This window comes from Globicephala melas, chromosome 3 (assembly GCF_963455315.2).
Source record: "Globicephala melas chromosome 3, mGloMel1.2, whole genome shotgun sequence".
Taxonomy (NCBI): domain Eukaryota; kingdom Metazoa; phylum Chordata; class Mammalia; order Artiodactyla; family Delphinidae; genus Globicephala; species Globicephala melas.
In genome coordinates, this window is record NC_083316.1 from 164,363,176 (window position 1) to 164,424,123 (window position 60,948).

The 60,948-nt window shown below is 49.7% G+C and overlaps 2 protein-coding genes across 9 annotated transcripts in view; both read left to right on the top strand.

Annotated features, from left to right (window-relative positions):
* Positions 1–2,003, top strand: part of S1PR2 (sphingosine-1-phosphate receptor 2) — a 7,677-nt gene extending 5,674 nt beyond the window's left edge. Inside the window, exon 2 of the mRNA XM_030879626.2 lies at positions 1–2,003. This exon is cut by the window's left edge and continues 389 nt beyond it. Within this exon, the coding sequence (XP_030735486.1) occupies positions 1–712 (712 nt within the window). The 3' untranslated portion in view covers positions 713–2,003.
* A 16,065-nt stretch (positions 2,004–18,068) lies between these two features.
* Positions 18,069–60,586, top strand: DNMT1 (DNA methyltransferase 1). 8 transcript variants are annotated; one of them, XM_060297153.1, is made up of 40 exons: positions 18,070–18,260; positions 26,047–26,083; positions 26,606–26,713; positions 26,903–27,122; positions 27,942–28,020; positions 29,152–29,230; positions 31,660–31,694; positions 32,083–32,185; positions 34,273–34,307; positions 35,236–35,323; positions 36,933–36,967; positions 37,473–37,554; positions 39,910–39,944; positions 40,265–40,313; positions 40,410–40,490; positions 40,570–40,679; positions 43,280–43,398; positions 43,680–43,772; positions 44,647–44,798; positions 44,959–45,146; positions 45,247–45,430; positions 46,904–47,001; positions 47,329–47,476; positions 48,901–49,016; positions 49,209–49,413; positions 49,490–49,623; positions 50,592–50,765; positions 52,578–52,799; positions 53,688–53,880; positions 54,590–54,674; positions 54,876–55,004; positions 55,154–55,436; positions 55,734–55,875; positions 56,458–56,624; positions 57,079–57,256; positions 57,945–58,140; positions 58,439–58,602; positions 58,761–58,877; positions 59,686–59,781; positions 60,229–60,586. In XM_060297153.1, the coding sequence occupies exons 1-40, from the start codon at positions 18,082–18,084 to the stop codon at positions 60,313–60,315; spliced, it is 5,025 nt and encodes a 1,674-aa protein (XP_060153136.1). In that variant the 5' UTR covers positions 18,070–18,081; the 3' UTR covers positions 60,316–60,586. The 8 variants fall into 8 exon arrangements, with proteins under 8 accessions (XP_060153135.1, XP_060153136.1, XP_030735480.2 ...); XM_030879620.2 differs by having other exon boundaries at positions 18,071–18,260; positions 59,686–59,776; XM_030879621.2 differs by having other exon boundaries at positions 18,071–18,260; positions 27,945–28,020; positions 59,686–59,776.
* The last annotated feature ends 362 nt before the right edge of the window (positions 60,587–60,948 follow it).

Sequence of the window (60,948 nt, forward strand, 5' to 3'; positions counted from 1 at the left end):
CTCCGCCTCTGTCTTCAGCCTCCTGGCCATCGCCATCGAGCGGCACGTGGCCATCGCCAAGGTCAAGCTCTACGGCAGCGACAAGAGCTGCCGCATGCTGCTGCTCATCGCGGCCTCGTGGCTCATCTCGCTGGTTCTCGGCGGCCTGCCCATCCTTGGCTGGAACTGCCTGGGCCACCTGGAGGCCTGCTCCACCGTCCTGCCGCTCTACGCCAAGCCCTACGTCCTCTGCGTGGTGACCATCTTCTCGGTCATCTTGTCAGCCATCGTAGCCCTGTACATCCGCATCTACTGTGTGGTCCGCTCCAGCCAGGCCGATGTGGCTGGCCCGCAGACACTGGCCCTGCTCAAGACGGTCACCATCGTGCTGGGCGTCTTCATCTTCTGCTGGCTGCCCGCCTTTAGCATCCTCCTCCTGGACTATGCCTGTCCTGTCCGGGCCTGCCCTGTCCTCTACCAGGCCCATTACTTCTTTGCCTTTGCCACCCTCAACTCACTGCTCAACCCTGTCATCTACACATGGCGCAGCCGGGACCTGAGGCGGGAGGTATTACGGCCGCTGCAGTGCTGGCGGCGGGCAGCAGGGGTGCAAGGGGGGCGAGATGGGACCCCGGGCCACCGCCTCCTGCCTCTCCGCAGCTCCAGCTCCCTGGAGAGGGGCACACACATGCCCACATCACCCACGTATCTGGAGGGCAACACGATGGTCTGAGGGGCAAGTGGGCTGACAACCAGGCCACCACAGCAGAGGGCTCCATGGAGAGGCACCGGGTGCCCTGGGACAGAGACATGGGGCTGCCAAGCAAGATGCCCCCATTCCACAGACCTGGGTGATGCTGACGATATTTCACACCTGGGCTGGCTGACTGAGGCACTGACCAGGTGGATGGCACAACTGCAGCCGGGTCCTGGAGGCCAGCGAGGTGGCTGGAGTGACCTCTTCAGAACTGGATCGTGGGGAGGGCCGGGTGGGGGGCAGACCTGGAAAGAGCCCAGGTGACAGCAGGCAGGTGCTCGAGAGGAGCACAGCGCAGGGGCAGTCTGAGCCTCCGTCCTGTGCCTGACTTCCCTCTCTGAGTTTAGCCCCCTTGCCACCTTCTCTTGTGGTTCCACTTCCCTAGAACCACTGTCCTGAGGGGCTGGAGACCTCCTCCCTGACCGTTCTGGGCGGCCCTGGCTAACAGTTCCCGGGCTCAAATCCACAGCTTCCCCAAATTTCACCAGCTGCCACTTTGGCAACTTCTTCCCTTTCTTCTGACTCTTGTGAGTGAGATGCCAGGAAAGCACGTGGCGGTGGGGAACTAACCCCCATTCTCAGACCTCATTGGCCAATTGCACTATTCGGGGCACAGAGGAATCACCCAGGGCTGGAAAAACCGGTCTGGGGGCCTGAAGAGGGCTCTGGGCCTCCCAGTGGGGCAGGGTGGAATTGGAGAAAGTTCTAGGGGAGCTGTTGGTACAGGGCCCCAGACCCCCAAAAAACAACCACCCCCAAACTCTCTCACCTCCAGACCCAGCCGAGGTACCAGATCTCATAAGGCAGGGCAGCCTTGAGCCCGCTGTGCCTCCTTTCAGGTTGTATTGAACGGAGCATGGGGGTAGGGGTGCCGAGGCCAATTGTGGGATGCCCTCCTGTTGCCCGCTTCAGAAGGACTTTGTTAAGTTCTGTGGACAGATGGAAGGGACATTGCGGTACAAATGTATATTTATGTGTGTCTGTCAGTGTCTGTGTGTGTGTGTGTGTGTGTGTGTGTGTGATGTCTGTGATCCCTTCTGCTCACCCTGTTTCCCCAGAATCGATGCTATTTTGTCTCCCCACGTCTGTGTTGAAGCTACCAAAGAGGGATCTGGTCCCCGCACAGACTCCTTTGTAATTCCTTGCTTATGTCCCCACTTGAGAGCTGGGGTGCAGCTCACCTGGGGGAAGGAAACTTCACGCCTCAAAGTGATTTCTCATGACTGCAAAGGCTGGGAGAGGGGATCTCTGGGGGGGCAAGGAGCCAGTCGGGGGCTTGTCTCCCCTCATACAGCTCCCCGGATGCCCCTCGTGCCTGAGACCCAGGCCCAGGCCAATAAACGGTTCAATGTCTCTTTCTGGTGGTTGTTGTCTTTTTAGGCTTAAGGTGGCAGTTCCCCCATTAGCATCCTGTGGCTGGGGGTGGATGGGACAGGGGAGGGTGGCTACTGCTCAGACAATTCATCCTTTGCCAGTCTTTCCTCGGTGCCCCCAGCCCTGGCCCAGCCAGAGACAGGATTGCAGTGGCTTCTGAGAAAACAGGGTCAACACTGACTTTCTCCCTAGGGCAGTTATCTGGCCCCTCCCAGTGATTAATTAGGCCCAGGACCTCCATGCTATCCTTCAAAGAGAGAGCCTGGCAGGCGGTGGGGCCCCACCCCTGCTTCTTCATCCCCAGTACACATCCCTCCTGGGGAGCTAGAGAGATGGTCTTGGGAGACAAAGGCCCAGATACCGCTCTAAAGCACAGTGTTCCTGAAAGGAATGGCCCACCCTCCTCAAGCACTTTTCAGGCAGGAAGACAGAATCCTCAGGAGGCTGGAGTTACTATAAACTGCTTTTATGGAGATGTGGGTTCAGAGAAGTTAAGTGAGCTGCTCAGGGTCACACAGCCGGTTGGGCCAGTGCCTGTCTGGATTTGAACTCAGGCGGGCTGACTCTAGATCCTGCCAGCTCCACCACTGGGTCAGAGAAAAGATCCTCAAACCCCTCTTTGCCATGGAAGGAGTGAGGAGTGTGGGCTGCCAGCCTCCACCAGCAACAGCAGGATCCAGGATATGCCCAGCTGGGGTGCAGCTGAAAGGTGGGTCCCTAGCTCGGCTCCAGAGTGACCCTCCCTCCTTTGCCCACAGGCACAGGGCCCAGCGGCTCCTTTGAAGATAGATCTGGAGCTTTGATGGGGAACCCAGGCCCTCAGGCTGAAGCTCCGCCCAGCAACACCAGCGCAAAGCTGGGGCAGCCAGCTGAAGCGAGGAGTGGGGCAGACGTGGCCAGAAGTTGAGACCCACACCCCCCATCGGAATTCCCCTTCCTCCAGCAATTCAAAGACAACCTCTGGAAACCTGAGCCCTCGCTGGGATTGGGAGGAGGAAGAAGCACAGGCCAGGCCAGGGTCAATCAATTTCCCGCAAACACCCACATGCTTCCTTCACCTGCTCCTTCAGGCATCCGCTCAGATGCCATCTCCTCAGAGAAGCCTGCCCTGACCACCTTCTTCCCTCTCTCTAGCCCCTCACCTTCTTACCACCTGGCGGTGTAATACACATCGGTCTACTTCTCCCTAATTAAAATATTTACTTTTTTTTTTTGGCTGCACCACACGACATGTGGGATCTTAGTTCCCCGACCAGGGATCGAACCTGCGTCCCCTGCATTGAAAGCACATTCTTAACCACTGGACCCCCAGGGAAGTCCCTTTTTTATTTAATTATTTTCCTAATTAAAATATGAACACCTTGCAGATAGGACTGCATCCTGTTCACCACCATCTCTAGCATCTTTCTTAGTACTTGGCACGTTCCCACCAAAGGACCTTAGCACCTGCTGTTCCTTCTGTTGGGAATGATCTTCCTGCAGACATCTTTGTGACTCTTCTCTCCTCCTTCAAGTCTGTATTCAAATATCACACGCTGGGTGAGGCCTCTGGCCATGAACACAATTTTTTTAATCCTATCTACCTCCCTTGCTACTCGCTCATACGCAACACATTTCGCTTCTTTATCTTGTTCATTTTATTATTATTATATTTTTGGCCATGCTGCGCGGCATGTGGGACCTTAGTTCCCCAACCAGGGATCAAACCCATGCCCCCCGCATTGGAAGCGCAGAGTCTTAACCACTGGACCGCCAGGGAAGTACCTGTCTTGTTTATTTTCTATTTCCCCTTTAGAATGCCAGTCCCATTCTAAATGCCAGACAGCAGGAGTTTTTTTCTATCTTGCTCTCTGAATGGCCTCAGTGCTCAGAGCAGTAGCCAGCTCACAGTAGGTGCTCAATAAATGTTGAATGAATGAAAGCCAAAGCAAATGGGTGAATGTTAAGTGCTGTGAAGAAAATAAAATAGGAGAAGCAACAGTTTTGGGGTACTGTATTCTGAAGGGAAGGCATTATTATAGGCACTCTGACAGAGAAAGAAACTGAGGCACAGAGAGGTCAAGTAATGTGCCCAAGGTCACGGAGCATGTGAGTGGAGGGGTCTGGATTTGAACCCAGGCAGTCCTTTTATTGGGCTGCACCACTCAGCTTGTGGATCTTAGTTCCCCAACCAGGGATCGAACCTGGGCCCCCTGCAGTGGTAGCATGGAGTCCTAGCCACTGGACCGCCAGGGAATTCCCTTTTTTTTTTTTCCTTTTTCTTTTTTTCAGGCAGTCCTTGATTGAAGACCAAATCACATCTCATTCTCCTCAGTATGGCCGTCTGAAGAACTGATTTGCTAATATCTCTCAAATCTCAGAGCCTAGAATGGAATGGACCAACCTGTAGGGATGCAAGATGACTTTCACCTCCTTTTTCCCTACAGAGGCTGTTGGCTATTAGGGAGCATCAGAATCGCCTGGAAGAACCTGTTAACATGCAGATTCTTACGCTCCCCAGTCAGAGATTCTGATTAAATAGGTCTGGAGTGACCCTAGCGATGCATGTTTTTCATCAAGCCCTGCCAGTGATTAGAAAAAGCATCATCTTGGGACTTCCCTGGTGGTCCAGTGGGTAAGACTCCGAGCTCCCAACACAGGGAGCCCAAGTTCGATCCCTGCTTGGGGAACTGGATCCCACATGCATGCCGCAACCAAAAGATCCTGCGTGCCACATTGAAGATCCCATGTGCTGCAACTAAGACCCGGCACAGCAAAAATGAATAATAAATAAATATTTTTTTTAAAAAAAGAAAAAGCATCATCTTGGGACCATATTCTGAGAACCATTCTAGACTCCTTAATCTAGAGCAGTGCTGTCTAGTAGAACTTTCTGTGGCCATTTAGCACGTGAAGTGTGGCCAGTGTGAAGCTGAATTTTAACTTTAATTAATTTCAGTGTAACTGGCCACATGTGGCCATTGGCTACAGTGCTGACTGCACAATTCTAGATTCCATATCTGTAGTTTCTGCAACATCTGAGCAGCTGAACTCACTTGGCGTGATGTTGCCATTTCAACAAAAATTCCCGTCTTCCACTACTATCATTGTGAATGACATTGTAGCTTCCGTACATCACTTTATGATTTTTGGACTATTTCTTTTAATAATGATATCAATGATATTCTGCTGTTAATGACAGAAAACACGAAATATTCGTACCTTAAATAAGAGAAATTAATTTCTCTCTCATATATAAGCGTTTCAGAGAAAATTGATCCTGGGTAAGAAGGACGATGCCCACTTACCCGCAGTCCAGGCTCCTGTCTTTCTGTCTGTTTATGTATCTATCTATTCACACATACATCTACCTAAATACGTCACTGTGTTTCCTAAGGACAAGGCATTCTCTTATATAACCTCAGTAAAATTATCATAATCAGCAAATCTACAAACCTTAATCAGATTTCACCAATTGTCCCATTACCGACCTTTATAGCAGAAGAAACTCCCAGCTCACTTTTTGCATTCAGTTGTCTTTTTAGTTTCCTTCAATCAGAGCAGTTTCTGAACCTTTCTTTGTCTTTCATGACCTTGACATTTTGGAAAAATATAGGTCAGTAATTTGGTAGAATGTCCTTCAACATGGGTTTGTCTGATGTTTCCTCATGATTAAATTCAGGTTATGCAATTTTGGCAGAAATACCAAGGAAGTGATGCGTCTTTCTCAATTAGTTCCATCACTAGCAATGCTAACTGATCCCTTGGAAGTACCTGCCAAGTTTCTCCACTTTATTTTAATTAATTAATTAATTAATTAATTTTTGGCTGCATTGGGTCTTCGTTGCTGTGCGCAGGCTTTACTCTAGTTGTGGTGAGCGGGGGCTCCTCTTCGTTGCGGTGCGCGGGCTTCTCATTGCGGTGGCTTCTCTTGTTGCGGAGCACAGGCTCTAGGCACACGGGCTTCAGTAATTGCGGCACACGGGCTTCAGTAGTTGTGGCTCGCGGGCTCTAGACCACAGGCTCAGTAGTTGTGGCTCATGGGCTTAGCTGCTCCTCAGCAGGTGGGATCTTCCCGGACCAGGGCTCGAACCTGTGTCCCCTGCATTGGCAGGTGGATTCTTAACCCCTGCGCCACCAGGGCAGCCCACATTCGTTACTGCTGATGAACCTGCACGGACACACTGCGGTTTCCCATAATTTGGTACTGGCTGATGGCATCCCCTTATGTCATTTAACAGGTTCCTTTGTCCCCAAATTCAAGAATTGAAAGATATTCAATTCTTTCTAGGTGGTGCTGGAAACTCACCAGGAGGACATGATGTCTGGCTGTCTCTCTCTTTTACTGAGGACTAAGACCGATCAAGGGGTTCACATGCCATCAGCCTGATCCTGTGTTTGTAAATTCCCCATCCGACTGTCCCCTAATGGTTTGATCACCCGTGGACTGTCGCTTGGACCTATCATTTCATTAGTCATCTTCAAAGGGATTCTAATCCATCTCCCCATCCTCACATTCTGGCCATCTTTCTCATTTGTCTACAAAGCAAATGCACTTCCCCGAAGTCAGACATCCGACATCCACCACCTTTCCCTAAATGTCTTGTCTGAGAATAGTTAAATCTGTCACGAAAGGGAAGTGAATTTGGGTACGTGTGACTCATTGTCGGCGGCATTTGTGGGGTTAGTTTCAAGAGTGCATACTCTAAAGTTAAAACAAAAACCGAAAGGGCTTCCCTGGTGGCACAGTGGTTAAGAATCTGCCTGCCAGTGCAGGGGACATGGGTTCGAGCTGTGGTCTGGGAAGATCCCACATGCCGCGGAGCAACCAAGCCCATGTGCCACAACTACTGAAGCCCGCACACCTAGAGCTCATGCTCCGCAACAAGAGAAGCCATTGCAATGAGAAGCCTGCGCACCGCAACGAAGAGCAGCCCCCGCTTGCTGCAGCTAGAGAAAGCCTGCGTGCAGCAACGAAGACCCAATGCAGCCGAAAATTAAAAAAATAAGTAAATAAATTTATATTAAAAAAAACCCAAAACAAAAAACAGATTTGAATCTCAAATCCAACACTTGACAACCCAAGTAGACTTTTGGCAAATCATCTGACAAGTCTAATCTGGTTTCATCATCTGTAAAATGGTATGTTCATAATCCCAACCTCAAATGCAAAATGGTACTGCCACTTTGGAAAACAGTTTGGTAGTCTCTTAGAAAGCCAAACATAAACTTACCATGAAACTCAAAATAATTACGCTAAGTGAAAGAAGTCAGACACAAAATATCATAAATTGTATGGTCCATTATATGAAATATCCATAAGAAGCAAGTCTATAGAGACAGAAAGTAGATTGGTGGTTGCCTGGGGTTGAAGGTAGGAATGGGGATTAACTGGAAACAGGCATGAGGATTCTTATTGGAGTGACAGAAATATTCTATAACTGGATTGTGATGATAATTGCACAACTTGGCAAATTTACTAAGAAAACATTGATTTCTACTTTTTTTTTTTTCTTTTGCAGTACGCGGGCCTCTCACTGTTGTGGCCTCTCCCGTTGCGGAGCACAGGCTCCGGACGCGCAGGCTCAGCGGCCATGGCTCACGGGCCCAGCCGCTCCGTGGCATGTGGGATCTTCCCGGACCGGGGCACGAACCTGTGTCCCCTGCATCGGCAGGCGGACTCTCAACCACTGCGCCACCAGGGAAGCCCTCTACATTTTAAAATGGGTCAAAATTTTGTGGTATATACATTTTACTTCAATAAGCTTATTAAAAAGTAATTCCAACCTCTCAAAATACTTATTGAACACTCTATTTTATTCCTACCCTCAGAGGTCTTACATTCTAGTGGGGGAGACAGGCCATAAAAGTAAATATATAATACAATGTTAGGAAGTTTCCATTATGGAAAACAGTATGGAGGTTCCTCAAAGGAGTAAAAATAAAACTATCATATGATCCATCAATCCCACTTCTGGGTGTATATCCAAAGGAAATGAAATCAGTATCCTAAAGAATATCTGCACTCTCATGTTTATTGCATCATTACTCACAGTAGGCAAGATATGGAAACAACCTAAGTGTTTGTCAATGGATGAATGAATAAAGAAAACATCATACGCACATAAACATACACACACAGGGTATATTATTCGGCCATAAAAAAGGAAATCCTGCCACTTGCAACAATATGGATGAGCCTGGAGGACATCATGCTAATTGAAGTAAGCCAGAAACAGAAAGACAAATACTGTATGATTTCATTTACATGTAAAGTCTAAAAAAATCAAACTCACAGAAGCACAGAGTAGGATGGTGGTTCCCTGGGGCTGGGGGATGAGGGAAAGGAGGATATGTTGCTCAAAAGATTCAAGCTTTCAATTATAAGATGTATAAGTTTTGAGAATCTAAAGTACAGCATAGTGATTATAGTTAATAAAATTGTATTGTATTTTTGAAATTTGCTAAGACAGTAATGTTCTCACTACACACAAGAAATGGTAACTAACTGAGGTGATAGATGTGTTAATTAGCTTGATTGTAGCAATCATTTCACAATGTATACATAAGTCAAATCATTGCATTGTACACCTTAAACATATGCAATTTTTATTTGTCAATTATACCTTACTAAAGCTGGGGGGAAATGCTTCTTAAACTTCCTAAGTGGGGAGGGTGTGAAAAAAATACAGCTACCTGGGCCCTACCAGGGCCTGGAGAATCTGACTCCAGGGCCCAGGACTCTGCATTTTATACTGTACCCCTCCTGATGTGAACCATCCTTGACTTACAGTTTTCAAAATGCTGATTTGGGGCTGGTTTTAGGCTGTAAGATATTGCCCAGAGGAAATATGGCTGGAATGAGGCCACTGCTTTGTCACTTCCATGGGTCTAAATCAGTCCTTCTCATCCAGGGTGATTCCACGCACCCACGGGATCTTTGGCGATGTCTGGAGACATTTTTGATTGTCCCGCCTGGGGGTAGGGGCGCTACTGGCGGCTAGTGGGTAGAGGTTAGGGATGTCACTAATCACCCTGCAATGCACAAGACAGTCTCCCATGACAAAGGCTCATTGGCTCCAAGTATCCTAAAGTGGTGTCCAGGCAGTGGTGCCTGCCCTTCCGGGTCCTTCCGGCTGGTCAGCTGGTTCACCTGGGAGAGTGAAGATGCCCTGACTGGAGTCTGTCTTTGTCAGGTAGTTGTAATAACTTGGTGATTGCTTTGGAGAGGCAGTTTTGGCTAACTAGCGGTCATTTCTGGGAAGGAGGGGTTTCATGTGAAGTTCTTCGATTCAGTGGCTAGAGCAGGCCCCATTCTCATCCCTGCTCCGCGTGGTGAGGACAATTTTCTTTGCAGCTCAGGAGTGGACACGGTGTGTTTTGACTTCGTGTGCCAGGAGGTGAGTGATGCCTGGAGGGCTGACCACTGTTTTTCTCTAGGGACTGGTGGCTGCAAATGGGTGGTGGCCATGGGACCCAGGCTAGTTGAAGGTGGCTGGGGTGGGCTGAGGGAGGCAAGGTGGGACCTATGTGTCTTAGAAGGAAGAAAGGAATGAGGCCCAAGCTTGAAGTGGGTGACAGAACTGAGGAGAAGTACCCTGGACCAAAGCACTCATTCCAGGAGTGGAATTACTCGGTCAGAGGGCAGGAGTACATTTAGCCTTAGTAGATATTGCCAAATCATTTTCCAAAATGGCTGTACCATTTGGGGCTCTTCCAGCAACACAGGAGAGTTCTGGTCTTACTAAAACTTGTGAGCATTTGTTTTTTCATTTTAGTCATCCTGGCATGGATGGGTGTATGTGGGAGCTGTTAATCACATTGAGGTTTCATTTTGCGTTTCCCTGATGACTGATGAAACTGAGTAGCTTCCCATTTGAGTCTTGGCCATTTAGATATCCTCTTTTATGAAGTGCCTGTTCAACTCTTTTGTCTACTTAATGTAAAAGAGATTGCCTGTCTTTTTCTTATTGAACTCTCTGCGTATTGTAGATACAAGTCCTTGGTTGGCAGACATATGTCTGTGGCTTGTCTTTTAGTGGTATCTTTTGACGAACAAATTCATTTTAATACAGCCTGGCATATTTTCCTTTATGATTAAAGTGCTTTGTGTCCTGTTGAAGAAACACTCACCTACTCCAAAGTCACGAAGAAGCTCTATGTCTTATTTGAAAAGCTTTCTTGACTTTGCTTTCGCATTTAGATCTGCAAGATCTGGAATTGAGTTTTGTATGTGGTGTGAGGTAGGGATCAGAGTTCACTTTCTTCCATAGGGCCATCCAGTGGGGCCAGCATCATTTACCAAAAAGACCATCCATTCACCAATGCTTTGCCAGTTGTTTTTTTTTTTTTTTTTTTTTTGTGGTACACAGGCCTCTCACTGTTGTGGCCTCTCCCGTTGCAGAGCACAGGCTCCGGACGCACAGGCTCAGCGGCCATGGCTCACGGGCCCAGCCGCTCCACGGCATGTGGGATCTTCACGGACCGGGGCACAAACCCGTGTCCCCTGCATCGGAAGGCGGACTCTCAACCACTGCGCCACCGGTGAAGCCCTTGCCAGTTGTTTTTGTTTGACATAAATAATATAGCCACATGGTCCAGCATTCCAAAAGGGCAAAAAGATTCAGAAAAATTCCTTTGCCAATAGATTTAACCCTGCTAATTAACATTCCTTATCTCCAGGAATTTATCCATTTCTTGTCTCTTTCCCAAGATTTTATGTGTAAATAAATAAATATACATAATTCCTTCCATCCCCCCCTTTTTTACATAAACAGTAGCACACTATGCTTTCCGTCCTATGTCTTTTTTTACACCCACTTACAGATAGGAAACAACCTCTAGGATATTATATAGAAAAATATCCTTTTATTTTTTGTTGTTGTGGAGTCTGTCACCATATGAATGGTAAACAATTCCTTTATCTAATCCCCACTGATGGGGAACTAGGTTCTTCCCAGTATTTTGCTACAGACAAGGCTCAATGAATGGCTGTGTCCACTTCTCTCTCTCTCTTTTTTTTTTTTTTGGCCACACCGCCCGGCTTGTGGGATCTTAGTCCCCCGACCAGGGATTAAACCCCAGGCCCTGGCAGTGAAAGGGCCGAGTCCTAACCACTGGGCCACCATGTGCAGTCCTAACCACTGCACGTGTTTGTGAGTACATCTTAGGAGCAATTCCCAGAAGTAGAATAGCTGAATAAAAGGGTGTGTGCATTTGTTGTTTTGATGGATGTTTGCAGACTGAGCAGTTAATGTGGGGGAAGAGGCATCACACGCTCACTCATGCAGGGCTACCTGAGCCTTTGCTGTGTGCCAACTACATCGTAGGTACTTTGCTAGGTGCTGGCATAAAGTTATCAAAATGTGTGATCACCAGCTGAGGCAAAGGCTCTAAAAGAAAGATCTGTGGTTTTAAGAGCCTATCGAGACACCCTGATAGTGTTGGGGGAGGTCAGAAAAGGCTCCTTGAAGGAGGTGATGGGTGAGCTAAAATAGGAAGAATGACCAGCGATTCCCCAAGTAGGAGAAGTAGGTATATGGAGCAACAGGGCTTTCCAGTTTAAAGGAACAGCAAGTGCTAAAACCTTGCAATAATTATTTATGGCCGAATAACAAAAAGCCCCACAGTCTAGTGGCTTAGAACACTACCACCCATGTATTCTGGAAGATGCTATGGAAAAACCCAAATGAACTTTTTGGCCAACCCCACATTATCATTCAGCGGTTTCTATAGGTTGGGAAATGGGGAGCAGCAAAGTGAGCAGTTCCAGCTGGAGGGGTCTCATGAGGTTACAGTCAGATATAGGCTGGGGCTACAGTCGTCTGAAGGCTTGACTGGAGCTGGAGGAACCACTTCCAAAGCAGCTCACTCACATGGCTGACGAAATGGTTCCTCTTCCCATGGGCATCCCCGTGGGGCTCCTTGAGCATCCTCACAACATGGTGGCTGGCTTCCCCCATGAGAACAAGGTGGTGCTGTGATGGCTTTTATGGCCTAGCCTCAGAAGTCCTGCACCTTCACTTCCAGGGAGTGGCCCTGATTCACTGTTGGAGAGGACTCCACAAAGGCATGAATACTGAGGCAAGGAATGTTGGAGGCCCTCTAGTAGGCTGGCTTCCACAGCCCTGAGGCAGGAAGGGGTAGGGAGTGTCCAGGATGTAGCTCAGCTGGGGTGAGTCAAGGGATGAGTGGCAAAAGCTGATGTGGGCAGAGCTAGGGGTTGGCTGTAGGGGTAGGGCTGTAGGGCTTTACCCTAAGAGCACTGAGAAGCCATTCAGGTACCTTCAGTGGGGCAGGGAGGAGGTGATACGATCAGATCTAGATTCTAAGAAGATCCTTCCCAGTTCCTTGCAGAGAATAGGTGGTGAGAGGGCTTAGTGGCAGCCCAGGAAGGAGGCCGGGCAGGCATCCGGGACAGAGGGGAGGATGACCTGAGCTGGGGTGGTAGCCCTGGAGGGGCAGATCAGCTAATGGACTCAAGGGCTGTTTGAAGTAAAACCCCTCCAGGCTTGGCAGTAAGCCTCCTTTGGTCCCAAACAGAAAGCCCTTCGCCCGCTCAAGGGCCCTGCAAAGGAGCAGGCTGGTTTGCCCAGCATACCCCAGAGTTGGTTTCCCCAGATCCGATTTCTGGTCACTTGAGCCTGGAGAGAGAGCGTGCGAGGGCTGCCCTTGCGGTCTTCCTGCCTGACCGCCTGCCTGGAGTGAGAGTGGCGAAGTGTTCCTGTTGAACCCTCGAGTGCCGCTGTCACCGCCCGGGGCCTCTGCTGGGCTGGCACCAAGTGAGAGCTCAGACTAATTCCCCAGCATGTGGCGTGACTCAGCTTCGGCCTTCTGCCTGACTGTGGCTCCGGACACGTGACCATCCCTCCACCAGCCCTGTGCTCTGGGCTGCCTGGACCTTGGTTGTGCTGACCCCTGGTCTCTCCTGGCCTCTTGAGTATGGCCCTCTAGCTAGAGGCAGGAACGTGGCCTGGGAAGCAGGGAGCTGGGGCAGATCTTCTGAGGGGTTTGTGAACGCTACCGAGAGGTGGGGTCAGAGTGAATGCCCACAGGAGCTGAATCTAACTTTCTGGAAGTTCCGGTTGCTTCTCTCAAGGGATGAGCCCATTTCTAGGTGGGGAAGGAGTCTCTGGTGGTCCAGCCAGTCACTCTGGAGCCTCCTGGAAGCTATCAATATCCCTTCCCCATGACCTTGACTGATATATTACTGGTCAGGTGAGTCGAGTGAGGCAGGTGATTCAGGGATTAAAGACAGAACCTCGGGCTTCCCTGGTGGCACAGTGGTTGAGAGTCCTGCAGGCGACACGGGTTCGTGCCCCGGTCCGGGAAGATCCCACATGCCGCGGAGCAGCTGGGCCCGTGAGCCATGGCCGCTGAGCCTGCGCGTCCGGAGCCTGTGCTCCGCAATGGGAGAGGCCACAACAGTGAGAGGCCCGCGTACCGCAAAAAAAAAAAAAAGACAGAAACTGGGTTTGCAAGTGATCTGATTCGGGCCTCAGTCTCCCTGTTTGTGAACTGGAAATCACTGTGTTGTGGGGCAGAAAACAGCTCTATACCTACCAACATTTGCATCAGGCACCTCCCAGGTGCGATCTCCCATGTCCTATATATTTATTTAACCGATATTTGGATTCCTACTGAGTGAGCCCTTGGAGGTCAGCAGTGAACGAGGCAGATCACCAAGTCCTTGCCCTCTGGAGCTCAGTCTTTGCAGGGGTCGGCACACTAAGGCCCATGGTCTAAATCTAGCCACCCAAGTTTGTTTTTTTTTTTGTCTGTGCCACACCGTTTGCAGGATCTTAGTTCCCCCACCAGGGATTGAACCTGGGCCCACGGTAGTGAAAGCACCAAGTCCTAATCACTGGACAACCAGGGAATTCCTTGGCCTGTCAAGTTTTTATAAATAAAGTCTTATTGGAATACATCCATACCTATTCATTTGTGTATTGTCCATGGCTGTTTTTATGCTACAAGGGCAGCACTGAGTAGTTAAAACCGAACATGTGGCCCACAAAACCTAAAATATTTACTATCTGATCCTGTATAGAAAAACTGCTGACCTCTGCTCTGCTCTAGTGGAACAGAAAGGCTACAACAGACGGAAATGAGTCTGTGACAGTGGTAAATGCTATGAAGCAACAGGATAATAGGAGAGAGAGACTGGGGGTGAGGGGTTGCTTCCAGGTGGGCAGGGGGAAGCCTCTGGGTAGTAGCAATCTTTGAGCTGTGAATCTCCCAGAAAAGTGGCCTGGGCAGAATTGACAGCAAAGGCAAAGCCCTGCGGCACTTAAGAGCTTGAAAGACTGAAAGTGGGTCAACGAAGCTGGAGCTCAATGAGGGGGAAATGAGCTGCATCGAGGCAGGACCCTGTAAATGGAGTTAAATGCTTACATTTTATTTCAAGGGCAATGAGAAGTTCTGGAAAGTTCTAGTGGGAAAGAAAAGGGCATTAACATTTTTTTAAATTAATTAAAATTTATTCTTGGCTGCATTGGGTTTTCGTTGCTGCGCGCGGGCTTTCTCTAGTTGCAGCGAGAGGGGGCTACTCTTCGTTGCAGTGCGCAGGCTTTTCATTGTGGTGGCTTCTCTTGTTGCAGAGCACGGGCTCTAGGCACGCGGGTTTCAGTAGTTGTGGCGCACGGGCTTGGTTGCTCCACGGCACGTGGGATCTTCCTGGACCAGGACTTGAACCAATGTCCCCTGCATTGCCAGGCAGATTCTTAACCACTGTGCCACCAGGGAAGTCCCACATTTTTTTTTTTAATGCCCTCTGGATGCAGTGGTCTGGGAGACTGGGGAAGAAAGAGGCTGTTACAATAGCCCCGGTGAGAGATGATGGCAGTCTGGGTTGGAGCGGCAGCCCAGTCAAAAAGCAGAAAGACCTGGGTGTATTTCATCAGAGGAAGAACAAACAAAGATTGCTCACCTCCTGCATGTGAGCGAAGAAGAGGAATTAGAGGTGGTGCCTGGCTTTTTGTCTCTGAGCAACTTGAGAGCAGAGCAGCTGGGCTGGAAGCCCAGCTTTGGCACCAACTTGCTGGGGGCCCTTAGGCAAATCTTTGTCCCTGAGCCCTTGCCCCATCTGTAAAATGGGTCAAATCATCCCTTGGCAAAGGGATTAAAAAGAGAACCTACCTGAGAGGGAGGCTCCAATAAGTGCAGCTGCTCTCCTGTGAGCTGAGGCCCCTGAAGAGGGCAGGTCAGCTCATCTATCTCCTCTTCCTTCCCTGTCCTGTGAGCGCCCCCTTTCCTAAGGTGAGTTAGGAACCCACATGCTGGCTTCTGACAGGTCTACAGGGCTTGACAGCTGGGTCACTGTTTTACATTCAGGCTTTGGAACTAAAGACACCTGGATTCATTGTCCCTGCTGCTTACTGAGCCTGTGATCTTGGGTATAAGCAGCTTCCTTTGTGACAAATATCCTAGACCATGGGAAATGGGGGTCCTGATATCTCCCTTTATGGCGGCTAAGGATTAAATTAAATAACTCCTAAAGATTCTGGTACAGTAAGAACAGAAGTGCTGATTAAATATGAAATTAATAGCTATTAGTTCTATTCCTAATATTTCAGCCCTCCTGGATCCTGCCCTGTGTGGGTAATGCATGGCAACCAGAGGGTCTGAGGTCCACTTCTAGAAGCTCTCCACCAGCTGTCGGAGGAACCTAGTTTGTGTGTGTTTACCAACATGTTCACTTGTAAATCTTAATACAAAAATGTAAATATATGCCATAACTTCTAACTCCATTCTGATGCTTTTTTTGTTGTTGTGGCAGATAAGTACTTTTTTTTTTCAACTCAACCCTATCCTATGAATGGTTTATTTCTTCTTTATTGTGGTAAAAAACACATAGCATTTACATCTTAACCTTTAAGTGTATAGTACAGTAGTGTTAACTACATGCACATTATTTTGCAGCAGATCTCTGAAACTTTCATCTTGTAAAACTGAAACTCCATTCCCATTGAATAAATCCCCTCCCCCCCCACCCCCCCAGCCCCTGGTAACTACCATTGTTCTTTCCCTTTCTACAAGGCGACTAAATTAGATACCTCAAATAAGTGGAATCATGCAGTGTGTCTTTTGGTGACTGGCTTATTGCACTTAGCATAATGACCTCGAGGTTAATCCAGGTTGTTGCAAAAGGGCAGGATTTGCTGAATAATCCACTATATGTATATGCCACATTTTCTTTATCCATTCATCTATCCAAAGACATTTGGGTTGCTTCCACCTCTTGGCTATTGTGAATAGTGCTGCTATGAAGGTGGGTGTGCAAGTATCTCTTTGAGATCCTGTTTTCTATTCTTTTGAATATATATCCAGAAGTGGGATTGCTGTATCATATGATAATTCTATTTTTAATTTTTTGAGGAACCTCCACGCTTTTTTCTTTCTTTTTTTTAACTTTTGGCCGTGCTGAGTGGCATGCGGGGTCTTAGCTCCCTGACCAGGGATCACACTCGTGCCACCTGAAGTGGAAGCACGGAGTCTTAGCCACTGGACAGCCAGGGAAGTCCCCACACTTTTCTATAGCAGCTGCACTATTCTAAATCCCTACCAACAGTGTACATGGGTCCTAATCTCCATGTTCTCCCCAATACTTTTTGTTCTGATGGTGGCCATCCTAATGCCTGTGAAGTGATCTCATTGTGTGTGTTTTTTATTTAATTAATTAATTGGCTGCGTTGGGTCTTTGTTGCTGCAAGTGGGCTCTCTCTAGTTGCAGCGAGCAGGGGCTACTCTACGTTGTGGTGCACGGGCTTCTCGTTGCGGTAGTTTTTCTTGTTGCGGAGCACAAGCTCTAGAGTGCAGCCTCAGTAGTTGTGGTGCACGGGCTTAGTTGCTCCACGGCATGTGGGATCTTCCTGGACCAGGGATCGAACCCGTATCCCCTGCATCGGCAGGCGGATTCTCAACCACTGTGCTACCAGGGAAGTCCCCTCATTGTGGTTTTGATTTGCATTTCCCCGATTGGTCATGTTGAACTTCTTTTCATATGCTTGTTGTCCATCTGTACCTACTTTATGGAACTGTCTATTCAAATCCCCTGCCTGTTTTTTAATTGAGTTGTCTTTGCATTGTAGGAATTCCTTATACATTCTGGATATTAAGTCTTTATCAGATATACGATTTGCAAACATTTTTCTCCCATTCTATTGGTTGCCTTTTCACTTTGATTCCTTTGCTGTGCATGAGTTGGGGTTAGGATTATTTTAATGTAGTCCCATTTGTCTATTCTAGCTTCTGTGACCTGTGCTTTTGGTGTCATATTCAAGAAATCATTGCCAAGTCCAATGTCGCGAAGCTTCCCCCCCCGCTCCCCCCCCCCCACATTTTCTTCTAGGAGTGCCATAGTTTTAGGTTTAGGTTTAGGTCTTTAATCCATTTTGAGTTAACTTGTATATACGGTGTAAGGTAAGGGTCCAGTTTCATTCTTTTGCATGTAGATAGCCGGTTTTCTCAGCACCATGTGTTGAAGAGATTATCCTTGCTCAAGTTCTGGTGTTTTTTAAAGCACACAGACTGTGGAAGTGGCCCAGGTCTCCCTACCAGTGAGATCTTTGGTGCTACTCGCGTATTTTGTGCATCCTCAACATTTTCTGGAGTAAGTGCTATTAGACCCTTTTCACAGATGAGGAAACTAAAGCTGGGTCCAAATGACCTGCCCAAGATCGTCATAGTAAGCAAATAGGTGTAGGTGGGATTGGAACTGAGGACTTGAACTCTAGTGCCCACATCCTGGAACACCCTGAGGATGTTCCTCATTTTTTCCCTAGCAGGCGGGGAAAGAACGAATGAATGAAGGTCTCAGGCAAAGCTCCCAGCAAACGGAGGAGCTTGGACAAGCCCACTGCTCCACGCGGGGGTGCGCTCCCGTCCCGCGCATGCGCGGCCCCTACGCAGGGCCAGCCACACTGCGTCTACCCACACATGGTACGGCCTCCCTCCGTGTGGTACGGCCCGCTTTCCCCCACGCCCAGGCCGGGATGGTACGCGCTGCCTCCGCTCGCCGCCCCTCCCCATCGGTTTCCGCGCGAAAAGCCAGGGCTGACTGTGCTGCCGCCGCCTCTGCTGCACCTTCCAAGATGCCTGCCCGTACCGCCCCAGCCCGGGTGCCCGCGCTGGCCTCCCGGGCCTTCTCACTGCCCGACGATGTCCGCAGGCGGTAGGTGCTGCGGGGGACTGCGAACCTGGGGTGGGTTGCACGGTGTTGGGGGTGGGGGTGGGGGTCGTTTCCCCTCCGGGTAGCCCGTGGCCGCCGCTGACAGGCGGGCGCGCATGCGTGGGATGGCGCGGCGCGCGGCGGCAGTTGGCGCGGGCAGGGTGGCACTTCCGGTCGCGCGCGCCCCTGGCCGTTTGGCGCCAAAATGGGCCGAGGCCCTCTCACAGCTCCCTGGTGACTGGAAACTTGGGGGTCTCTTCTGACCTCAAAGTAGAGCAAGCCTTGGGTTCGCCTTGGGGATCCCCTTCCTGGAGCAGCCTCAGGCCCAGCCCCTGCCGCCAGCCTGGTCGCGCAGGAAGTGGGCAGCCCGCGGCCTCAGAATACCCCTCGGCCCGGGCACTAAGGCCTCCACTTCCGGTGCCCGGTCCTCTCGAGGGGGTCGGGCCGGCCTGGTCCCCGGGGGTATTTTGGGGGTCCCCTCGGTGCCCCCACGCCACGCATCCCGATGGCAGCCTCCAGAGACAGATGTCGCCGGTCGGGGGACGGGCGCGGCCGGCTCAGGTTTGCGAGCCCCGTCTTCCTCTGGGGGCTCCCTCCATCACCTCATACGGCTAGGGTAGGCGCATTCTGCAAGGAACTCTTCACATACCGTGAGGGCTAGGGCTCGGACGCCGTGAAAGCTGAGTGGTTTCTTCTAGCAAATCGGTGCCTGTGAGCCGTGGGCATCAAGGAAGCCTTGCTAGGGAGAACTGGCTGCAGTTTCCTCCGTCTGTGTGTGTGTATGTGTGTGTGTGTGTGTGTGTGTGTGTGTGTGTGTAGGGGGAGTGAGGGGCCAGCACCTAACATTGGGGACTTAGCCAGTCTTAGCTAATCTGTGCACAGGGGTCAGCGGCAAGACCGTTGGGCCCAGGCTTCTTGTTCCTGAAGGGCATCAGTTTCACTCCTGGAAGCTTGCACACCTCACTTGGAGCACTAGTCACGGGAGCCTCGACCAGCCCTGAACACTTCCAGCCAGATTTGTGAACCTGATCTTGCCATTTCTCTATTTCCCTGTGCTTGTTTCCTAAAGTTGTGCCAGTCCAGTCCTGATTTGGGCTTTTGGGCGTGGAGAGTAGGTGTTGCAGGCATTTGGGTCTCCCTCCCAGGCGTCAGACCACTTCTTAACCACAGTTAGAGGGTGCTCTGCCTTGCTGAAGAATCCCTATAACTTAAAAATGGAAACATAACTTAAAAATGGAAATGGTGTTAAGGAAGCATCTGGCTTCACTTTAGACCCAGGACAGAGATGTTTGGGCCCAGCCTTCCTTAACTTGATGGTGGGAATGCCACCTTCACTGGCTCATCTAACCTTGGGCAAGTTTCATAAACAAGTTACATCTGTGGACTAGGACAGTTAACATGGGCTTTAAACTGCTATTGGATTAAATGAGAATATGCCTGGCACATAAAGGCCTCCCCCCCCGCCCCGTGTTAGCATTATTGACTAATCTAGCTTGTTTTTTTTCCATTCTGCTAATTGTATAAAACACTTTACATTGTCTCATTTAATCCTCAAGTGTTCTCAAGAGCGGTTGCCACAGGAGTTAACAGCAAGGAAGCAAAAATTCCTGTGGAAGTCTGCTTCTTGCCAAAACCTTTCCCTTCAGCTAGGGCTTTTATTGGGCCAGAGCAAGTGTTTTGTTTGGTTGAATTTGAATGTTCTTAGGTGAGTGTTACAATCCGCCATTCACCCTAGGTTCCATATTACTTTGAATGAGAATTGCTTACTGTGGCTATAGAGTCTTGGGTTTCTGCCTCAGACCATTGACATTGTCAGCTTATGTGACGCTCTCAACAGCTTTTCTTAAATTTTGAATTTCAGCCTATAAAATACACACATAAGCATGGCATTCAGTACTCCTTTTACAATACTCCCTTATACCTCCTTGTAAACGGAGGTAGAACTTTTTGATTCATGGAAATTAGGGACCTCATATTATGGATTATACTGCTAAGTTCAGTAGAATGCTCTAGGAACAAAATGTAGGCCTAGACCTCACTCAGGCATTTCTGTCACTTGTGCTAACTTGTGTTTATATGGCAGCTTCTTTGAAAACTCTTACAGTTACATTAACTATGTGGCGATACTAGAAAGTATTCTTAACATTTGGATTTTTAAGTTTAACTTTTTTTTGAAGTATTTTATGTCCTAAGTCTTCTAAAAATAACGCCTTTCAGGACAAGCCACATTTTTCCACTTGCATTTTCTTACTCTGTCCAAGCCACCATCTTTTGTATAGAAAAAGCAATAGTCTTCCTACTCGTCTTTCTGTTGCCACTCAGGTCTGCTTTCTATAAGTGGAAACTGTGATCCTCTTTCGATACAAGTTGGAGACAGAGGTTTTCCTGCCCCTTACACTGCCTAATGCACTTGGCTTCAAGTCCGGGATCCCCGTCCACTTGCCTGACTCATCTTGTGCTCTTTTCCTCACAAACCACACAGGTTACCTTTTAGGTTCTCAGGACCTGGGACCGTGCAGAGCAACCAGTGTGAGGCTGGGTTCCACCTACCCCTTCACCATGCTGGGTATTGTCTGTTCATCCGTAAGACTGCTCAGAAAGACACTCCCCTTTCCCTGCGATGAGGTGTTGAATTCTGTCAGCGCATCCCGCATGCTGCCTTTGCAGCTTGGGAGTTGATGATGACTTGTTGTCTGAGCATGTTTGCCCCATTCATTGTACTTGCAGCTTGGTGTCCACTAGACTCGAATGCTTACATGCCAGACGTTCCCCTTCACGGAGGCCTGGATTTACATATTGATTCTAACAACCTCATTGCACAACTCATTTAGCCTTTGTAATTATGACAGCTTTCTTATCTGCTAGCCACTCTGATTAGATTAGAGTGAAGTTCTTAACTAGTTCCATGGCTCCTGAGTAGGTATGGAGGGCAAAACTGAGTTACCTTTTCTAGTTCTCCCCTGCACTAGGATTCTAGAGGTGCAGACTACTGGAGTTCAGATCCCACCCCACCCCTTGCCAGCTGTATGACCGAGTCATCTAACCTCCTGATGCTTTATCTGTAAAATGGGATGGAGGTGCCTGCTCCACTGGGGCATTGTGAAGGCTGAGCTGATAGGTGTAAACGTGGTAGAACAGCACCTGCACAGAAACCTCCTTCACTGCTTATCACGTGGCAGCTGTATGTTTCACTCCTGTTATTGGGGTGGGGGGCGGTGCATAACTTAAAGTACCAACACGCAGACCTGATACTAAGGCAGATACTAATATAGCAGTGTATGTCTGCTTATCATTCCAACCTTCCTGTTTGCCTGGTTTCTTGTATTATCGTCTCAACTTGCTCTTTTTAATTTTATTTATTTTTGGCTGCGTTGGGTCTTCGTTGCTGCGTTAGGGTTTTTTCTAGTTGCGGTGAGCGGGGGCTACTCTTTGTGGCAGTGCGCAGACTTCTCATTGCGGTGGTATGGAGCACAGGCTCTAGGTGCGTGGGCTTCAGTAGTTGTGGCACGCGGGCTTCAGTAGTTGTGGCACGCGGGCTTCAGTAGTTGTGGCACGCGGGCTTCAGTAGTTGTGGCTCACAGGCTCTAGAGCGCAGGCTCAGTAGTTGTGGCGCATGGGCTTAGTTGCTCCGCGGCTTGTGGGATCTTCCCGGACCAGGGCTCAAACCCTGTCCCCTGCATTGGCAGGTGGATTCTTAACCACTGCACCACCAGGGAAGTCCCTGGTCTTGCTCTTTCTCCTGCCACCTTAGCTTAGCTTTTGTGCCGGGTGTCCAGTCTATTCTTCAGTTAAGGTGGTTTTCTACCCTTAATTCTTTGTATCCTTGGCTTTTGTGATGCTGTTTGCCACCAGGGGACCTCTTCCCTGATTTCTGCCATATTCCTTTTCAATTCCTGGACCCTTATTTTCTTCCAGTCTTAGATTTCTGCTTTCAGCAGTTGGGGGTACAACTGGAGAGGCCTCTTTGGAGAGCCCGTTCTAATTTCTGGCTGCCGAATAGCCATCTAGATAGCTATTCACTGAAATGTCACTCCTAAAATTCATGGTCTGCTTACTTTCTCCCACCGAAAAGTTCAGAATTTCTGGTACTGTATTAATTTTTAATTGCTGCCGTAACAAACTACTTCAGTCTTAGTAGCTTAAATAAAACAAATTTGCTATCTTCTGATTCTGTAGGTCAGAAATGTGGTGTGGGTCTCACTGGATTAAAATTAAAGTGTCAGCAGGCTACATTCCTTTCTGGAGGCGCTAGGGGAGGACCTGTTTCTTACTCTTTCAGGTTGTTGGCAGAATTCGGTCCCTTGTGGTTATAAGACTGAGGTCCCTCTTCTCTTGCTGGCTGTAAGGTGAGAGCCATTCCCAGCTACTAGAGGTGATGACATCTGTTGGCTTGTGGCCCCCTTCCTCCGTCTTTAAAGCCAGCAAAGCCAGTTCTCACATCACATCTTTTTGACCCTTCTGTAGTCACATCGCTTGAAATGTAGCTGGGAAGTTTCTCTGCTCCTAGGATTTAAGTGACTCGATTGGGCCTACCTGGATAAGCCAAGAAAACCTCCCCATCTCAAGGGCTGTAACCTTAATCACATCTGCAAAGCCCCTTTTGCCCTGTAAGGTAACATATTCACAGGTTCTGGGGAATTAGGGCATGGATATCTTTGCGGGGGGGTGGTCCGTTTTCCTTCGTACCACAAATATTATCTCTGGTAGCCCTATACCAACCGCCATGCAGCCCATTACAAAAGGCAGAGTAGACGGAGCTTTGTAACTTCTCTAGCATGTTCTCAGCTCCTGCTGCTAAACCATATTACAGACCAGCATTTCTAGTTTAGGATGTTAGAGTGATTTAACATCTTATCTCTTCCTGTCTGATATATTGTTTATTTCTGCCAGATTGACTTTATTTTTTCCTACTAAAAGATGCCTGATACCTTGGGTTCTACCACCCCCATGACTCTTCCGATGGTTTGTTAACTATGGAGCAAAGTCAATGATTTTGAGCCTGACATTGCTGACCTCCCTCAGACTGGCACCCACCTCCTCTCTCTGGACTTGCCTTTCTTCCCCTGTGTCAGCCCGACTTGTGTGGGTTCCTTGGGTGAACTCTGAGCCAGCGCCCCTGCTGTGCTGCTCCTGTTTCGGACAGCTCCCTCTGCCCGGTTCCCGCTGAGCTCTCAATGTCTCTGGATCCCTCCTTCCTGATGCTGATTATACCCTTTTGCTTCAGAAGCCTCAGATTTGAACTCTATTTGTCCACACAGTGGTTTATGTATATCTTTTTCTCCTTTAAAGAACTGCTCTGAGGGAAGCAACTAGGAATGAATTGTGGGATCTTAGACTGGAAGGGAGCTACGGTTTTCTTTTATAAGGTGGTTGCTGTTCTCTGTGACTCCTCTACCTGGTCCTTCATGTCTGCTTCTAATCCTCCTGGCTATGAATGTAAAGCAGATGTGAGGTAGTGTCACCAGTTTTACTGGGAAGGGGATGGGTGCTCCAGTGAAAGCCTGGGTGTCAGGAGCGGCGCACTGGCCAGCCTTCTTCCTGCCACACCTCTTGGCTCCTCGGTGCCTGCCCTGGGCTCCAACCTTCCACTCTGGGGCCAAGCAGGTCAAATCCAATCTTCACAGGGCAAGACACTTCAGATGGTCTGAAGATTTGTTTCTCCCTGCCAGGCTAAATATCCCACTTCACAGGAAAGCTTCAAAGAATTCAGACCCACAGATCTGTCTCCTGGCCAGATGTAGGAGTTGTCAGCATTGTGGAAAGGGCCCTTTGATGGGCTTCAGTCTAAGTGTTATCCTTGACACCTGAGGTAACCTGGTCGAGGTAGGAGCTGTGTCCTGCCAGGGTTTTGTGAGGAGAATGACTGAAGACAGGTAGGTGTGATGCTCCTGCAGCAGCATGTGAGTACCGAGTTATGCAGTTGTCCTCATCCAAGGCTCTCCCAGGACCTGAGTTGCTTTGAGGGTAAAATGACTTTTGCCTGGAAGGGGCTTCACATGCTTCTGGAAAGCTTGACTCGGAATCTTGAGTCCAAGTTACACAACATATGTGAAATATAGTATATTACCACTGTATCTGGAGGCTGCTAAGTCTTTCTTTTTTTTTTTTTTTTTTTTTTTTTGGCCGTACCTTGTGGCATATGGGATCTTCGTTCCCCGACCAGGGATCGAACCGGCGCCCCCTGCCTTGGAAGCACGGAGTCTTAACCACTGGACTGCCAGGGAAGTCCCTGCTAAGTCTTTTCTATAGAAAGGCCTTTCCTGACCATCCAGCAAGTCATGAGGTCCCTGCCTGGTAGTGCCTACATCCCATCACTCAGCTTGTTGCCTGGAACAGGGCCTGGCGTAGAGTAGGCACCCACAGATGGCAGTGGTGGTTGAAGCTAGAAGCAGGATCCACGTGCACTCGGAGTAGCCACTGTATGTCATTAGTCCAGCAAAGCCTGTCACTCAATTCCTGGCTGTGCTGCTTACACTTGCCCTCTGGGAAGGCCAGCCTGGCAGAGCTCTGTTCCTGTCCTCTGGGCTGCTGGTAACTGAGTACCTAGCCTGGGTGCTGGAGGGGAGGAGCCATAGATGGTGGAGGCCCAGTTCCCGCCCAGGGTGCTGCCCCTCTGCTGACGGACGCTTGCCCAGCTGGTTAGACCTGTTCTCACCCAACTGCCCACAGTCAGCACCCAGGCTAGGAACAGCAGCCTCCCCATTTCCTCGGTGTCTTCTAGTTTTGTTCCTTTATTCTTTTTGCTCCCTTCCTCCCCAAAGAGGCAAGATACTAATCTTCAATAGTCAAATCAGACCATGATTTTCCAGCTAAACTCATGACAGTTCTGTACTTGTGAATGACTAGGTACAAACATTTACAAGGATGAGCTCTTGGGTGAGGCGCCAGCCAACTTTTCTAGCTTCATCTGTCTTCCTTGTGTGTGGGCACCCCCTGCTGCCTCAGATGCCTTGACTCCTCCATTTTCCTATATTCCTCATCAGGAATATGCTGCCACCACCCCATCCTGGCCTTTGGGAATGTTAGCTGGCTGTTCCCCACAGCATCCTGTCACCCTGGTCCACTCTTTCTAACCTCTGTATGCCCTCCTATGAAATCTTGTCAGGTCCAACTGGAGGAAGACCACCTGTAGGTCAGTTAACTTGGGAAGGACCCCAACTGTGTGACCTGCTTCCCCTTTCCCAGTGTCTTTAAAAGAATGTTAAAAAAAAAAAGAAATAATGTTGTTCTAGAGCTCCTATATCATCTCTTACCACCATCAGAAAACCACCCCCCAAAAGGGGGGCCTCATTCATATTGAAAATAACTTTTTAAAAAATTAATTAATTAATTTTAGTTTTGGCTGTGTTGGGTCTTTGTTTCTGTGCGAGGGCTTTCTCTAGTTGCAGCGAGCGGGGACCACTTTTCATCGCGGTGCACGGGCCTCTCACTGTCACGACCTCTCTTGTTGTGGAGCACAGGCTCCAGACACGCAGGCTCAGTAGTTGTGGCTCACGGGCCCAGTTGCTCCGTGGCATGTGGGATCTTCCCAGACCAGGGCTCGAAGCCGTGTCCCCTGCATTGGCAGGCAGATTCTCAACCGCTGCGCCACCAGGGAAGCCCGAAAATAACTTCTTAACGTGTAGGCATTACAGTAGGGCATTCTAGACACTGGGGGAGGGAAAAACCATTGTATTTTTTTCTAACATTCATGTTAAACTTATTTCCAAAGTTCTTTAAACTGTGGTATTCTTACAGGTAGACAATGTTGCTTAACAAGTGTTTGTTTCTTCCCTTTTTCTTCCCCCAGGCTCAAAGATTTGGAAAGAGATAGTTTAACAGAAAAGGTAAGGTAATCTCTACCTTAACAAAATTTATGATCAAATGTGACCAATTGACAGATACTGTGTAGTTCATAAAAACAAATTTAAGTGGAATTGGCTCTCTTTTCCCTAAAGTTGAGGATACGTTGGATGTTTTTGTCTAATGTGCTGTACTAATAGGATATTATTGGTTAGCTTTTGGTAGCTCATCGAGTTTCCCCGTCTGGGTTCTGTAGCCTCAAGTCTGGATTATAACGTGTCCCGGTCACACTGTTTTTCAAAATCAGTTTTGTTCTAGTACACTATTATGTATCTGTTTCACCTCTAATCTTTCCATTTTTCACCACTCTGGAGATGGTGTGATATGATCTTAGTGGAAACATCACGAACATGTCTTGTGAATATTTAGTTTTCTTTTTAGCTGACTCAGCATTGCCTGCCATTCAGTCATTGTTAGGTGACCAGGCAGTGTAACTATTTGTGTATTGGTCCATTAGTTCATAGCTTGGGAGTGCAGAGACTTCTAAACCTATATCCTTCCCTTAGGAATGCGTGAAGGAGAAATTGAATCTCTTGCATGAATTTCTGCAGACAGAAATAAAGAATCAATTATGTGACTTGGAAACCAAATTACATAAAGAAGAATTATCAGAGGTAAGTCCTCAGCATCCCAGTGGCTAGAAAATGTTTCCTCCCATGTAACTTGTCTGTGACCAGGGAGGCAGAATAATCCCACCTCTCCCTGTTACCTGATAGTTACACAGGAAGCGCATGTGTTTCCTTATTCTCTCATTGCCACTTGTTTACATTCACTGCTACTTAAATTATCCTTTCCTGCTGTAGGAGGGCTACCTGGCTAAAGTCAAATCCCTTTTAAATAAAGATTTGTCCTTGGAGAACGGAGCTCATGCTTTCAGTCGGGAAGTGAATGGATGTCTAGAAAACGGGAGCCAGACAAGTGGTGAGGAGCACAGAGTGGAAATAGCAGAGAAAAAGAAGTCCCCCAAACCTGTTTCCAAACTTTGCATGCCCAGGAGAAGCAAGTCCGATGCAGAAACAAAATGTAAGAGTGCTTGACTCGTTTGACCTCGTTGGAGTCTGGTACCACCTAAGGGGAGGACAGACTTGGCGCCATAGGGTCTGTCTGTTCCCCCCCCACACAACCCCTCCACCGGCAGTACTTGTTTTTTGTGTATCTTTTTGGGTTTTTTTGTTTTTTGGGGGCGGGGGTGGGGGGTGGCTGTGTTGCTCGGCTTGTACGATCTTAGTTCTCCAACCGGGGATCGAACTCGGGCCCTCAGCAGTGAGAGTGCCGAGTCTTAACCACTGGACCACCATGGAATTCCCTCTTGTGTATACTTCTAACTAGCTTAGATATATACCTGCAATTTTTGTCTTCAACCAAGTTATAGAGCATTAGATCCCCAAATGTGGTTGAATTTATGAGGTATAAGATAACAGGAGCTACTGATATTTATTACGTCTAAGTTACATGCCTGCTTAAGCTGAACATTTATTCTTAGACTCCTTCCCCGCTTGTAGTCAGAGTAACTCTTCTGGAATTTTTAAAAATAAGAGCATGGGACTTGAGCTCAGGTCAGGTGCTTGGGCACTTCATCTTTTGACGAAATAAGCGGAGGTTCTGTTTCCTTTTCCGTCTCAGGGTTGGGCCCCTCATACAAGAGCTTGTGTTGAAATGGCCCAGCAAACTGGCAGGTGCTAATTTGATGACTTTATCAAGATGGTGGTTGCTTAGAATAAGAAGAGAAGGATACTTAATCCTCAGAACCTGGTCTCTGCACCAGCTTGGTAATGCTGAAGAACTGTACCTTCGCTGTGAACTCTTTATTCATAGTGGCTTTTTTGTTTCTTTTTCTTTAAGCAGCTGAAGTCTCATCTAGCCCCAGGATTACAAGGCAAACTACCAGGCAGACCACCATCACATCTCATTTCACAAGGGGGTCAGTATATAATGAATGGACAGCCCCCATTTTAGGGGCCAACTGTTTTTGGTAAAACACGTATAGAATTAGTAGGATGTAACTTAGTAATTCTGACTTCCACATTGTTAGGTTTTCCTTTTGATATTCTGTAATTAGACATCCATGAACAGCATTTCTGAAGACCTCATCCATTTTTACTCTTAACATAGGAAACTTCAAATGTACATACACAAAATTACCAAGGATAGTAAAATGAACCCCTGTGTACCTATCACCCAGTGTCAACAACAGTTAACAGCTCCTGTCTGTTGTTTCATCTATACCCCCATATGCTCCAAGTGAATTATTCCAAATGGATTACAACTCCATACACACCCATGTCCCCCCAGTTGGATTACTTTGAAACAAATCGGACATGTCATCTTACCCACAAATATGATATTTCTAGATGACAAGGTCTCTTTCTTTGACAAGTTTTTTATTCATATTTTGCTATAATTGCTAACATCTAGCAAACCGTCTTTTGAAGAAGACAAAACATGCCTTATAAAGTGTAACAGTTCCTTACTAACAAATACATAGCAGTGTTCATTCTTCCCCTTGTGTAACAGAGTTTGGTTGATTTGCTCCTTAAGCCTTTCAAGTGATAGATTCCTTAGTTTCTTGCCATTTATTTAAAGAAAATAGGTCTTTTGTCTACTAGCTTCTAGGTCTGGCTGACTGCATCGTTTTGGTGGTTAATGTGTTCCCTTGTCTCCAGTTCTCTGTACACTGGTAGTTAGGTCTAGAGTCTTGATCAGATTCCAGCCTTATTTCGTGAGACTTCATTGACGGCATGGGGCTGTCCATCAGAGGCATGTAATGTCTGTTCGGTGATTCTAGCAGCCGTTGATCAAAGTCTAGATCCATTACTTCTTAAGGTTTGCAAAATGGTGGTATTCTAAACCTGTCATCCAAAGAAACATTAAGCTCGAAGCTTCTTTTAATGTCCTGGCAGAAAGGGCTTCTCCTTGGAGGGAAGAGGGTGTCCATGCCCTGAATCTTTCCAAACAGAGGGTACTCTTGGTAGGGAGGAATATAAGTTGTTTCGTGCCCACTGGAGGACTAGGGTCTGGCTGAGCTAACAGTTGGCTTTACTGTGTGTGACAGCCCTGCCAAACGGAAACCTGAGGAAGACGCTGAAAAAGCAAAATCAGATGATTCTGTCGATGAAGAAGAAAAAGACCAGGTAGGGCTCGTGTTTAAGTTTCTTAACTCTGCCTTATTTTGGTACACTTGCTGGTAGTTGTGAATGTATACTTGGTCTATCTATGGCCCAGAAGTGACTGAGAGGATGTTAGAACATATCCCTGGACCCTGGGCAGTACGAAGTGTGTTAGGGTTAGACCTGAGGGCTCAGAAGGCCCGTAACTTTGGTCTGTTCCCTCCTGTCTACTTTCCTACCTCTCCAGTTGTCAAGATTTGACAGTCAAACCAGCAGATGTGATGTGTTTAAAGCATTTCCTTCTGATGTCAGATAAGCCCCTTTCCCACATCTAATTTCTCTAGAAAAGCAGAATTGTCATGTTATGTGTATTGTAATAATGCTGCTTAGACTTTTTAGGTTAGAAAACTGGCGGCTTGCCAAAGGCCTCCAATATCGAAAATGTCAGTCTCTAGCACTGTCCCATGTGACTTGAGGGGCAAACCTAGATAATACCAGATGGTCACACACTATCTATTTCAGTCCTGCCACAGGATTAGCTGTGTAAGTCGGGAAGTCTGTAGGTTACAGGTGGGTAGTAAATGCCCCGTTACCTGCTAAAGATGAGTATCCGTGGTTTGCTCTAAGGCAGGGTTTCTCAACGAAGGCATTGACTTTTGGGGCCAGGTAAACCTTTGCTGTGGGGGTGAGTCCTGTGCATCATAGAATGTTTAGCAAGGTCCCGACCTCTACTCCCTAGATGCCCGTAACATTCCCTCTCTCCTCCCAGTTGTGACAACCAAAATCACCTTCAGACTTTCCCAGATGTCCCCTGGGGGGCACAGTTGCACTGAGCGAGAAGCACTGGACTCAAGGCTACCAATATCACTGAGGTGGACTTGACGTCCTGTTGTAAAAGACATACTCATTCTCCTGTTTAGTCAGACTACCCACTCACAGGTGGGACACTGAGACAGAGGGAAACAGCTTGTCCAAGTCACGTGGCCACATCCCTTGCCTCCTAAGAAAACGTGTCACAGGTGAAAGCAAGCTGGCTCTTGTAATATTGGCAAGTCTTTTTTTTTTTAACAAGTGTGCCAGTTTTAGAGTTGTTCTTTGCCCTCTAACCTTTTGGAGGGCTTACATAGCCTTTTAGCTTCTAAAGAAACGAACTGGGGCACTCTTTCCCAAGCAGGAAGCAGTTTCACTGGCAGTGTGTGTGAGACCTTGGGGACTTGGAGGATGAACACTTGTCGAAACAGGGTTTATCCCGATATGCTAGAGTAAGGCTCAGTGCACCACACCAGTGTTATCAGGTGGTGGTGGTCAAATAAGTAGTACTACAGAGAGAATCTTACTTTAGTCAATTTAAAGTTTTGAGATCTCACTATGTTTTTTAAAACAGGTATTAAATACATGCATTTGGTAAAACAGTACAAAAGGCTGTTTGGTACATAGGGGTGGTACTCCCCCCTCTCCATCCTGTCCTTCCTTTGAGAGGCGAGCATTCATCAGTTTCTTCTGTATTGTTTCAGATGATATGTATGTGTGTATAACTGTAGTATAAAATCTATCTTAGGGTTCTCCAGAGAAACAGACCCAGTGATGTCTGTATGTATGAGATTAATTTAAGCAACTGAGTCACACGATTTCAGGCTGGCAAGTCTGAAATGTGCAGGACAGGCCAACAGGCTGCAGACCCAGGGAAGAGTTGATGTTGTAGCTCGAGTCTAAAGGCAGTCTGGAGGCAGAATTGTATATATACACATACAGATTAATTCCGTATAATATAGTACAGGGGTTCTGTGTAGTTTACCCAACTTTCTCCAATGGTAACATCTCACGTAACTGTAATAGCAAAACCAGAACATGGACATCGGCGTAATCTACAGACTTTATTCACTGTGCACGTATGGTCACATGTACGCATGCATGCATTCTTGTAACCTCCACCTCAAACAAGACATAGATCGGTTTCATCACCACAATATATTTTTTTTTTCACCACAATATTTTTATCCCCCTTAAATACATAAATACAGATATCCTGGAGATGGCAAGCGTTGTGAACTTAGGGAAGTAGTGTACTAAGGTGTTCATCAGAGAAGGGCTGGTGTCCAGTTTAGGTTGTCATCATCACTTCCTGATGTGAATCCCAAATTACTACTTTGGTTTTTTTCTAGTATTAACAAATTCCTGACATGAGGCGGATCTTTGACTTTACGTAGCGTCACTAGATGACCTCTAGTGCCCAGATGTGTGCCGGGCCAGCTCCTGGGCCTCTCTTTGTTTTGAGGGTGGTGGGACATCAACACCAGGCTGAAGGTTGCCCAGATCTCCCCCAAACCCAGATTACCCCTCAACCCCTGTTTTTAACCACATCAAATGTATTTATTTAATACTTTGACTCATGCTTTTGGTTTTGATCTTCTTTTGAAATATTGTTTTTCTCTTTTTCCCTTCTCTCCACATAGGAGGAAAAGAGACGTAGAGTTACATCCAGAGAACGGTAAGAATAATAATCTTTTCTGTGCAATATGTAATCTTGATGACTGAAATTACTTTTCTGAAATCTTCTAAAAAGAAGAACTTTATAGTGAGTTGCCGGGGTGACCATAGATAGCTTAAGGATGCCGAGTTTGCAGTCAGATTATTAACCTTGTGATTCAGGTAGAATTGTCTTGCAAAGAGTGAATTGGGGGCAACCGGCCGTTATCAGAACTAGATCTAAAGGTTGTATTAAATATTAAATGTTGAGGTAATATGTGCCTTTCAGGGCCTCTGAGATGAAGATTGATTTTTTGGGGCGGTGGGTAGGAAGGAAGACCTTTTGAAAATTGCTTCCACGGGAGGAGTCTGTGAAAGTCAACATTAGGGTGTGTGATTTTGCTTGACAGAGTTGCTGGACTGCTCCCTGCAGAAGAACCGGGAAGAGTAAGACCAGGAACACACGTGGAAGAAGAAGAAAGAGATGATAAAGTAAAGCCTGGTCACCTCCAGGTTTGTCACTTCCACCTTAATCTCAGAACCCATTTGGTTCTAGGAAGGGGGGTGAGGGTGTGGGGAGCGTGTAGGAACAGAGTGACTTTCACTAACGATCAAAGTGACCTTGAATTTAGCTAAAATGCTCTTCAAACTCATTTTTCTGCTGGTTCTCTATGTGGAAGGTGTGTTACGTGGCTGTGGTGATAGTAAATCAGCGGTAGGCCTGGAAGTCAGCTGAACCTCTGCTACTTGATCAGTCAGTCACAGAGCTTCAGTCTGTCCCCTCTCCTGCCTGCCTCTCCTGCCCATGAGGTCCTTGTGAAGGTCTCATTTTCAAACACATGAGGTGCTAAAGTGCTATAGTATCGTCCAGGTATAGAGTTGCATTCTTAACTGAGATCAGATGAGTTCTTTCCCCAGACCTCCAGCTCCTTTGTAAAATCAGAGTTTAAGGTTCTGTGAAATACAGATGTACCCACTGAACCCCCATGGGAGGGGGTAGGAGAAGGAATAGGGGGTCTGATACTGGAAGCTTTACCATTAGACAGCACTGCCCCATATGACAAAGGGCTGACATTGGTCAGTCACAGGTGGTAGAACAATATCAGGTCCCTTTTGGGTTTTTTGTTGTTGTTGTTTTTTGTGGTACGCGGGCCTCTCACTGTTGTGGCCTCTCCCGTTGCGGAGCACAGGCTCCAGACGCGCAGGCCCAGCGGCCATGGCTCACGGGCCCAGCCGCTCCGCGGCATGTGGGATCGTCCCGGACCGGGGCACGAACCCGTGTCCCCTGCATTGGCAGGCGGACTCTCAACCACTGTGCCACCAGGGAAGCCCTAGGTCCCTTTTGGTTTTATTAAGACATTGATTAGAGGTTTCTTAGAAACTCAAATGGGTGGGTGGTGTGTGCCCTTATTGAGAGCCTGTTAAAGGATGGGTGTCTGTTATTTTGTCCTAATGGGGAATCAACTAAAGATGTATAATTCTTGAATTATTTGGTACTTGAAACTAGTCTTTAACTGATCACTTCCCTACCCTGATCCTAGTTAAAGTTAGCAGCAGTTACAGTTGGGACACATGTTGAATTGTTTGAGAAGAAGCGGTTCTAGTGGACTAGCGTGACCACCACCCTCCAAAGAAGGATTTGAGGGCAAGATTGAAATCCCTTGTCTGTGACCAGACTCCCAGGATCTCTTCTTCCAGGAGGAAGGTCTGCAATGTGTTCCTTCTGTTAACATCACCAACCTTTGTGATCTCCTTACAAAGTGTGGGGTTCCTGAGGCTGAATTCTGCTCTCTGGAGAGGCGTGTTTAGCTCTCTAAATTCAGGCTCAAAACAATTTGTTGTCCATGTTTGAGACGGAGCTCTTTTCCAGATTGGGTCATTCTACTTCATTTCTTTATTAGATTCCTAGTTTTGATAAAGTTTTCTATGAGACTGTCAACACTTAATAATGACAAGTAGATAGTATTTTGCCCCCAAATCCCTCTTAAACATCAGGATCTGTCTAAGAGTTCTTTAACTTCCTGCCTACCTACCCCACCAAAAAAAGTGCCTTTTTTTTTTTTTTAATTTATTTTGGCATTCGGGATCTTTAGTTGTGGCATGCGAACTCTTAGTTATGGCATGTGGATCCAGTTCCCCGACCAGGGATCGAACCTGGGCCCCCAGCATTAGGAACACAGAGTCTTAGCCACTGGACCACCAGGAAAGTCCCAAAAATGTGCTGTCTTGAAAGAAGAGAATCTTTATTCCAACTAGACTGCAGGATCAGTTTAAGTATTTTATTTCCGTAAAACTCTTTAGTAGAAAGATTCAAATCAAATGCAAAAATTAACTAATCTGGGCTTCCCTGGTGGTGCAGTGGTTGAGAGTCCGCCTGCTGATGCAGGGGACACGGGTTCATGCCCTGGTCCGGGAAGATCCCACATGCCGCGGAGCGGCTGGGCCCGTGAGCCATGGCCGCGGAGCCTGCGCATCCGGAGCCTGTGCTCCGCAACAGGAGAGGCCACAACAGTGAGAGGCCCGCGTACCACAAAAAACAAAAAAAAAATTAACTAGTCTTTTTTTTTTTTTTTTTTGGTCTCCCCCTCCCCTCCACTTAGGAAGAAAAGAGACTCAGAAGTCAAACCAAAGAACTGTAAGTACAGTTAACATGCCTTTGTACTTTGTGAAGCTTACTTGCTAAAATAAGCGTTCTGGTAAAAATAATGGATTGGACAGAGTGTTAAGTGCACTGATCAAACATATAATGTGTGGATGACTTCTGCTCGTGTAAGGTCAGACCACCACACTGAAGGCTGAGGTCAGGTGAGATTTAGCTGACCTTGACCCCAGGCCTCTTCTTAGTGGTGCTCATACAGCAAGCAGCTAGTCAGGTGGTGGTTAAAGGGCATTGAGCAGCTCTGTCTCTTCCCCACAGCTGTGAAGGCGCTGTATGACAAACTGCCCCAAAGCTCAGTGGCTTACGAGAGTAACCATGTTTTGAGCTTACATGTTTGCGGCTCAGTGGCCATTGGCTGATCTTGGTCAGGTGGACCCGCTTCAGCCCCAAGACTTGGCCAGCCTGGGTGTGCTCTCATGGCAGTGGCAGCACCTGAGGGCAGAAGTGGAAAGCAACCTCTGACAGACAGTGGGCTGAAGCAAATGTTGAGACTGGGCCTGAGTCTGGGGTGGGCAGAACACCTGAACTGAGTGGCCGGGCCCTGGCGGACGGAGAGGTGAGGACTTTCTGGACGGCACCTCAGGCCAGCTAGCAAACCTGCACAGGAATCCACCACAGGCAGGATTCCCATCAGGTTACCAGAGATCAGTGGATCCCTGTTGTCTCTTTTGTTTTTAAACTACTGCGTGTCTCAGCAACAGGGAAGTGTAGACGGCGCTTCCGAGATCATACTTTCTGAAGTAATAAATGCCTTCTGGGTTTCTTGCTCTGAAAACTTGCCCTTCAGATAAGAAATACAATCCATGCTCTAACTTAGGGGAGGAGACCGTGTAAACCCCTCACTGGGGCTGCTTGAAAGGGCAGCGGGCGCCCTGAGCTGACTGTGTGTTTCGTTCTGCGGCAGAACACCTAAACAGAAATCTAAGGAGGAGCCAGACAGAGATGCAAGGCCCGGAGGAGCTCAGGCTGAAATGAATGAAGGAGAAGACAAAGTAAAGACTGACTCTGTCACTTATCTCTACCTGATCCTTACGTTCCCAGTTGGTGGGGAGAAATGGCGTGGGGTAGGGCTCTGTTCAGCTCCAGCCCTACCTGCCCGTGGGGTGGCGCTGGGCAGGTCAGCTGCTACCCTTCGTGGGGGTGGGTGGCTGTCACTTCATGTCAGCGCCTGATACATAGTGAGTGTTCAGTTGTCTGTGCATCGTAACGGTGGGGAGGGCCTCTGTGTGCTGGACTAAGGCGTGTGTGGAGCCAGCTTCTCTTCAGAGCCTCTGCCCTGAGAAGGCTTGACGTGTCACCCCAGCTACATGGTGTCATCACACTTGTGCTGCTTTACCAACCAGTCAGTCTCCTGAGTTCTGAGCCTAGCTCTTCCCTTCCCTGCCAGCTTCCCCAGTTCAGCTAAGTGAGCACATTTAAACCCTAAAACACTACATTGATCCAGGGGTGGGCCTGTGTAAACGTCCTGGGCAGCAAGGTTATCCACAGGGCTGTGAACTCCAGGGGAGGGGGACACAGCTGCTGGGGGCCGCAGCACAGGACTCTTAAGCTCCTTAGCAGTTTGGTCCCTGTCTAAGAGAAGCCAAATGAGGGTGGTCCCAGGATTGTCTCTGGTTTTCTGTCTGAGATCTAGAGAGCAGAGCCAGAGGTCAGACTTGCTGGGTCGTGAGCATTCTCGCTTCCAGCGGGCACCCCTTCTTGTTCTATGGCAGATGATCCTTTCGGTGTTTCCTCCAGCTTGTTCTATCTAACATCTTATTGTCTCTCATCTTTTCTGTCTGGATATTCATTACCTTACTGTCAGCACTCGCCTGGCATCCCTTCAGATCTAGAGAGATCTTAGCGGTGCTGTCAAACCACCCATTTTCCTCAGACGGCAACTGGTAGGAGCTTTAGACCACACAGCCAGCACTTTTGCCTCACGGCAGAAAAGGACAAAAGGATCAAACATTTGACTTTGTCTAATGAGTTGGTGACCAAGTCGGGAATTCCTACTTCTACTTCTGTCCCATACTAGATTCCGAAGTTTAGTGTTGTCACCGCCTACCCCACTACTACTGTCCCAATGCCTGTCTGTATGACATCTTCACCCCTGACCAAACGACAGATGGAGCTATGGGCATTTTGGCCGACATAAGCAAAATGGCTATAATATTCCCTTTTACTTTGAGCTATCCTAGGACAGGGGTTGGTAAACTGTGATCCACAGGTCAAATCTGGCCCTCTGCCTGTTTTCATAAAGTTTTATTGGAACACAGTCATACCATTTCACTTATGTATTGTTTCTGGCTGCTTTTGTGCTACAGTGGCAGAGTTGAGTAGCTGTGACACAGGTCTGTGGCTTGTACATCTGAAAATGTGTATTTTTTTGCCCTTTACAGGAAGTTTGCCAACTACCGGTCAACTCTTGTTTGTAGGTGTTAGGAAACTGAGTTAACATTTTTGAAGCCTCATCTCTACCCTGTAGACCTGCCCAGATTTTCCTGTTCTCTCATTCCACAGTGCTGCAATCCTTAACTGATACTTTGGGGTTTTGTCTCGCTCTTACTCAGAAATTAATTTTCCCCCCTTTATTTCTCCACCCACACTTTCCCCTCTCAGGATGAAAAGAGGCACAGAAGTCAACCCAAAGATCTGTAAGTGGTTAAAATGCTTGTGCTTTTGTGCTGTGCTTTGTGTAATTTAAATTAGCGAAATAACTGTTGGAGATCTGTGATGTAGAGGTTTACAGGGAATTGCTGGTGCTATTGGAAGATTGGATCAGTTTGGGCGGGGCTGGATAAGAAATCAAACTCTGGGCCCCATCTTACCTGATACCCTCTGCCACGTGGGTAGTGCTCCTGTCACTGCACTGTCACGTGTCTCTTAGTTTCCGGCACCTCTCATCAGGCCCCACGTCTGAGGGTCACATGGGGCTTCTGAAGGCTTCCTTTCAGGATCACGAGTTAGTGACACACCTTTGGAGCTACTGTGACAAGGGGACTTTCTTTTTTGGATGGGAAGAAAGTATCTGTTCACCAGATCTATTGGGAATAGTTTGCTTTTCTGTAGGAAGGCATTAGTTTGTCATTTTTATGTGAATTGGCAATATAGTTTTTTTTTTTTTTAAGCTAACATCTGACTTATTTGTTTATCCAATAGAGCTAGCAAACGGAGACCAGAAGAAAAAGAACCTGAAGGAGTAAAACCACAAGTTTCTGATGAGAAAGATGAGGATGAAAAGGTAAGGCCTAGTTTTTTCAATTCTACTGTGTTTCATAATATCCCATTGGCTGGAATATATTAAAGTGTTTTTTAAACAATTTTTCTTATGGAAACATTCAAACATACCCCAAGGTAGGCAGAAAAGGGTAGCAAACCCTCACATTGTCATCAGCCTTCAACAGTTATCAACCCATGATTAGGCATGTTTTACCCAAGCCTTACTCGTTCTCCTTACCCTCCCTCGCTCTGAAGATAAACAGATCCCAGATGTATTGCTGAAATATCTACAGAAGTGCTTCTAAAAGGAGAGGAGTCTCTTCTTAAACATTACCACTGGGCTTCCCTGGTGGCACAGTGGTTAAGAATCCCCCTGCCAATGCAGGGGACACGGGTTCGAGCCCTGGTCCGAGAAGAACCCACAGGCCGCGGAGCAGCTAAGCCCGTGTGCCACAACTACTGAGCCTGCGCTCTAGAGCCCGTGAGCCACAACTACTGAGCCCGCGTGCCACAACTAATGAAGCCTGCACGCGTAGAGCCCGTGCTCTGCAACAAGAGAAGCCACTGCAATGAGAAGCCTGTGCACCACAACGAAGAGCAGCCCCGACTCTGTGCAACTAGAGAAAAGCCCGTGCTCAGTAACAAAGACCCAACTTAGCCAAAAATTTAAAAAATAAATAAATTTATTTAAAGAAAATCACCGCTATACCATTATCATAGCACAATAATATAAAAACCTAATCTCCGTTCAGATTTCCCTGATGGTCTCCCTTGTGTGTTTTACAGTTGGATTCAGGACCCCAACACAGCCTATATAATACACTTGGTTCCTGTTTGTCCTCAGTGTGTCATCTGCAGTTTCACCCTGTCCTCTTTCTTGCACTTGGTGGAACTAGCCAGCTTACCTGTAGCGTCTGTGGGTTCTCAGGCTTGACATATCCCTCCAGCCCTGTCCGCCTGCAGACCGCTGGTTAGGTCCAGAGGCTTGACCAGAGGCAGGTCTCTTGTTTCCCAGAGTACTTCTGAGGTGATGCTGTGTACTTCCTGTTACATCATACCATAAGGCATGGTTATCTTTTGAAGGTGTTAGGATTGATCACTGAGCTCAGGTGCCATCTGCCTGATCCATCCATTATAAAGTTCCCCTCAGCTTTTCACCTAATGTTTTTAACAGTCATTGCTTAAATCCATTATTTCACTGGGAGTTACAGATTGTGATAGTTGTGTTCTACCATTCCTTCATTTACCCCAAATAATTCTAGAAATAAATTTTCTCTTATATTAGTCAGCAGGGGCCGTCATAACAAAATATGACAGTCTGGGTGACTTAACCAATAGACATTTATTTTCTTACAGTTCTGGAGACTGGAACTAAAAGTTCAAAGTGCCAGCAGGGTTAATTTCTGGAGAAGTCTTTCTTCCTGGCTTGTGGACGGCTGTCTTCTTGCTGGTTCCTTACATGGCCTTTCCCTGTGCAAGCACGTAGGGAGAAAGAGAGCTCTGGTGTCCCTTCCTCTTTATGAGGTCCCCAGTCCTATTGGATTAGGTCCACACCCTTGTGACCTCATTTAACCATAGTCACTTCCTTAAAAGCCTCATCTCCAAATACAGTCACATTTGGTGTTAGGGCTTCAACGTAGGAATTGGGTGGGGGGCCAGGGATACAACTCAGTCCATAGTACCCCTCTTCAATTATATACTTACTCTGAGGTACCACTTATACAGTAAAGCTGGGTTTTTTTGTTTGTTTTTTTAAAGTGATCTTATGAGTCTTTTAAGGAAGTCTGGTTATAAGAATTTTGTTTAGGGGCTTCCCTGATAGCGCAGTGGTTAAGAATCTGCCTGTAAATGCAGGGGACACAGGTTCGAGCCCTGGTCCGGGAAGATCCCACATGCCATGGAGCAATTAAGCCTATGCGCCACAACTACTGACCCTGCGTTCTAGAGCCCACAAGCCACAACTACTGAGCCCACATGCCACAACTACTGCGTGCTTAGAGCCCGTGCTCCGCAACGAGAGAAGCCACCGCAACGAGAGAAGCCACCGCAACGAGAAGCCCACGCACCGCAACGAAGAGTGGCCCCCGCTCGCTGCAACTAGAGAAAAACCCGCACGCAGCAACAACGACCCAACACAGCCAAAAATAAATAAAAGAAAATCAATAAATTTATTTTTTTAAAAAAAGGAATTTTGTGTATAAGACTAGACACTGGAGATGGCTTGGGTCTCAGTGGTTCTCTGACTGCCTTCCTGCCTCTGACTTTTGTGATAACCATGTACGTTTTGTGATAACCTTGTACATTAAATTCTTAACTGAAGCATTATCCAGATGGAAAATACTTTTTTACCCTCCACTCTTTTGTTTTCTCCGTTTAGGAGGAGAAGAGACGCAGAACTACATGCAAAGAACCGTAAGAACGTATTTTTGTCTTTATACAAAGCAGATCATAATATTAAAATGGTTGTCCTAGAAAGCAAGTAAAGGGGCTTTTAGTGAATTCTGGAGTAGCCTTAGCTTTGTACGTGATGGAGTGTGAGCACAGGACCGAGACGTTCCAATCCTGCCGCGTGAGGCAGCTCCCCTCCGCGTGGTAAAGATGCTTACGGCCTCGCACCTTGCCCCTTATGCGGCGTCTGGTGCTCATCTGTGTCTGGTGGATCAGGTGTAACTTTGATGGCAGATTCTGATATGTTGTGAAATGACTAAAAAAACCTTCTGCTTGGTACACAGAACTGAGAAGAAAATGGCTCGAACCAAAATGGCAGTAGTGTCCTCCAAGGTAAACGTATATCTGGGAGTAAAACCAGTTGTGCACCACTAATGCGATTGCTTGGGGCTGGCTCTCTGAGCGCTGTTTGTGTTCGTGCCTCCACAGACCGATCCTCTGAAGTGCATTGAGTGCGGACAGTACCTGGATGACCCCGAGCTAAGATATGAACAGCATCTCCCTGATGCAGTAAGTTCCAGCTGTGTTTTCAGCCTTATATTGATAGTTTCCTGTCTCTTGTGTCTAGTTAATGGTCAATGTCTCTCAGGTGGAAGAGATACAGTTGTTGACAAATGAGAGACTGTCCATCTTTGATGCCAATGAATCTGGCTTTGAGAGTTACGAGGATTTTCCCCAACACAAACTGACCTGCTTCAGGTAACTGATACGCCTCTGCTTTATCGTAACGGGGCATTTTCCTAAAGACACCTAAGTTCTTAATATCCTAGTGAAGTTTTTAATACCTAACCTGCAACATTTCTTAAGCTGCTGACACGAGATAAGGGCCCAGCAAGCTGGTAGACGTCTGGTGGACGTTTGCTGGTGGTGGTGGGGTGGGTGGGCGGGTGGTTACAGCTCTACCTGTTAGGTCTTGAGCAGGTGAGCATCCTGGAGCTCATTCAGGTGAGGGCCAGCTATGTGCTAGGTCCTGAACGAGGTCTTACAGATGCAGCACCTCAGCTCCCTGGTCTCGTGGAGGCAGAACAAAAGTTAGGCCTGTCAGGTAGTGACACTGTGACAGATGTGAAAAGCATGGGGAGCAGAGAGTGGGTGGGGGAAAGTTGTTTAGAATGGAGAGGAAGGGACTGGAGCAAAGACTCGGTGGCTTAAGAACAAGCCCGAGGGGCTAGTGAGGGAAAGACATCCAGGAGAAGGGAACAGCACGTGGAGGCTGGGAGGTGGGCACATCGGCTGGGGAAGGCTAGGCGAGAGGCTGTGTGGGGGGAGTAGAGGGACTGGGGGTGAGTGGTAGGGGAACAGGGGCCCGGGAGGGGCCTGGATCCTGCAGGGCTTTGCAGGCCGTGTCAGTGATGCCGGGCTCTTCGGCGTAGAGGTCCGTGACGTCTGGACTGTACCTTTGGAAGGGCTCAAACAAGCCTGTGAGTGAGCAGAGTCCCCGTGCTCTCCAGCCCCCTTGGTTCCGTTCTGTCCCCCTCACTGGAGGTGCTTCATTTTGCTTCTTGTGGGAAATGGCTTGGCTCCAGGACCAGCCCATGTCTCCTTTCAGGCCTTGGCACGTGCTTTTCCGCTCCCTGGACCAGAGAATAGTAGGGGTGGGCGGGCCGCCTGTTGTAGCCTCAGGTGGAATCATTTCTGGGCAGCCTTTCCGACACTCCTGCCCCACAGTGGGTTGGGGGGCTCTGGGCCCAGGGAAACCCCAGTATGTTTCTCCTGCAGTACTCCGTACACTCGCTGTGGTTGGTGGTGTCTCCCACGCTCCACGATCAGGATCCTGATCTGTAGTGGGATGCTGCCCATCTACCAGCGATCCCCTGGCTCAACCTCTGCCTGACAGCACAGCTGAAACGTGCTGTTGGCATTGCTGACATTCATGGCCTCCTCCTTCCCTGTGGCATTCCTGGGGCAGAGGTTCAGGAGAACCAGGGGCCGGGGCCGCTGTAGTCGGGAGTGTCAGGGCTTGGGGTCTCCTGGCCACTCCTCAAGAATAGCAGGTTGGGAAGGGGGCAGTAAAAACACACTTCGTAGGAATGACATGCCTTTGTAGCATCAGGCCATTGGAGCCAGACCACCTGGGTAATTAGGAACTCTGTTTACCTCTGGTACTTGGGCTGAAAGTGGCAGGTGGAAACAAGCCCTTCCTGTGAACCAGTGGGTCCTGCCCCTGCCTGGGACTTGGCACTTCTCCCTGATGTCCCCTCTACTGAGGGAGCATGTGGACAGCCCGTCAGGCTGGGCGCTGGATCCTCCTCTTCTGTGCGTCCGCGGTGTCCTGCCCTCCCTTGGTCCATCTTTCCCACATCTTCAGGTCCTGATGGCAAGGCTGTGACCCGTGTCTACCTACCGTGCTTGGTAGGGGAACTCCACTCAAAGTGGTCATGTTTTAATTTTTTTTAATTGTGTGAGAGTCCAAGATGCGGAATTTTGGCTTCCAAGGGCCTAGGTGGTGGCAGCGTGGTGGTGCTCTCAGACCTGCACGGATTCCACGTGACCCGCTTGGACTCTGAGGGGTAGCACGGCACCTCTGGCCTCGAGGCCAGCGTGAGCAGGTTCATAAGCAGAACCCACCCCAACCCCATGATTTTCTCAAGTTTGGCATCCTGCTTAATGATGCACATCCTCTCAAATGTCAAGGAGCATCTCTAGGCAGTGGATGCCCTTAAACTGGAGGCTGAACCCCCAGAGGGAGGTGGGAGTCCCTCCTTCCGATGTCCTTGATGTACCTCACCTTTTATGCTGTTGTATAATGTGCCTCATTTTAATTTTTCTTAATGAGGCGAAAGTCACATAGCACAAAATTAACCATATATGAAATGCTATGAAGCAGTAAATCCACAGGAACAAAGCAGATTAGTAGTTGCCAGGGGTGGGGAGGGGATAGGGAGTGACAGCTCAGTGGGTGTGAGGTTTCATTTTCAGCAACAAGAACATTTTGGAGCTAGAGGGGATGGTTGTACAGCTCTGGGTAGGATGTGTTTGAGAAACCATTGTTTCTCCACTAGCAACTCACCGAGGGAGGGTGTAGCAGGTGGTGCCCTTGTGAGATTTCCCGCCATCCCACTATCAGTCTCGCTGACCTCTCCACGTTGCCTCTTCAGACACTTATACTCTTGATACCCAGGTGGGCGAATCGGGTAGAAGCTGGCTGGGTGAAAGAACACTGTACTGAGCCAGTGTTCTGGCAGCCAAGGAGACAGCTGAGCCTAGGGACTGCACGTAGTCCACCTCGTGTCTGAGCTTGACTCTGTACTTCAGCCTGTCTTTGGTTAGCTGGTAAATCCACTCTGTCGCCTGTCTAGCGTGTACTGTAAACGAGGTCACCTGTGCCCGATCGACACCGGCCTCATTGAGAAGGATGTCGAGCTCCTCTTTTCTGGTTCAGCAAAGCCAATATATGAGGATGACCCGTCTCCCGAAGGTACGTGGCACGTTCCAGGTTGTTTGGGACAGTTTACAAACAAAACTTTGAGATGAGAGCAATATTCAACTGGAACTATTGCCTCTTAAAGTTAGGGCTTGAGACTGGGCTGTGAGCAGCTACGAGCAGACTCTCTGATGGCTCCAGTAAGGACTGCCCGGCTTGGCTGATAAGAGGTGTCGGCTCAGGTGGGCACTCAGTGCCACTTAACCCTCCTCAGTTTTTGAGAGGCATATTCTTAGTCTACTTTGCTTTCAGGAAACTTTTTTCCCCCCTTTTAGGTGGTGTTAATGGCAAAAATCTTGGTCCAATAAATGAATGGTGGATTGCTGGCTTTGATGGAGGTGAAAAGGCTCTCCTTGGCTTTAGCACCTGTAAGTATGTGACCAATCGTGGACCTTTCTGGGAGCTGAAAGGGGCCTTCGCTCCTGTCTTTCATAGGGTTTGGTTGGGCTCTGGGAAGTGTCAGGCTCTGGGAAGTGTCAGGCTCATGTGACCATGTGGAAAGCATGTCAGGTTTGAATGGAATGGGCTCTTTTTTTTTTTTTTTTAAGATTTATCATTTACTTATTTTATTTATTTTTGGCTGCATCGGGTCTTTGCTGAGGCATGCGGGCTCTTCGTTGTGATGCGCGGGTTTCTATCTAGCTGTGGTGTGCGGGTTTTTTCTTCTTCAGTTGTGGCATGCGGGCTCCAGGGCACGTGGGCACTGTAGTTGTGGCGTGGGTTCCAGAGCGCGTGGACTCTGTAGTTTGCGGCATGTGGGCTCTAGTTGAGGCGCGTGAGCTCAGTAGTTGTGGCATGTGGGCTTAGTTGCTCTGTGCCGTGTGGGATCTTCGTTCCCTGACCAGGGATGGAACCCGCATCCCCTCCATTGTAAGGCGGATTCTTAACCACTGCACCACCAGGGAAGTCCCTGGAATGGCCTCTTATATTAGCTACAACTGGCCCTGGAACTGACCCTCTGGTGTAAAAGCAGGTCATGTTCTTGCAGCTGAAACCCAAACTGAATTCCAAAAACCAGAATCGAGCCAAAGGAAAGCCACTTGGCCAGTCTCCGTCCTCTGGCTGGCTCAGACAGGCCCCTTCCGAATGAGCTAACTCTGGACTGTACTTCATGTTTTTTGACATTTGGGTACAGAATGACTCTTAGCCTGTTCTGTAAGCCTCATAGCCTCGTCCCTGCCCTTTGGCCACTGTAGCTGCCATCAGGTTCAAACTGCTCTCTTAAACATCCATTCACTGCAGCATTTGCCGAATACATTTTGATGGATCCCAGCCCAGAGTATGCACCTCTGTTCAGTGTGATGCAAGAGAAGATCTACATAAGTAAGATAGTAGTTGAGTTCCTGCAGAACAACCCTGACTCAACATACGAAGACCTGATCAATAAGATCGAGGTAAGAGGTTTAGGTTATTCACAATATGGGATTCACACCTATTTATATGAGATGTGCTAGAAAACATGTTCAGAGTCAGCAGAAATTGTTTGTTTGATTTAGATTAGTTTTGCTTAAGCCTAAGGGAAACCTCTGATTTTTTTTTTTTTTCCCCTAAAAGACCACTGTTCCTCCTTCTATGCTCAACCTGAATCGATTCACAGAGGATTCTCTCCTTCGACACGCCCAGTTTGTGGTGGAACAAGTAGAGAGTTATGATCGGGCTGGGGACAGTGACGAGCAGCCCATCTTCCTGACCCCCTGCATGAGAGACCTGATCAAGTTGGCCGGGGTCACCTTGGGAAAAAGGTAAGGATGCAGCAGGAATGAGACTGAAGATGTGAGACAGAAGGCAGAGCATCCTGTGCGCTCTTCCCAGCCCGCTAACACCATGGAAACTCTCTCCCAGGCGAGCTGAAAGGCGGCAGACCATCCGGCATCCTGCCAAGGAGAAGGACAGAGGCCCCACCAAAGCCACCACTACGAAGCTGGTCTACCAGATCTTTGACACTTTCTTTGCGGAGCAAATTGAAAAGGATGACAAAGAAGACAAGGAGAACGCCTTTAAACGCCGGCGGTGTGGCGTCTGTGAGGTAACCTTGCCTGCTCCCCTTGTAATCTCTGAAGAACTCACTTCTTTCTCTTTCTGGCTTGAGATGCTCACTCCTCAAATGTGACCCCTAAAACAGAAGCTAGAAGAAAGAGTTAGTGATCTGGGGGGACTTGCATGTCTTCTGGGACAGCTGTCAAAAGAGGCATGCTCGGGCACTTTGCTGTCAGCGCCACTGTTGTTGCAGAGGAGCCTGGCCTTCTGGGTGCCTTTGCTCTGGCTGTGTCCCATTGTGTCCTCAGGCCCTGGTGTAAGGGCAGAGGGAGTGACTACCCCACAGAGGCGCTGCTTCCTCCAAGTAGGGACATCCACCCAGGAGCCTGCCTTGTCTCATGGCATCAGTTCCCTGGGAAAGTGGGGACTTTGTCCAGCTTAGCTTTGAGGCCTGAAAAGACCTCTCTTACTGAATTTTTTAATATATATTTACTTCACTCTAGAGGAATTAATCCCCCTAATTCTCTGACCCAGGGATCGGGTCTGTTGGGTAGGCCATAAAGTTCATTTGGGTTTTTCCATCCAATCTTTCGGAAAAACCCGAACGAACTTTTTGGCCAACCCAGTATTTTGGTATCTGACTTAATTTGGATGAAAACTTAAACACAAAAATACAGCAGCTGCCTTCAGAACTGCCCTGCATTCACACTGGCCACCGACTTCAGAGTGTCTCCTTTGTCTTCAGGGGCTGCCCTTAAATAGGGATTTGCATGTCCTCGCCGTTCTTGTTGTGGTTTTACTTTATTTCATCTAGTGCATATGTATCCAAGCTTTAAAAAAAATTTTAAGGAAAGTATACGTAAACTGGAATCTTTCACAGCTGTTATGTGTGTTTGTTTCTTTTTCAAATTGTATTCATGCATATTTTTAGTTGAATTCTCACAGTACCCCGGTAGGTGAGTCAGATATCTCCCAGAGACAGCGTTAACATGACATATTCAAAGACGTCCAGAAGCCAGGAGTAGAAGTGAGCTGGAACACTCCTTACCGTGGTGCCCCCAATTCCGTGACTAATCTGTGTCTGACACGTGACCTTCAGTATGTCCGCGGGAGCTGTTTGGAGGTCACACTAGTTAACACTTTAACTTTTCCATAATATTTCATTGTGACTCTTCCAGCTTATCCCTCAGGGATGGACAACTTGATATTCTAACGAGGCTTCCTGTGACTCTTCTCTACTTAGAAGCAGAATTGCTGGGGTGTAGGTCATGTACTTAACTTTGATCTAGAACAGTGTTCTCCAGAGTGGGGTTACCAAATTATCCTTTGAGCAGTGCATGTTCTCGTTTCCCCACACCTGTCCCAGCACCATGTGTCAGGCTTAACCTATGCAAACCTCGTATCTTGTTCCTAACTCTTACTTCCCTTCTAATGAGGTTAAATTTACAGTTTTTAAATTCACCAAAAACTGGTTACCAGCTATTAATAATGACTGTTTGATTACTTTTTCAATGTGTTTTAGATTTGTCAACAGCCCGAGTGTGGAAAGTGTAAAGCCTGTAAGGATATGGTTAAATTTGGTGGCAGCGGAAGGAGCAAACAGGCTTGCCAAAAGAGGAGGTAGGTTTGGCCAACACTTGTTCTTGAAATGGAGGAAAATGCCAGCTGATGGCAAATAGGCTTTGTGTGGGACAGCTGGGTTGACAGGTACAGAGCAGGCAGGGTCCCTTTGTCTAGCACTGTCACCAGGCCTGTCCCCGATTTCTAAGTAAAACACCTTCAGTTGGTTTTACTTTTTTTTTTTTTTTATTGCCTGCACCGAGAGGCTTGTGGGATCTTAGTTCCCCGACCAGGGATTGAACCCGGGCCCCAGCAGTGAGAGCACAGAGTCCTAACCAGTGGTTTTACTTTTAAAGAGGACCTTGCTTATAATAACTGACTTTGTAGGTGTCCCAACATGGCCATGAAGGAGGCAGATGATGATGAAGAAGTGGATGACAATATTCCAGAGATGCCATCACCCAAAAAGATGCATCAGGGGAAGAAAAAGAAGCAGAACAAGGATCGGATCTTTTGGGTTGGAGAAGCTGTCAAGGTAATCCAGGAGCAGGCTCTCAGTCATTTTAGCGCTGCCCTTCTGAGAAGCCGGTTGTCTCGTATCTCGCTGCCAGACGTCTTAAGCAGCCTGAGCCCTGCAGCTGAGAAACCTGCCCGTTTGTCCCTGCCCATTTGTCCTGTTAGCGGAGCAGAGCTGACTGAGAGGCCGAGGCCTGTGGTCAAGCACCTGAAATGCATTTTTTTGCTTGTACGCCCAAGGACTCAGTTTTCCTCACACTCCAAAATGGGCTTTTTAAAACTATATATATTTATTTATTTAATTTATTTATTTTTGGCTGCGTTGGGTCTTCATTTCTGTGCGTGGGCTTTGTCTAGTTGCGGCGAGGGGGGGCTACTCTTCGTTGTGGTACACAGGCTTCTCATTGTGGTGGCTTCTCTTTGTTGCGGAGCACGGGCTATAGGCGCATGGGCTCCAGTAGTTGTGGCACGCAGGCTCAGTAGTCGTGGCTCTCGGGCTCTAGAGCACAGACTCAGTAGTCGTGGTGCACGGGCTTAGTTGCTCCACGGCATGTGGGATCTTCCTGGACCAGGGCTCGAACCCATGTCCCTTGCATTGGCAGGAGGATTCTTAACCACCACGCCACCAGGGAAGTCCCCAAAATGGGCATTTGATACAGTTCTTGGGGTGTCAGGCTGGTTCCCCTTCCAAGCTTGTTTTGAAGAGAGCCTTCACAGTCCTCTCTGGCCTAGGAGTAGGTGTTTGGGGGCACTAGCAGACCGTCTCCCGGGGGTTCTGTGGTTACCTGCCTGTCTAAGGGTCAAATCCTTTACCAAAGCTGGAGAGTGAATGTCATCTCAGTGTTGTTCTCTCGATGTCCATAAGGCAAAGATGGTCAGTTTCCTCAACAAGCGTGAGGCCTACCCTGCTGGATGCTGCTCTAGGCCTAGGCATAACTAAGCCCCTGCCTGTGACACATGTACTGTCAGGAGGGCAGGGGGCAGGAAGGGTGCTGGGGCCACGGAGGCTTCTTGGTGGGGCAACATCTGAACTGAAACCAAAAGGTTGGAGAGTAGCCAGCGCATGAAGGTCTGGGGAGGAACCAGAGCACAGGCCCTGAGGTGGGACCAGCTTTCCTTGTGGGAGAGAAAGGAGGAGGTCCGTGTGGCTAAGGGAGGTGTGAGGAGTGGGGTACGGTGCTATTACAATTGAATGCTAGAATCCCATTTGCTGCTGACACAAGAGGGCAGAGGTGGTGATAGAGGGATGTGAGCGGCCTTTGCTGCAGGCTTCCAGCCAAAGAAGTTGGGTGTTCTCTATAGTAGCCAGGCTGGTAGAGCTCACGGCTTCTTGGAGAAATTGTTATGAGTGATACTTTCCTATAAAGTAACAGGAACTCGCAGGTCAAGCCTAGCACGGACCTTCAAACCCATCCTCACCTGAAATTAAGCTCTTGTTTTCAGACCGATGGGAAGAAGAGTTACTATAAGAAGGTATGCATCGACTCGGAAACCCTGGAAGTGGGGGACTGTGTTTCTGTTATTCCAGATGATTCTTCAAAACCACTGTATTTAGCAAGGTTTGTGTCCTTCCCTCTGCTTGACTTCAGCCCACACTTTCTGTTGAGTAAGTAGGAGGTTCCTATTTTATAAGAATAGCAGCAGCTCTTTGCCCTATACTAAAACCAAAAAATACATGTCCCCCAAGGAGACTCGGTCCAGATCTGCCGGTCAAGTTAGAACTTCCTTCCCGCCCCCTCTTCCGGCTCCAGGGTCACGGCGCTGTGGGAGGACAGCAGCAACGGGCAGATGTTTCATGCCCACTGGTTCTGTGCTGGGACGGACACAGTCCTCGGGGCCACGTCGGACCCCCTGGAGCTGTTCCTGGTAGACGAATGTGAGGACATGCAGCTTTCATACATTCACAGCAAAGTGCAGGTCGTCTATAAAGCCCCGTCGGAAAACTGGGCCTTGGAGGTGAGTGCCTGGCGCCCCTCGTGTGCCCCTCCTCGATGCGTGGGGTCATCATGGCTGACGGCAGTCTTGTCCCTAGGGAGGCGTGGACCCTGAGGCCCTGATGTCGGAGGGTGACGGAAAGACCTATTTCTACCAGCTTTGGTATGACCAAGACTACGCAAGATTTGAGTCCCCTCCAAAAACTCAGCCAATGGAGGACAACAAGTACAAGTGAGTGCCGCGACTGCGCTCCTGGGCCGCTCTGGTGGTGCTCGTGGACGCCATGCGTCTGCATGAAGCCCTCGAGCTTTTCCCGTGCTTCTCTCTGCTGGGTTTGCTTTCCCCACGTCTTCTGATCGTCTTCCTCACCAACCAAAGAGCAGCCTGACTGGGTTGCAGTGGCTGTAAGTGTGTGGACAGCCTGGTGGGGAGAAGCTGTCCCATCCAGGGACAGGATGTGTCTTTCTGGGTTCCTCAGTGTCTATACCACAGATCTTGTGTCTTTTCTCGTAAGTGAGATCTTTGATTCCATTTTATTGGAACTGGTGGGGGAATGCTTTTAGGGAAGCTTTTGCTTCTTATAAAGTGTTCAGTGCCCCACGTCTTCCTTTCTAACCTTGGTACCTCACTTGTTTTAACTAAAAGTGGCAGCCGGCACCTCCAGAGCGAGTGGTGTGTGACAGTAAGGCTGACAGGGCTGAGGCTAGGAGGGCTCGCTGCGATGCCTCTGGTGTTTCTCCAGTCAACCTGGAGCTGCCTTTTGGCTTGATCTGTTTTTAAGGCAATCTCTAATTCTCCTTTTAAGGGTTTATTAATCAGAAATAATGTTGCATTTTACCAAATACCTCTTCAGCCTTTAGAGGTAATAGCGTGAACCTCCTCTGACGTTTTGAGTTCCTGTCTTTACCACTGTCTGCATTATCGCTCGTGGTGGATTCTTGACCATATTCTAGACTGTTGTTAATGTCTTAGGATCGACTACTCAAAAGTGGGGTTGGCTTGTCATTTTCCTATTGTGTGTATCTCTGGGCTTTGGTCCCAAATAAGTGCTTTCAAAGTGTGAACATAAAAGTGCAGGAAAGCCAGTTCCTCCTAACATCTGTAAATCCTTCCTCTTGGTCACCAGAGTCTGGTGGCAGCTGCTTGTAGTCACTACCAGTCACTTAAGGGCCTTTGGTTTCTGTCCTTCACTCCTTCAGGTTCTGTGCAAGCTGTGCACGTCTGGCTGAAATGAGGCAGAAGGAAATTCCCAGGGTCATGGAGCAGCTCGAGGACCTGGATGGCCGGGTCCTCTACAGCTTAGCCACCAAGAACGGCATCCAGTATCGAGTGGGCGATGGCGTGTACCTCCCCCCCGAGGCCTTCACCTTCAAGTGAGTGCCCCTGGCTGCAGTCAGGGCCAGGAGCTCTGGGTCAGTACAGAGCTGGCTCCACAATGTCCCCCACCCCGCAGCCCAGTACCTGCTGCTGCCGAGCTGTCACAGTGTCATCTGCGGTGAGCAGACGTTATCCAGCCTTCCAGTGCAGAGCGACTATAATTCTGTGGCAGTGAAGCTGTCTGTGAAAGAAGTCAGACAGAGAGCCCGCTGGCTAAGGGAGAGCTTTAGGGTCAGTGGTGGATTCCTGCCCAGCTGGTCATGGCAGAGAGCCCCTCCCAGTTCCCATCTATCAAGTGGGGAGAGGAGTGCCTTGCCTGCCAGGCCCCTAAGGAATAAGTGAGTTAAAAGAAAGTTGCTTATTAGCACAGCGCCTGGCCTAAAGTAAAGGCTGACTGTGAGTTACTTGTTGGTAAATGGGAATTGCACCAAAAGACTTGCGGGACTTCCCTGGTGGCGCACTGATTAAGAATCCACCTGCCAATATAGGGGACACGGGTTTGATCCCTGGTCCGGGAAGATCCCACATGCCGCGGAGCAACCAAGCCCACACGCCACAACTACTGAGCCTGTGCTCCGCAACAAGAGAAGCCACCACAATGAGAAGCCCGCGCACCGCAGCGAAGAGTAGCCCCCGCTCGCCACAACTAGAGAAAGCCCACACAGCAACGAAGACCCAACACAGCCAAAAATAAATAAAATTTAAAAAAAAGACTTCCACATCAGAGGATTGACGCTCTTCAGGGAAAAATCAAAGCCACAGATATTGTCCACACTTGATCCATTCCTTGTTCGTTCTAAGAACTAGTGCGTGGTTGGATTTACAACCACCATTTTCTGAGCTTAGTCAGCTCAGTTTCCCGACTTGCAATTCCATTTTCCTCGAGTCCTAATTGGAGCCCAGTCCCCAACCTCCATTCAGTCACCGTACATTACAAAACATCGGTCCTTCCAGGCCCGCACAGTGAGTGTGCATCACGCCCTTTAGCTCCAGTTTTTGGCCTCGAAGGGGAGGACTCCCTGTAGTGCTGTCTACCAGATGCTCCTGGCACAGCTGAAGTGAGAGCACAGGTGTTCAGAGACACCTCTGGAGCCCGTCAGACTTCAGGGGGTCTGATGGGAAAGCACAGCAGCTGCCTCCCTGAGCTGCAGTCTTCAGAGTTTGCAGCCCTGCGGTCTTGGCAGCCTGGCATCTCATTTGCTGGCCTGAGTTAGCCAGTACGTGGTCAGGCCAAATTCGGCTTGCCCAGACCACGAGTCTTCTCCTCATGCCTCTCCCGCATTGCCTCTGGGTCGATGCCTCAGTCAGAGTGTAGGCTATGCCGTGGTAACAACTCTAAAATCACAGAAGTTTACTTCTTGCCTGTACTGTGTGGCCATTGTGGTTCAGGGGACTCGGACTGTTGTGTCACTCAGGGCCCTGGGCTGACGGAGCCCTGCCTTCTCAGGAGTCGGCAGTCAGAGGCGAGGGGAAGCACGCTGGAGGCTCTCCTGGCGCTCAGAGCTCCCGCTCCAAGTGCTTGTGCGTCCCTGCTGCGCACACCTGTAGAGCTGAACGAGCCACACGCCTGCCCTGAGGCTGGGAGCGGGGAGAACCTGAACAGCCTTAGCAACTATCCCCAGAGCACAGATGGAGAGTACCCATTTTAAAGTGTGGGTGAGATTTAGTCTCTAAATCTGGTCTAAGGGTATGTAGCTGCATTAGTTTAAAGTGTTTGAATTTAAGTGGTTATCGTCACTGATCAGTCATGCTGAGACTGCTTTTTAAGGCTTCATGTTCAGTCACTCATAACAGTTGCTTCTCTGCAGCATTAAGCTGTCCAGTCCTGTGAAACGCCCACGGAAGGAGCCTGTGGATGAAGCTCTGTATCCAGAACACTACCGGAAATACTCTGACTACATCAAAGGCAGCAACCTAGATGCCCCTGAGCCGTACCGTATTGGCCGCATCAAAGAGATCTTCTGCAGCAAGAAGAGCAACGGCAGGCCCAACGAGACGGATATCAAGATCAGAGTCAACAAGTTTTACAGGTCGGTGAAGCCTTTGCCCTTCGGGGGGCTCTGCCTGAGGCGGGGTGGTAACCGCACACACACAGTGGTGGTCTAAGAGTTGGGTGGAGGTATCTGTTCTTCCAAGTGTTTCTGATTACCTGGAGGGTACCGAGGATGACTACAGCTACATATCACAGCCCTCGCTTTCTCTCTTAAAGCTGCACAGCTTTGTCCAAAAGAAATCTGTGAGCAGAAGTCCAGAGTGTGACAAAGATAGGCGTGGAATGTCCTGGGCTTTGCCTGAGGCGCCCTCAGAACCCTGAGTTCTGTCCGCGTGTCCTGTCTCTGAACACTGTCCGTGTTCCGCCCCCCTCCCCATTCCCCATCCCCCTGTTCTTCTCAGGCCCTCTTCCCTGCTCTGGGGTTTCTCTCTGTCCAATGTCTTGGCTTCACTCAGTCTTTTTCTGGGATCCTAATAATGGTTAGGAGATAACCTGAAACTAATCCATACAGATAGGTCTAAAGTTGCTCCATGTCTTAGCTAATGTACGTGGAAGAGTTTTTGAGGTCTTTGCAATAATCAGTTGAGTAATGAGAAAGAACAAGGAATCTGGCTGTTATAGGCGAATGAAGGCAGCTCTAGACATGCTTTCTAACAGGAGACCAGCAGCTGGTCTTAACACAGGACAGGTTTTTTTGGGCTACACTGGGGGCATAAAGAGCAAGCAAACCATTAGTTGAGTTCATGGCAAGGAACCCCACTTAGTCTGTGGTTAGTGCCAACTAAGGGGGTCAGTAATCAAGGTGACTTGCTGGGGGTGGGGAATGGTCTTTACCCACCGATCATCTGAGCATTGTCAGGAATGTGCCGTTTAATTACCTGTCAGCTCGAGGCAAAAGAACTAACAAAGACCCTCGCACTCGCAGGCCGGAGAACACGCACAAGTCCACCCCGGCGAGTTACCACGCAGACATCAACCTGCTTTATTGGAGCGACGAGGAGGCTGTGGTGGACTTCAAGGCCGTGCAGGGCCGCTGCACCGTGGAGTACGGGGAGGACCTGCCTGAGTGCCTCCAGGACTTCTCCGCTGGTGGCCCCGACCGCTTCTACTTCCTTGAGGTGGGGCCCTGGGCTTACTGGAGGGAGGGCCTTGGGGTCAGACACAGCCCCCGAGAAAGCAGTTTATCCAGAGTACGAATCTGTGACATTCAAGTTGTTCTGGAATTTGACACTTTGGGCTTAAAACAAAACAGAATGTCACATTTGAGTGTCCTAAGGCAATAGCAATTTTTGAAGACTGTTAAGTGGCCTCTGCTGGCCTGGCCAGTGCCTGTGAGTTAGGGGAAAGTTCCTCTAGCCCTGGGAGATGCAGCCCTGCCCCCAGTGCCTTCAGCCAGGGTTCCGTGTCCAGGCCGGGGCCATACAGCCGAGCCTGTGCCTGGTTATTGAGAGTAGAGCCAGCAGTTTGTTGATTAAGCTAATCACTCTTAAATTGTTTGAGCATGGCTTTTCTGTGATAGGCATGTATCGTTCTAAGATAACCCACGTTTCCCCCAGGTTCCAGTGTGTACAGTCTAACTGTAACACTTGCCTGTTTTTAGAATGAGTAGTCCAGGTACTTGAAATAGCAAGAATTTCGGCCATATAAAATGTGTGTGTTAGTAGAATTTTCCCCTCATCTCTAATGTAATAAAACTCAAAGCACTTTTTGCTTATGGCCATGTTTAGGGAGAAATTAAGTAGATCTTATCAAATTAACTTAAATCGTATTTGTTAGAGAGGGGACTGGTGTTTCTCTTCCAGACTGTTGTGGTTCTTTCCTTCTCAGGCCTATAATGCCAAGAGCAAAAGCTTTGAAGATCCTCCAAACCATGCCCGTAGCCCTGGAAATAAAGGGAAAGGGAAGGGAAAAGGTATGTCGTTACTCCACGGGCTTCTTTTCAAGTCCGTCTCCCATAACTCAATTCTCGTGAATCAGTCAGTATAAAAGAGCAGCCTCTGACGTTACCTCGCTCTGCTGCCGTCAACTCAAAACGAGGCCGTCTCTGAATCACCAGGGTGTTTGAAGAGAGCACGCTAGGGCCCTGATCTGACTTGGGGCCTGTCTCCCGCAGGGAAAAGCAGGACAAAGTCGCAAAGCTCTGAGCCGAGCGAGCTGGAGACGGAAATAAAGCTGCCGAAGCTGCGGACGCTGGATGTGTTTTCTGGCTGTGGGGGTTTGTCGGAAGGGTTCCACCAAGCAGGTAGGCTCTGGGTTTCTCTCCGCACAGCTGCAAAAACCGGACCGGGCGTGTTCTGCCTGGAAGACCTTCCTGGCTCTGGTCACAGTTCTGACTAAAGAGTCTCATATGCTACAGGGTTCGCAGCTCATCTTTGTCCTTGTGTCCCCCAGGCATCTCGGAAACGCTGTGGGCCATCGAGATGTGGGACCCCGCGGCCCAGGCGTTCCGGCTGAACAATTCCGGGTCCACGGTGTTCACAGAGGACTGCAACGTCCTGCTGAAGCTGGTCATGGCCGGGGAGGTGACCAACTCCCGCGGCCAGAAGCTGCCGCAGAAGGGAGACGTGGAGATGCTGTGTGGCGGGCCTCCTTGCCAAGGCTTTAGCGGCATGAACCGCTTCAACTCTCGAACGTACTCTAAGTTCAAGAACTCCCTGGTGGTCTCCTTCCTCAGGTAAACAGGCTAGAATTCCCTCTGCGTTCGGTGCTGCCCCAGGGTGACTAGACGGCTGGTCCCGGGGCTGCGCCGCAGGCGTGCCAGGGCCGAGCAGTAACTGCTTTAGCCTTCGCACCTGCTGAAGGCGGAGTGCTGAGTGAGACGCCGGTCTTTGCCTTCAGGAAGTTCACGGCTGCCCCTCCGCTAGGGAGAGACCTTGAGAGTTGGCAGGTGCGTCTTGACAAACGTCAAGCATTTGGGAGTGGCTTCTGGCAGAGTAGGTCTCCTCCTCTCTCGTCTCTCCCGCCTCCACAGCTACTGCGACTACTACCGGCCCAGGTACTTCCTCCTGGAGAATGTCAGGAACTTCGTCTCCTTCAAGCGCTCCATGGTCCTGAAGCTCACGCTCCGCTGCCTGGTCCGCATGGGCTACCAGTGCACCTTCGGCGTGTTGCAGGTGGGCCCCCTGGGCAGGGGCAGAGCGGGCAGACGTGTGTGGCCGGAGAAAGGGCTGAGCAGTCCCTGGACAGCGGCAAGCTGTCTCAAAGGGAAAGTAGATCTGAGAGGGGCCACAGTGTGGTGACGTGCAGCGCGGGCGAGGGCTGGGGAGGCGGCTGCCGGGCCCCTCCCATCCAGCTTCCGTAGTGTCTCGGCCTCACTGACCAACCTTGTTGGCAGCCGTGTTCTTTCCCTTGTGACCGTGGGCTGCCAGGCAGGTGGCATGGCTCCTGGTGTCTCCTCTGGCCGCTCTTCTCCCCAAGTGCTCCTTCATGTGCTGTTTAAAGAGCTGGCTGGGATCGCCAGCAGGGTTCACTCCCATCTTCTCCAGGGGCTACCGACCACCTCCTGGGATCTTTCGTCCTCTTCTCCGGTCCCACCTCCTGTTAGGCATGAGCCCGTGGGTTAACTAGGGGCTCTCTGGGTGAGCTCCACACCAGCCAGACGCCCCAGAAAGTCAGGTGCTGCGGACCCCAGCCCTTCGCCCAGCTGCTCGGAGGTGCCCACTGACCATGTGTGTGTCTGGCCCTCTCCCGCGCAGGCTGGTCAGTACGGCGTGGCCCAGACGCGGAGGCGGGCCATCATCCTGGCCGCGGCCCCCGGAGAGCAGCTCCCTCTGTTCCCGGAGCCGCTGCACGTGTTCGCGCCCCGGGCCTGCCAGCTGAGTGTCGTAGTCGACGACAAGAAGTTTGTCAGCAACATCACCAGGTAGGAGCACCCCCGGCCAGCCCGCTGTTCTGGCGCTTGTGAGCCTTCCCCGGCGAGGCCTGGTGCGGGTGGACCTCTGTGAAGAGGCCCGAGCCGAGGAGACAGTGTTAGCGAGGGCAGACAGCGCCGCGTCCGGCCTGCCCTGCGAGCGCTCTGCCACCTCTGCTCTCGTTCTGACCCTGAGTGCCCTGTGTCCGGGGCAGTGGCCAGAAGCCTGGCCGCAGTCACGGGCAGAGCCCACGCTATAGCCTGTCCCCTTTTCCGATGGGGTCTGAGAAGAATGCTGCCCCTGTGACCTCGGGCGGCCCTTTGACCCCGAGTGGTCCTTTGACCCCGAGCCGGGTTGCCTTCTCTGGAGAAGACGGTGCCAGCAGTCGGGGGATGGCAATTGTGACTCACACACATGATAGCTGTGTGTGTCCCCAGAGGTGCCACAGTCTGTGCTCTGTTGCAGGTTGAGCTCGGGTCCGTTCCGAACCATCACCGTGCGGGACACGATGTCCGACCTTCCCGAGATTCGGAACGGAGCTTCGGCGCAGGAGATCTCGTACAACGGGGAGCCTCAGTCCTGGTTCCAGAGGCAGCTCCGGGGCTCGCAGTACCAGCCCATCCTCAGGGACCACATCTGTAAGGTAACGTCACCTCCATAGAGCAGGGCCTCCTCCCAGCAGCCTCCCAGGAACAGCTCTGTGGTTGGAGCCCAGCCAGGGCTTGTGGGGGAAGCGGGGTCTGGTCTCGGCCCCCTTCCAGCTCCTTCTGCTCTTGGCCCCTAACACAAAATCCGCTACCTCAGCCGGCCCCCAGCCTCACATCTCACTGCCTCCTGCTTCTCCTTGCACCCCACCCCCGCCCCAGTACATGGTCCTGGAAAGTGTCAATCAGAGCTTATACTCTGCCTAGAATCGGGCTAGAATGGTGTGTCTGGCCATCGTCTCCTGTGACTGGTCTTGTCTCTCAGCACCGCTGTTCTCTGGGTATCTCCCAAACGCACCAAACCCCAGCTCTCCCCGCCGCCGGCTCCTCCTGTCCTGCAGGGCTCAGCTCCGACGTCACCTCCTCAGTAGCCCCGCGCTTGCCCGAAGCCGTCCCTTCACCCGTTCCCCCGTCGTTCACATCCCTGCTCTGGTGTCGTCATGGCACGTGTGTAACCCCCAGGTTGTCGATTGGGGTCACTGCTTGTCTCCCACAGTGGGATACAAGCCCCTTGGGGTCCTGGTCACCGTGGTATGCCCAGTGCCCAGTACTGTGGCGCCCAGCCCACTGCATGTGGTCAGGTGCTCCCTGAGCTCAGCGACAGCTGGGCCTGCTCTGCTCTTCCAGGACATGAGCGCGTTGGTGGCTGCTCGCATGCGGCACATCCCTCTAGCCCCGGGCTCAGACTGGCGTGACCTGCCAAACATCGAGGTGCGGCTCTCTGATGGCACCTTGGCCAGGAAGCTGCGGTACAACTACCACGACAAGAAGAACGGCTGCAGCAGCGCCGGGGCTCTCCGCGGGGTCTGCTCCTGCGTGGAAGGTTTGTGCCCTGGCCTCCAGGTGTGGCTTCCTCAAGTTTGGTGTGAAGCCCCAGCCCCCTTAGGCTCTGCAGCGGGGCGGTGGGCTCAGGGTTTCTCAGCAGGAGATGCCGGGGCTGCCGCGCAGGAACCCAGCAGCCCTGGGTGGGGTGCAGACTCGCCAAGCCTGGGTGTCCCTGCTGCGCACGGCTGCTGAGGACAGGGTCCGTGATGAAGCTCTGCCTGGCAAACGGGGACTGTCGGCTGCTGTATCATCCCGTTCCGTCAGCACAGCCCCATCGCAGCCCTCTCTTCCAACAGGCAAAGCCTGTGACCCTGCGGCCAGACAGTTCAACACCCTCATTCCCTGGTGCCTGCCCCACACCGGGAACAGGCACAACCACTGGGCCGGCCTCTACGGACGGCTCGAGTGGGACGGCTTCTTCAGCACGACCGTCACCAACCCCGAGCCCATGGGCAAGCAGGTAGGTCTGAGGGCCACTTGGGCCTGGGCGGGGACGGAGGCACGGGCTTCGCGGCTGGGCCGGCCCTCCTCGCCGCCTCCTGCCTCTGCGCCCCGGCCCGGGGTGGGCTTCCCGTGGCCCCGTCTCCTTCCCACCCACATCGCACCTCTTGCCCCCAGGGCCGCGTGCTCCACCCAGAGCAGCACCGCGTCGTGAGTGTGCGGGAGTGCGCCCGCTCTCAGGGCTTCCCCGACACCTACCGGCTGTTCGGCAACATCCTGGACAAGCACCGGCAGGTCAGTGGAGCGCAGTCGGCCCGGGTCTCCTCCCCGCTGAGGAGGGGCGAGCGGCACCGCGCACGAAGCAGCCCTGGCCGGAGGGAGACGAGGGGGTCGGGGGTCGGTGGGGAGCTTGACTCGCAGTCACTTTCTAGGGGACGCTGAGCCCCCAGAGCTGGGGGCTGACTGGCCTCAGCACTCCCACGAGGGGGTGGTCAGGAAGGAGGGACCCTGGGCGCTCCCGGGTCAGGCGGAGTCGCCAAGTGTGTCGGGTGCCGTGGACAGCTGAGGCACATTTCGCCCAAAGGAAAGTCCCAGCGCACGGCAGAGAGCAGACGAAACACGCGGTGGTGAAAGCTCCTTGTTGCTAAGGGTTGAAGCGAGCCAACAATCCCTCCTGTTTCTCAGAGTTCGGTTTGGCTGTTAATGAAATGTATTTCCAAGGAGCGCAGGCATGTGGCTGAAAAGGCCAGCAGTGCCTGGGGGTTACAGCGAGACCCTCCCATTTCACCCCTCTCGCCCCTCTCGGCCATCCTGTGCTCTGGGAGCAGAGCTCTCAGCTAGTAGTGAAACATAGTAGCTTCCATGTCCAGATTCTAAGATTTTCTAAAGCCCTTTAAAGGCCCCCTTCTCCGAGTGGTGCTTGACCTGCTGGTGTTTGGGGCGGGAGGGTGGGCTGGGTGGAGGGTCTGAGTGCCATCCTGAGGGAAGGGCTTTGGAGGCCTGTGTGAGCCTGAGACCGGGGGCCCAGTGCCCGTGTCCGAGTGGAGGCTAGCGCTGACTCCAGCCATGCCGAACCACATGTCGCCCTCCTTCCCTCCTGCAGGTGGGTAACGCTGTGCCACCGCCACTGGCCAAAGCCATCGGCTTGGAGATCAAGCGCTGTATGATGGTCAGAGCGCGAGAGAGCACCTCAGGTATGGTGGGGAGCGGTGGGGACAGCAGGGGTTTGGCTTTAGGCTCTGAGACTGGGGCGAGTCACCCACCCTCCCTGGTGGCCTTGCGTCTCTCAGGGTTGCTCTGAGATGAGTGAGCGTGTGGGTAAGCACGGAGCACTGGGGCCCGGCACGCAGTGGACGAGTGGTCAGATTTCGGGGTGCTTGGCTCTGTCCTGCTAAGTGAGTCTGGGTCGGCTGCGCCCGCCTCAGACACTAGCCCATAACCCAGGTGGTCTGGAAACCTTTAGGGAGCACCTGAGCAGTGTTCAGTCTCTGAATGCTGGTGCAGAGCTGCTGCAGGTTCTTATGAGATGGTCCTTTTAGTGTCAACGCCTGGGCATTAACGTAGTTCCTGGTCCACGTACCTGATGTGCTTGCCTATTCCTTCGTGTAACATTACATTACATACTCTCCCTTTTATATCTCTTCAGTTAAAATCAAGGAGGAGACTGCTAAGGACTAGTTCTGCCCTCCAATCGCCTTTGTTTCTGGCACCGGAGATCCCCAACGTGCACTGATATTGTTGTATTTTTAACATGTCAATCTGTCAGTTCAGATGTGTTGTACACGGTGTTTGTGGCCTTGGCTGACATGAAGCTCTTTTGTGAGATTTGCTTATCGACTAATTTGACTTAGTGATGAAACTGTGCAGTACTTTGTCCGTTCTGGATTTTAAAAGTTTTTTATTATGCATTATATCAAAGTTACCACTGTATGAGTGGAAATTAAGACTTTATGTAGTTTTTATATGTTGTAATATTTCTTCAAATAAATCTCTCCTATAAATCACCCTGGGTGATGACTCCTGATTTGCCAGGGACTTCTGGCCGCCTCTCAGCTGAGGCTGGATGAGAGTGGGCTCCTCAGTGTCGCAGGTGACCCCGCGGAGGCCTCGTCTGAAGTTAGACGTCCCACGCCTGTTTGGGGTGGGGGTGGTGGCTCAGTTCTGGCCAATACGATGCAAGTGGAACTTGCTGGTGCGGTTTCCCAGAACGCCCTTTAAAGGAAGAATCTTGGACTCCCCGTGGCCTTGTAGCCCTGGGCTGTGATGCCTGGCAAGGCAGCAACTGTCCTGTGACCGTGAGGCCAGAAGCCCCATGCAATGGATGGTGGAGCAAAAAGAGTCACTCGTAGCCCTGGCCTGCCACCCC

Coding starts and splice junctions, on each gene's coding strand:
- DNMT1 (XM_060297153.1), top strand. CDS start 18,082: ATGGTACGCGCTGCCTCCGCTCGCCGCCCCTCCCCATCGGTTTCCGCG. Junction 26,714..26,902: donor ATAAAGAAGAATTATCAGAG/GTAAGTCCTCAG, acceptor TTCCTGCTGTAG/GAGGGCTACCTGGCTAAAGT. Junction 50,766..52,577: donor CCCGAGGCCTTCACCTTCAA/GTGAGTGCCCCT, acceptor GCTTCTCTGCAG/CATTAAGCTGTCCAGTCCTG.